This window comes from Eumetopias jubatus, unplaced genomic scaffold, assembly GCF_037043125.1.
Source record: "Eumetopias jubatus isolate StellerSeaLion01/CBP00866 unplaced genomic scaffold, mEumJub1_p1.0 scaffold_2, whole genome shotgun sequence".
NCBI lineage: Eukaryota > Metazoa > Chordata > Mammalia > Carnivora > Otariidae > Eumetopias > Eumetopias jubatus.
The window spans coordinates 78,273,163-78,345,251 of NW_028274808.1; positions in this window are offsets into that span (position 1 = coordinate 78,273,163).

Consider the following 72,089-nt stretch of genomic DNA (forward strand, 5'->3'; position numbering starts at 1 on the left):
TTGTCAGGTATTCACTTAGAGCAAATAAACCTACATAAACTAGATCTACTGCAAAAGTGGTTTACTATACATATTGGGATGGGCTTCTCTGATAGAAGATTCAGCCAATCTCTCCACACAGGAATTCCTCCAATCCAACTTGACAGGGTCCTAATAATGAGCGGCTCACAAACTCTAGTTTTTCAAGCACAGTTATAAATCCAATTTATATGCAGTATAAATGAATGGAAAAGTTTAATTATCTTCAGTTTTTTGCAAATCATTAAGTTATAAGGCTATATTCAAATAGAAGTGTCTTGAAGCAGGAAAGAATATGACAAGTATAAAAAATCTGAATTAGACAATGGAAAGAGAGAAAGAAAAGAAGAAAGAAAGAAAGAAAGAAAGAAAGAAAGAAAGAAAGAAAGAAAGAAAGAAAGAAAGAAAGAAAGAAAGAAAGAAAAAAGAAAGAAAGAAAGAAAGAAGAAGAAAGAAAGAAAGAAAGAAAGAAGAAGAAAGAAAGAAAGAAAGAAGAAAGAAGAAAGAAAGAAAGAAAGAAAGAAAGAAAGAAAGAAAGAAAGAAAGAAAGAAAGAAAGAAAAAGAAAGAAAGAAAGAAAGAAAGAAAGAAAGAAAGAAAGAAAGAAAGAAAGAAAGAAAGAAAAAGAAGGAAAGAAAAGAAAAAAGAAAAAGGAAAAGAGAGGAGAGATTATAGATGACAATGTGACCCTGTAGCCTGGAGTAAAGGACATATGTGGTATCCTGGAGGGAGGTTGGGCTGGAAAGGCAGGCAAAGGGGATCCTGGAGGACCTTGGACCTGAAAACCATAGGTTTACATTTTTAATCATTGCAGTGGCATGATCTTCTCTTCATTTAAAATGTCAATGTTAAAAAAAAATGCTAAGAGCAAGATATAAAACATATATTTCCATTAAATAATGATTCTCAACATTTTCTTTCACTATTCTTTAATGTTGTCAGATAACACTTGCCTTTATACATTACTGTCTAAAGAATGTAAAGCGTTGCTCCATGATCTTCAGTATAATTGTTCTTGTTATAAATAGCTATGTAGATTTTCATATATGTATCCATATATATACCTGAATAATACTTTTGTATAATATCCTATTGGGTTGATCTTTCTTTAAGCATTCATAAGATTTCCAAATAAACAGAGGAAGGTAATTTTTTTTGTTGTAGCATACATTCATGCCTCCTGATACATATACATTTGGACCCAAGTAATAATGCCAATTGTTTTTGTTGTCTTTAAATGCAGGAAGAGTTGGAAGGAAAAGCTTCCTTTCTTTCAGCCAGATAGGTGCTTTTGTACTAAAAGACATTTGTTGAAGCATCTGTAAAATGTTGTGTTTAATTAAGCACATTTTTGTTACAATGAATAAAACAGCAGAGCCAGGGTTCTTCAACCTAAGGAAAAGTAAGAAAATAATAAATAAAAACAGCAGCATGAAAGCTGGTCTTCTATCCTCCCACCTATGCAGAGAACGAAAACAAACAATGACAACTAATTAGTATTGGCCCTGGTACTGTTCTAAGAAGCCAAAAATGAAACGCCCACAAAAGAAAATGGTTCCTTGTTCACTGCATCTCGTTTGTTTTCACTTTTGAATAATGAATAAATAAGATTTTGAAGATAATGCAAGAAACATGAAAGTGGAGTGGGTTGGAACAAGAAGAGACTGTTTAAATTTGTCCTTAGTCCACAACCAAACCGGTAAAGTTTTTAATTGAAAAATCTAAAAAGTTCTTCTAAGATTTCCCAGAACCAGTATTTTACTCCCCTTTTATCAAGTGATTTAGCAGAATAAATGAAATTTTAAAAAATAAGTGAAAGAAAGGAGAGGAAACAGTATCTGACAATTTTGCATGGCATACCACAAAACTGATGGATTGCTGTTGTCTAGAGGTGAGGATCCAGTCACCTTAGACATTTTCCTAACATGCCTCACAAATATTTTGTTTCCTGATTCCTTTGCCAACAAACTGACATACCATGGGTGGTGCACAGAAGTCCACTGAAAAGCTGAAAAACTGGATGTCTTTGGTAAGCATATTAAATATATTACTTTCCTCCATTTGCAGCTCTGTGTCTGATGTCATCACCTCCTCACACTTTGTTCCTCATCTTTGGTCTGACCCTTTCCCTTTATTTATTTATTTATTTTTTGTCGTGACCCAGCTGAGGAACCTGCAAGTCAAAGTGGCAATGAGATCTGAAACTTTTAGGGAACAGAAACAAAGGCATGGGAGAGCAATTTATGCAAAGGTCCTAACAGTCCGAAGCATTCCAGGAGTCAGTCAAATGAAAAAAATAACTAAACCTAGGGTGACATATTTGGGGATGGATTCATTGGGAAGTGGTGTAATATACAAGCTTTAATTCCTGTTCTAGCTCAAAGTGGAAGGTTAGTACATTAAATGTTCTTACTTGCATGTTGCTAACAATAATAGTAGATATTCCTTTTTAAGAAAAATGAAATAAGGGACAAAAATAATCTTACAAGTGAAATGGCCTTACACAATTCCAGGCACCCAGTCAGCACTCAATAATATTTATCAATACTGTAGATCATCAGAGAAACCTACTTACAACAAATCCCAGGCGACTTGGGAAAAATAGCAATGTCTTATTTGCTGGACACAGGCTTGCCCATCGTCTGATGTTGTGTCAGTATAAAATAGTTATGGTGCTAGTAGCAGTGAGCTTGAACATTGAGTTCTGATTGAAATTCAATCATAACCATCATCAAAACACAACTCCCAGACTGTCATATATCTTTAAGTGACAGTGGCTCAGGTTTTATTCTCAATTCAGGTTAGGAATCAAGCTAAAAAGGATTTTATTCCATATCATAGCTATTCTGTTCCATCATTTTTCTTCAGAGCTTTATCAACTCTTCCCTTCTCAACTGTGAAAATGTTGGTTCTCTACTATACGGTTGACTCTTGAACAACATGATTTGAATTATGTGGGGCCAATTCTATGCAGATTTTTAAAAAATACTGTACAGTACTGTAAGTGTATTTTCCCTTCTTATGATTTTTCTTAAGAACATTTTCTTTTCTCTAGCTTACTTTATATAAGAATACAGAATATAATAGTGTAACATACAAGATATGTGTTGATCAACTGTTTATATTATTGGTTCTGGTGAATAGTAGGCTATTAGTTAAGTTTTTGGGCAGTCAAAATTATATGCAGATTTTCAACTGCAGGGGGAAAGGATGCCCCTAACTTTCCAAGGTTATTCAAGGGTCAATTGTACTAGTTAGTTTCCCATTAAGAAGACCTATAGAAAAACTTTATTTGCTCTTTGACATTTCTCTTTATTTCAATTCTTTTAATAAGTGATTATCACTATTGGAATACAAAGAAATAAACAATTATTAAAGCCATAGGCAAGTTTTTGCTCATTTGAATGAGTAACAAATTTAGGTTGCACTATGCTACAGGAGGTAGAAAGAAATGGAAGTCTTGCTATTGGGCACAAATTACATCTTGCTGTTGGGCACAAATTGCAACCTGCTGTTGGGCACAAATTGCTGTTGGGCACAATTTTCATGAAACAAAGATCCATTCTTCAGAAACAGGTAGGATTTTGAATCTTGTTGCCAACTCAGGTATGACAGGAAGAAGCTAGAATTAGCAGACTACACAGCAGGAACTATGAACCTAAATCAAAGGTTTAGGTTCAAATCAAAGGACTCATCCAGAATCTATCTTTGAAGAGCTAGTTTGTCTTTGACAAGTTCAGTTTCCACTAAAATTAGTACTACTCTATATTCTGTGTTGGTACTACAGTTTAAGGGCAGGAAAGAGTACTGTAAGTTTTTAAAAATTGTTAGCTTTTCATATTGAAAAATAAGTAGGTTTGTAGAGCAAAGGGACACCTCATTTCAAGTCCAATGTAGGGTTTACATGGCTAAGTCTGCTCTGAAAAGTTTGCTTTCATACAACACAGTTTTGGAACCTAGTTTGGAATTCTCTTTATCATTTACACATTTATATTCTGAATATTCTCAGTGCTGCTGAGGAGTGTTTTCGGTTCTGAGAAGCAACCAAGTGCCAATAAATGGGCAAAATGGTTTCAGGTTTTAGAGAAAAATACTGAAATCATAAAGCAAAGATCAAAAGTGCAAATGACTCTAGGGGCCCAGTAGGTGAAGAAGCAGGCCAGGTGTAAGTGTGCCTGAGGGCATTGTGGGAGTGGTGTGGCCCACAGAGAGAACCGGATCACTCACAGCCAGACCATAGTCAGCAGATGTCTCTCTAGATAGTTGCTGCCACATGAGATGCAGTTGCGGTGTTGATAAAGGGAAAAAAATCTCCTGACCTTTTAATATTGTGTATCATTTTCTATCTTTTTTTTTTAAAGATTTTATTTATTTATTTGAGAGGGAGAGAGAGAGCACTAGCAGGGGAAGGGGCAGAGGAAAAGCAGACTCCCTATTGAGCAGGAAGCTGGACATGGGGCTCGATCCCAGGACTCTGTGATCATGAGCTGAGCGACCTGAGCTGAAGGCAGACACTTAACCAACCGAGCTACACAGGCACCCCCTCATTTTTCTATTTCTGTGTAACAATTTATCACAAACTTGGTGTATTAGTTTGCTAGGGCTGCCATAATAAATTACCACAAACTTAGAGGCTTGAAACAACAAAAATTTATTCTCTCACAGTTCTGAGGGGCAGAAGGGCAAAATTAAGGTGTCAGCAGGGTCAGTTTGCTTCCTAGAGTCCTAGAGTGAAGCCGTTCACTGACTTCCTCCTAACTTCAGGTGACTGCCAGCAACCCTTGGTTCCTTAGCATGGTGGCTACATAACAGCAATCTCTGCCTCTGATTTCACATGGCCTTCTTTCTGTCTCTCTGTGTCATCAGCCTTTCTGCCCATCCTCATCCAGGATGATCTCATCTTGAGATCTTTACCTCAATTACATCTGCAAAACCCTGTTTCCAAATGAGATCACATTCTAAGGTTCCTGTGGACATTCCTCTTGGTGGTCACAATTCAGCCCACTACACTTGGCAACTTAAAACAACACAAATATATTATCTCACAATTTCTTTAGGTCAGGAATCCTCCATGGGTTAGCTGGGTCTTTTGCTCAACAGCTAGCATATAGAGCCTACTGGACATGCCCTTATCACATGGTCTTCTCCACAACATGGCAGTTTGCTCTTTCAGGGCCAACAGGAGAAAATCTGCCTGATGTTGTCTGTCTCTGACCTCTGGACTGAGATTTAAGGACTTACTTTAGTTAGGTCAGGCTCACTCACCCAGGATAATCTCCTTTTTGATTAACTCAGAAGTCAACCGATTAAGAACCTTAATTAGATCTTTGTCATATAACATAATGTAATCCCACAAATGCTCTTTCATGTCACAAGCCCCTTCACACTCCAGGTGAGAGGATTATACCACCTGTATTCTAAGGCAAGGAATCTTGAGGACCATCTTAGAATCCTGCCTATCAAAATGGGCTCTACTTAAAAAAAAAAAAAAAACTATATATATAAGCAAAAAATGCATGCCCCATTTGCTTTGAGGTCTCAGAGCAGAGGTAGGAACTGTCTAAACTGACTGTGAAAGTGGATGTAAAAGTGTAGAAGCTATTTCCAAAAAAAAAAAAAATGGTAACAATGAAGAAAGAACATAACTAGACTTCTAATGAAATCAGTGTAAAGAGAACAATTTTGGATGCTGATTAGTTTGTTTAAAAAAATGAATCTGAGAAACAAACTGAGGGTTCTAGGGGGGAGAGAGATGGGGGATGGGTTAGCCTGGTGATGGGTATTAAAGAGGGCACGTACTGAATGGAGCACTGGGTGTTATACACAAACAATGAATCTTGGAATACTACATAAAAAACTAATGATGCAATGTATGGTGATTAACATAACATAATAAAATTAAAAATAATAATAAAATAAATAAAATAAAATAAAATAAAAAACCCAAAACTCTGAATCTTAGAATCGAAAAAAAATGAATCAGTGTTCTTTAAATACTTTTGTTACAGTCTCATATAGAATATTATTACATGCAGTATGTCCATGATACATTATTGGATGAAAAAGCTAGCTGGAGGCACGATCTGATCCCATTTTGACCAAAAAACACCGCCATCACCAGAGCCCTACATGTGTCTGTATGGTACATGTGCACATGTGTGCTTATGGGTGTGTATAGAAAACGAGGGTCTGAAAGATACAGATTAACCTGAAAACAGTGACTCACTCCTGGTAGAGCAGGAAGAGTAGACGCTGTAATGTGATGAAGATATATTTTATATACTTTGGTGTATTGTTTCAAATGTCTGCAATGGACAAAAGTAATGGTAATTTAAAAGGCTTGGTAAATTTAAAAGGAAGTTTTAATATCAGTTTCCTTAATTTATGAAGCATCCAGCTGCTAATCCACCAATGCGGAAGGGTGACATGGGTAAGTAAAAGAGGGTTGAGAGCAACACCAACATCACCAAACACAAATGGCTGCTACAGGCTCTAAATCTTTTTCTTCCACAACATTACCAAGGTTTCTCTATTTCTCCACCTTATGTTAAGCAGACTTTTAAAAGTGTGGATCTATCTTCAGTCTGAAAAAAGAAAGAAAGAAAGAAAAAGAAAGAAGAAAGAAAGAAAGAAGAAAAAGAAAGAAGAAAGAAAAAGAAAGAAAGAAAGAAAGAAAGAAAGAAAGAAAGAAAGAAAGAAAGAAAGAAAGAAAGAAAGAAAGAAAGAAAGAAAGAAAGAAAGAAAGAAAGAAAGAAAAAAGAAAGAAAGAAAAAGAGAAAAAAACCCTGTGTGTTACATTCACTGGGCATGGGATGCCCTGAGGCTGATAAATGTAGGATTACTCAATCCTTTATGAAAACTCCTCCCATTGATGGAAATAGAAACCTGCTTGGCCACTAGCACCTGCTCCCTGGAGTATTTCATAATCCTCTGAACACAATAGAAGATTATAAACAGTGAAAACTCTAAAGACCTCTGGAAACCTGATGGGTCATTGAACATTATTAAAAAATAATAGCTAAGTTTAAGTTATAACTATATATTAAAACTTAATAACAAACTTCAACCTCAGGTGCCTGGGTGGCTCAGATGGTTAAGCGTCTGTCTTCAGCTCAGGTCATGATCCCAGGGTCCTGGGATCGAGTCCCGCATTGGGCTCCCTGCTCCTTGGGATCTTGCTTCTGCCTCTGCCTCTCTCTCTCTCTCTCTCTCTCTGTCTCTCATGAATAAATAAATAAAATCTTTAAAAAAAAACAAACTGCAACCTCACTAATCACCACAATTTTATCAGCAAAAATCTTAAACAGAAAATCAATTTTCTTGTTCAAAGTGGAAAGTTTGTTTAATTAGAATCAGCACTTAATGAGGGAAACACATTAACATCTTACACAGGACCATCATTTTTTAAAGCCAAGCCAAATGGAGTGATTATATGAACTTCCTTTCCAAAGGGGGGAAAAATGAAAAGTGGGACATCTTTGTCATTAAGCATCTTTGTCATCGAAGATCTGAACCTTTTCCCTAGGATAGCTATGGGACGTTTAGAAAGAGTTTCTGTGTGTCCAGGGGCTGGGCCTTGTGAGTCACATTGCCCAGACCTTTGCCTTTCCCCACACAGACACCCTCCATGGCACCCACAGCACAGCATTTTTTTTACCCCCTACCAGAAACACAGAAGCAAATAATGTGGCCAGAGGAGACTTGTCCAGGGTTCATATTTACCCTTTGACTATAAATGAGATTAGCAAATATTTTAAAAGGGATAAATTCTTAACTTAGGTGCCAGAAAGAAAAAGCAAACCAAATCCTGTGATGGTATTTACAAAGTGGGCAAATTTGCATAACACACCGTGTCAAACACCAAGAATGCAGATAGAATGATTTTTCCTTTGCACACTGCAGAAACAGGGAGCTCAGAAAGACTACCACTTGGGTGTTACCCTGGAGTATTCCCTGCAAAGGGGCTCTTCTGTCACGGCAGCTATGTTTCTTCTCATCTTGTGTCTATTTAAAATCTTGGACCCATCAGGAAAGTTCCCAGAAATTCTGTAGTGAATGTATTCAGTTAAGCACTTCATAAAGAAGCCTTGGCTAATACAAAATCAAAGCAGCCACACTGTAAAGAAAAGGCCAAGGTCATTCAAGCATAAACTGGAAGTAGCCATAAGTAAGAAGCATGAAGGTTTTGTTTATAGAACACAATGTGGAGCAACAGTTCCTCATTTTTGTGACTGATATGACCATTTTAATATATGCCTGTCTCCATGAGCCAAATTAACCATACATTTTCCAGTTCCTTATATCACCCTGCTATGTGCAGCCAAAATCTGAAAGACAGCAAGTTAATTTATGTATCCTTCCCTTGCCAAGTGTGATTAATTGATATAATATGTCAATTCCTTTTATGCAAATGTTAAAAATGCAACTTCATCTATATCCATATATATTGTAGATTAATGCTTTCAGAAGGGATGATCTCACTGGGGCAATCATGGGCAGGAGCTTCTTCACAGTGCAATTTAGGAGATATTTACTGCACTCATTACTCCAAAAACACTGTGCTCTGTGCTATGAAGGAAATAGGTGCAACTGTGCTCTCAAAGAGCTTAAAATCTAGTAGAAAAGATCAGCTCTGCCCTCTGCAAACCTGTCATCCGCATCTGCCTGTCTTCTGGACCTTAGTAGGTGGAGCTACTCTTACATTACTAAAACCCCAAATTTAGGAGTCATTCTTAATTCCCTCTTCACGGCCTCCATCCATTTCATCAGCAAATCTTACAAGTTCTATTTCCAAAATATATCATGAATCTGCCTTCTTGTCAGCTCCTGTACCAATCCATTTCTTATCTATTGCTAAAAACAAATTACCCCAAAACTTTAGTTGCCTGAAACAATTTTTTTTTTAATGCCCACAGATTCTGTGGCTCAGGAATTCAGACAGAGCATAACAGAGACAGGCTGGAAGGTAAAGTCATCTGGAGGGGCATTCACTGGCATTGCTGCTGGCTGGGGGCTTGCAGTCTCAGTCTTCTCTCCATTTGAATCTCTCTATGTGGTCTCTCTGCATAAAGTAATTTGGGCTTCCTTACAACATAGTGGCTGGCTTCGCATGGAGTCAGTGCCCCAAAGAGAAACAGCAAGGAGGAAGCTGTATACTTTTTACTGTCTAGCCTCCAAAGTCATACCATCACTTCTACCATACTCCAGCTTTTTGAGGAGTCACAAGCCTCTTTTCAATTCAAGTGGAGGGAACATTGACCCCACCTTTTTATGGAAGCAGGATCAAAGCATGTGGGATGCACTATATTGGCATGTACAGTCCTCCATACTGGATTACTATAATATCCTTCTAACTAATCTTCCCCTTTATCCACTATCTCCCTCAGTCCATTTTCCCCACCAAAGACAGAGTAATCATTCATTTTACATTGCATTTAAAACAAAAACCTGTCTCTTTCTCATATAGTAGAGACCTCAAATGACTTTCAACTGAACTTAGAATAATAAAATCAAAACTTCTTGCCTTGGTCCATAAAGCTCTGCATGTTCCCCCCTTCTTTTATATACAAAAAGAAGTCTTCTATTTCCTCTTTCCTTCTCCTCAGGGCTATGGTACACCTTTGCCTCTTCCTGAAATATTTTTTTCCCACTCTTTCCATAGCTGTATTCTCCTGAATTCTCTTTACCACTCAGCTTAAATTTCATCTTCTCAGGAGGGCCTTCTCTGATCACACATGATGGTTAATTTTGTGTCGACTTGACTGGGTCATGAGATGCCCAGATATCTGACTAAATGTTATTTCTGGGTGTGTCTGTAATGGTGTTTATGGATGAGAATAGCATCTGAATCAGTGGACTCAGTAAAGCAGGTTGATTGCCCCCTTCAGCATGGCTGGGAATCATCCAATCCACTGATGTGCTGAATAGAACAAAAGGTGAAGGGGGAATTCATCCCTTTTATGCATGGTTGACGGAATGGGACATGGGTCTTCTCTTGCCCTTGAACTAAGACTTACTCCATCAGCAACCCTGGTTCTCAGGCCTCCAGACTCTAACTAAACTGAACCATCAGCTTTCCTGTGTCTCTGTCTTGCAGATGGCTGATCATGGGACTTCTCAGTCTCCATAACACTGTGACTCAATTCTTCATAATAAATCTCTCTCTCTCTTCTCTCTCTGCTCTGCTTCTCTAAAGAAACTGGACTGGGGTGGCTCAGTCGTTAAGTATCTGCCTTCTGCTCGGGTCATGATCCCAGGTCCTGGGATGGAGCCCTGCCTTGGGCTCCTTGCTCAGTGGGGAGCCTGAAGCCTGCTTCTCCCTCTCCTCTTCCACTCCCCCTGATTGTGTTCCCTCTCTAGCTGTCTCTCTGTCAAATAAATAAATAAAATCTTTTAAAAATAAAGAAAGAAATTGGACTAATGATACCCCTTATCTAAAATATCTTGGCCTCCATGATAGTTTTAATATCAATTCCTTGCTTGTTTGTTTTTGCATATCATTTATTGTAATATATAATTTCTTTACTTGCATTTCTCTTCTTCTCCTTCTTTTTCTCTTCTCTCTTTCCCCCTCGTTCTATTTTTGGTATATCCTTCTCACTAGAATATGGTGTCCATGAAGTTATTCTCTGTCATGTCCTAATACCAGCATTGCACCTGGCATATAGCAGGCACTCAAGAAATATCTTTGATATGAAAGCAGTCAATGTATTTTCTAGCAATTATAGAAGAATCTATAATGTAAAAGTTCTAAAGAAAAGTACAAAGTTCAAAATGAGATGGGTTACATGGAATCAGAAGGATCAGGGAAGGTTTCATAAAGGCAGGTTTGAATTGGGTTTCGAAGTACGTGTGTGAGAGGAAAAGGAGAGAGTCACTCAAGAGGGAAAAACAGAGAATATTGAGGGAAAGTCCAGAAGACAAGTTTAAACGGAGGATAAGATACTTAAGAAGTTAATAGAGGAAAGGAATGGAGGGGTAGTGTGGAGCCAGATAATGAATAACCTACAATGCTGTATTTAAGGATTTCAACATGATTCTACAATCAATAGGTCTGTATTTCATGGTTTTCAGCAGAGATTGAGACATGAAGTGAATTGTATCAAAAGACTGTTATGGCAATAGTATATACTGTTGAGGGATGAAATTGATTAAATGTTGTGTAAATTTTTTTCAGAGATAAGTTACCTGCCAAAGGGCTAAGTTGTCCTACAGAACTTCTGGCTAAAATCCAATCCAGAAACCCAAGGCTATTATTCTACCCTATAAACTAGAAATATGATACTACTACTTCTTGTAAGCAGAGAGACCAGGGATATTCCCAAGTAGAACTATATTTTCCCTCAAAAAGTTGAATTTACCTCCAATTACTAAAATTCTTCTTCTATGATGGGGATAGAATCTGGTTCTAAATGTAAATGTTATAATTTGTCAGCTTTCCTTTTAGCAATAGCATCATTCGCCTAAATGAAACATGGGTTCTAGAAAATTATTTTCCTCAACTTTAAGGTTTTAGGACCTAAATGGAGGGAAAAACATTATGGTTAAAATGAGGGAAATGCTGACCATTATATTAATCAGTGAATTATTCAGCTAGAGGTAAACAATCTCTAAACATAGAAACCATTTGTCTGCAAGTTTCCAAGTTTATGGAATAGCAATTTGTTAGTTCCCATTTGATTAAGTTATCCCAAGAAATGTCAATGGCATTCCATTCCAAAAGGGACACTTAAGCTTTCTCTGTTGCAGTTTCCAATGTAAAAACCCTCTCACCTTTGTAAAATCTATTTACCTGATGGCAGGAGACCTAAAGGCTTGGAGCAGTAATGGCAATGCCAAAGCTATAGATCATCTCAACCAAGAGGATTTTGCCCCATGGTACTCTTTTCTGAGGACAGATATAAATCCAAGAGGAAAATAGCTACTCAAGCAGAGACACAATATTACACTTGTGAATAGCAGTCCATGAGCAAAACCCTGATATTGATCTTTTAATATTTAGACCATTTCTGTTTATTACCACCCTTTGTGTGGATATTTTTAGATTTCTCTTTCTGTTGACCCTCCTTATAAGTATAGTTATTTTTACCTATAACTAAACTCATAGCATAGTAAGACAGAGACAGCAAATATCTAACAAATTGGATTTTGGTTGAAAAAAAATCATTTTAGTATTTCCTCCTAAGAGAGGCTTTTCTCCATATTTCTTATCACTAGAGTATTGAGTGGATAAATTATGATCAACAAGGCCTCACTTGCTGGTTGTTGGTTTGATAAGGATATTTCAGAAGCAGAGAAAAAAACTAATTAAGTTAGCCACATGGCACTTAAATTGGAGTATAAAAACTTCCTAAGAACGTGTTGAGTTTAACAAATGCCTTATTACTTAAAAAAATAAACACAAAACCTGGAGTATAATAAATTCTAGTGGGAGGCCCTGGATTTGGCAGTTAGGATTAATAATTATGGTAGATTTTGGAACATAGTTGCTGACAGCATGGCTCTGGGTAAAGTTTCTCTGTGGGCACAGATATCTACCGACATATGGGAAGCTCATTCTCGCAGCTCTCTGCCCCCATGGCACCCTACACATTGCTATTACAGCACATTGTTTTATAACTATTTATTTGTCCATCTTCCCCCCACTAGACTGAACTCTTTGAAGCCAGATATTTTTATCCCTATTTTCATCTCATTTGTCTCTGTAGTCCTAGTCAATAAGTCTGATCAATAGAAAAAATTCATTATATATTTATTGTGTGTATGTGGGTTTTTAAATAATCAGGGACAACTGTCTCTTAAATGATAGACTACACTGCTTTTTATAGATGAGATCAATAATATCTTTAGTCATTACCCACCGTACTAGGCATCTGGTGAGAAAAAAGGATCCAGGTTAAACTCTTTTTCCCTCAGAGTTATTTAAATTTTTTAGTTATTTAAGTTTTTTAGGATTTTAATCCATGCCAATCCTTGCCAACCACTTCGATCATTCCTCAGGCATAATAAACTGTGTATTCATTCAACAAGATCTTCTTATTCTATATATTTGCTGGATTCCTTTAAGGGATTAATCTGTTTTCTCCTTAAGAAATGAAATGAAATGTTTCAATGCACCAGCAATGGTAGACAATAAGTTAAACACCAGTGTACCCATCACTCAGTTTTATCAAATTTTAACACTATGTTACATGTGTTTCTCATAATTTTTAAGAAGTTAAACATCATATGTAAAATTAAGGGTCTCCATGTACCTCTCCCCATGACTTCTCCCTAGCATCCTATAGATATTTTTATACTTTTCCCAACCACTTTTGCTCTATAAGCATTATAGATTATATTTTGCAGATTTCAATCTTCATACAAATATTATAAAATGTTATATATATTTACTTAATTTATATTTATTGCCCATTTATTTGATTTATTTATTCAACTAATAAGTATTGACCTTCAACTATGGATCAACCATGGTGCTAAAGATATAGCAGTGAACACCAATAAATCCCTGCCTTCATGACATGTTCAAAAAAAGGCACATAGAAAATGAACAAATAAATATGTAAACATCTAATATCTCAAATGACGCTAAACACTATAGAGATAAATCAAGCAGTGAAAAGGAAATGAATAGTATTTGGGATGCGAAGTGATCCGATAGTTGTTATTTTAAATTGAATTTTATAAAAAGACTTTAATATTAAAGAGATTTTGGAGTACAATATGAAGACTGTGAGAGTGTGAGCCCAGAAAACAAAAGGGAAATAAAATTGCAGGCAAAGAGTACATCAAGTGCAAAGGTACTGAGGTAGAAAATTTTCTAGATTGGTTGACAAACCACAAAAAAATATATTGTATTGGGAGCACAGTGCACACCATGAAGTGATTTTCAACCACTGAAAGAACTTGATTTTTATTCTGAGTAAAAAGAACAAACTTTGAAGAATTTTGAAGAAAGACATGATATGCTAACATTTATATTAAAATTGTATTAGTTTTGCTGTCATATGGAGAACAGACGCTAGAAAAGCAGTGACAAAAGCAGGGAGACCAGTTAGGAGGACATTTCAGTGATCCAAGCTGAGATGTCCATAGCTTGTCAGAAATGGTCTGATTCTGGATATATTTTAAGGAAGAGCTGACAGTATTTGGTGATGATTGGATATGAAGTTTGAGGAACACAGGAGTTAAGAATTATTCTAAATTTGGTATCTAAACAACCATAAGAACAGTGTTTTCCTTAACTGAGATGGGGAAGGTTGTGAAAAAAGTCAGAGAGAAAGATTTGTAGTTTTGATTTTAGACCTATTAAGTTTGATAGGTCTGTTAAACATCCAAGCAGAAGTGTTCAGTGATAAATTAATATCAATATGGAGTTCAGAGGAAGATGGAATCAATCAAGATATATAATATGGATTCAACCCCATTGAGATGATGTACAAAGCCATAAGACTGGACAAGATCATTTAAGAAGGAGGTGAAGATAGAGAAGTCAGAAGACCTGAGAATGGATCCCTCATGTATCCAGTTTTAGAGTTTGGGGAGATAAGGAAGAATGAACAAAGGAGTCAGAAAAGAATTAGCCAAAGAAGTAGGAGGAAAATAGAGAAAATGACGTGCTAAAATGGAATCAAAGAAAATGTTTAAAAATAAAGAGTGATCAACTGTGCTATATACTGATAGAAAGTCAAATATAATAATACCAAATATATAATAATATAAAAATTGACCATTGGAATAAACAATGAAGAGGTTACTGATAATTTTTGACAAAGACATCTTCCAGTGAGGTGGTGTGGAAAATGTGTTGAATAGAGTGGGTTCAAAAAAGAAAGGGGGGGGAGGAGCAAGATGGTGGAGGAGTAGGAGACCTAAATTTCGTCTGGTCCCAGGAATTCAGCTGAATAGGGATCAAACCATTCTGAACACCTATGAACTCAACAAGAGATTGAAGAAAAGAATAGTAGCAGCTTTCTAAACAGAAATGCGACCACTTTCTGGAAGGTAGGATGTATGGAGAAGTGAATCCGAGGCGATATTCGGGAAGATAGATAGTGGGGGAGAGGGCCTCCATCAGCTGCTACCAGCAAGTGATAAAGCAGCTGAGCACAAAATCGGAATTTGTAGAAGTCGGCTCCGCTGAGGGACATCACTCCAGTGGCTAAGTGGGGGTGGTGGAACCCTCACTGGGACAGTGTGGTCTCAGGACCCTCAGGGTCACAGAAAGACCAGGGGTGCCTGAGTATGGCAGAGCTCCCAGGTATCGGAGCAGGGAAGCTGGCTGCAGAGATGGAGCCGAAGAGTGGGCTCTCAGCTCAGGGGTGCCTTAAACTGTGATCCACAGAACAGGCAGGCCACTGCTCTTCCGGCAGGGACCCAACAAGCAGGAGATCTTGGGAGACTCTCCTTCCTCCCCTGGGAGGAGCGGTGTGGAAGCACACCGCAGGGATCTGCTGGGTTTGGAGACTCAACACGGGGTCGGGTGCCAGAGATAGAAATGCTCGGTCACAGGCTGAGTGAGCACGGAGTGCGGACGGAGACCTGGGAGACGGGAGAGATTGACTGCTTTTCTCTGGGGGTGCACTGAGGAGTGAGGCCCTGAGTTCTTGGTTCCTCCAAGGGGGAGATTAGGAGGCCACCATTTTCACTCTCGTCCTCCAACGCTGTACGGAAAGCTCGCAGGGAACAAAAGCTCCAGAGAGCAAACCAGAGCAGATTAATTAGCCCAGAACAACAAGGGTGGGGCAATTCCACCTCCCACAAAGACATTTGGGAACCATGACAACAGGCCACTCCCCCAGAAGATCAGCAAGATCAGCCAGCCAAGAACAAGTTTGCCAATCAATGGGAATAGCAGAATGCCAGCACTAGGGGAATATAGCATATAGAATTCATGGCTTTTTCCCCCTGATTCTTTAGTCCTTCAAAGTAAATTTATTTAATTTTCTTTTTTTTCCTTTTTCTTTATTTTTTTTTGAATTTTTCTTTTTCCCTTTTTCAACCAACATCTTATCAATCCCTTTTTAAAAAAATCTTTTTAATTTTTCATTTTTAGAGTCATATTCTATCCCTGCGTAGTACTTAACCTTATTTTTGGTATATATATAAGTTGTGCTCTCTTTAAAATTTTGGGATACAGTGTCTTCTAACAGACCAAAATATACCCTAAATCTCTAGTGTATGGCTTTGTTCTAGTCTCCTGCCTGGTCACATTCTCTCCCTTTTTTCTTTCTTTTTTTTTTAATTTCTCTTCTTTATTTATTCAACCAACTTATTAATTCCTTTTATAAAATCTTTTATATTTTTCATCTTTACAGTCATATTCCATCCCTTAATCGTATTTAACATTATTTGTGAACATATATAAGCTTTACTTTCTTTAAAATTTTGGGAGGTAGTTTCTTCTAAAGGAACAAAATATGCCCCAAATCTAGTGTGTGGCACTGGTCTATTTACCAGCCTGATCATATTTGATAATATTCTTTTTTTTTGTAATCTTTTTCTTTTTTTTCTTTTTTCTTTCTTTCCCTTTCTTTTCTCCCAGTTTCAGGTCTCTTCTGATTTGTTTAGTGTATATTTTTCTGGGGCCCTTGTTACCTTGTTAGCATTTTGTTCTCTCATTCATCTATTCACCTGTGGACAAAATGACAAGATGGAAAAAAACACTTCAAAAAAAAAATAACGAGACAGTACCAACTGCCAACAAAATAATCAATATGGACAATAGTAAGATGCCAGAACTAGAGTTCAGAATGACAATTTAAAGATACTAGCTGGGCTTGAAAAAAACATGGAAGATATTAGAGAAACCCTTTCTGGAGAACTAAAAAAAATAAAATCTAACCAAGTCAAAATCAAAAAGGCTATTAATGAGCTGCAATAAAAAATACAGGCTCTAAATGCGAGGATAAATGAGGCAGAAGAGAGAATTAGTGATATAGAAGACCAAATGATGGAAAATAAAGAAGATGAGAAAAAGAGATAAACAACTACTGGATCACAAAGGCAGAATTTGAGAGATAAGTGATACCGTAAGACAAAACAACATTAGAATAATTAGGATCCGAGAAGAAGAAGTAAGAGAGAGAGGGGTGGAAGGTATAGTGGAGCAAATTATAGTAGAGAATTTCCCTAACTTGGGGAGGGAAACAGGCATCAAAATCCAGGATGCACAGAGAACCACCCTCAAAATCAATATAAATAGGTCAACAAACCCGACATCTAACAGTAAAACATACAAGTCTCAGAGACAAAGAGAAAATACTGAAAGCAGCTCGGGAGAAGAGATCTGTAACCTACAATGGTAGAAACATTAGATTGGCAACAGACCTATCCAGAGAGACCTGGCAGGCCAGAAAGGACAGGTATGATATATTTAGAGCACAAAACGAGAAAAATATGCAGCCAAGAATACTATATCCAGCTAGGCTTCATTGAAAATAGTAGGAGAGATAAAAAGCTTCCAGGACAAACAAAAAATAAGGAATTTGCAAACACGAAACCAGCCCTACAAGAACTATTGAAAGGAGTCTTCTAAGCAAAGAGAGAGCCTAAAAGCAACATAGACCAGAAAGGAACACAGACAATATACAGTAACAGTCACCTTACAGGCAATACAATGGCACTAAATCCATATATTTCAATAGTTACCCTGAATGTAAATAGGCTAAATGCCCCAATCAAAAGACACAGGCTATCAGATTGGATAAAAAAACAAGACCCATCAATATGCTGTCTGCAAGAGACTCATTTTAGATGCAAAGACACCTCCAGATTGAAAGTGAGGGGTGGAAAATAATTTACCATGCTAATGGACACCAAAAGAAAGCTGGGGTGGCAATCCTTATATCAGAAAAATTAGATATTGAAACAAAGACTGTAATAAGAGATGAGGAAGGACACTATATCCTACTTAAAAGGTCTATCCAACAAGAAAATCTAACAGTTGTAAATATCTATGTCTCTACCATGGGAGTAGCCAATTATATAAGCCAATTAATAACTAAAGCAAAGAAACATATCAACAACAATACAATAATAGTGGGGGCTTTAACACCCCCCTCACTGAAATGGACAGATCATCTTAAGAAAAAGATCAACAAGGAAATAAAGACTTTAAATGACACACTGGACCAAATGGACTTCACAGATATATTCAGAGCATTCCATCCCAAAGCAACGGAATACATATTCTTCTCTAGTGCCCATGGAACATTCACCAGAAGAGATCACATCCTAGGTCACAAATCAGCTCTCAACCGGTACCAAAAATTGGGATCATTCCCTGTATATTTTCAGACCACATGCTTTGAAACTACAACTCAATCACAAGAGGAAAGTCAGAAACAACTCAAATACATGGAGGCTAAAGAGCATACTACTAAAAAATGAATGAGTCAACCAGGAAATTAAAGAAGAATTAAAAAAATCATGGAAACAAATGAAAATGAAAACGCAACAGTTCAAAATTTTTGGAATCAGGCAAAGGCAGTCATAAGAGGAAAGTATATAGCAATACAAGCCGTTCTCAAGAAACAAGAAAACACTCAAGTACACAACCTAACTTTACACCTAAAGGAGCTGGAGAAAGAAAAGCAAAAAAAAAAAAAAAAAAAGCCTAAAACCAGCAGGAGAAGAGAAATAATAAAGATCAAAGCAGAAATCAATGAAATAGAAATGAAGAAAACAGTGGAACAGATCAAAGAAACTAGGAGCTAGTTCTTTGAAAGAATTAACAAGATTGATAAACCCTTGGCCAGACTTACCAAAAAAAAAAAAAAAAAAGAAATGACCGAAATCAACAAAATCATGAATGAAAGAGGAGAGATCACAACCAACAACAAAGAAATACAAAGAATTATAAGAATATATTATGAGCAACTCTATGCCAGCAAATGAGATAATCTGGAAGAAATGGATGCATTCCTAGAGATGTTTCAACTACCAAAACTGAACCAGGAAGAAATAGAAAACCTGAACAGACCTAGAACCACTAAGGAAATTGAAGCAGTCATCAAAAATCTCCCAACAAACAAGAGCCCATGACCAGAGGGCTTCCCAGGGGAATTCTACCAAACATTTAAAGAATTAATACCTATTCTGCTGAAACTATTCCAAAAAATAGAAATGGAAAGAAAACTTCCAAATTCGTTTTATGAGGCCACCATTATCTCGATCCCAAAATCAGAAAAAGACCCCATAAAAAAGAATTACAAACCAATATCCCTGATGAACATGGATGCAAAAATTCTCACCAAAATACTAGCCAATAGGATCCAACAGTACATTAAAAGGATTTTTCACCATGACCAAGTGGGATTTATACTTGGGCTACAAGTTTACTTCAACATCTGCAAATCAATCAATGTGATACAATATATTAACAAAAGAACAAGAATCATGTGATCCTCTCAATAGATGCAGAAAATCATTTGACAAAGTACAGCATCCTTTCTAGATCAAAACTCTTCAGAGTATAGGAAGAGATGGTACATACCTCAATATCATAAAATCCATCTATGAAAAACCTACAGCGAATATCATTCTCAATGGGGAAAAATTGAGAGCTTTCTCCCTAATGTCAGGAACACAGCAGGAATTTCCACTATCACCACTGCTATTCAAGATATAGAAGACCTACCCACAGCAATCAGACAACAAAAAGAAATCAAAGGCATCCGAATTGTCAAAGAAGTCAAACTCTCACTGTTTGCAGATGATATGATACTTTATGTGGAAAACCCAAAAGACTCCACCCCAAAACTGCTAGAACTCATACAGGAATTCAGTAAAGTGGCAGGATATAAAATCAATGCACAGAAATCAGTGGCATTCCTATTCACCAACAACAACACAGAAGAAAGAGAATTAAGGAGTCAATCCCATTTACAATTGCACCCAAAATCGTAAGATACCTAGGAATAAATCTAACCAAAAAGGCAAAGAATCTGTACTCAGAAAACTATAAAATACTCATGAAGGAAATTCAGGAAGACACAAAGAAATGGAAAAACGTCCCATGCTCATGGATTGGAAGAACAAATATTGTGAAGATGTCAATGCTACCGAGAGCAATCTACACATTCAATGCAATCCCCATCAAAATACCATCCACTCTCTTCAAAGAAATGGAACAAATAATCCTAAAATTTGTATGGAACCAGAAAAGACCCCGAATAGCCAGAGGAATGTTGAAAAAGGAAAGCAAAGCTTCTGGCATCACAATTCCGGACTTCCAGCTCTATTACAAAGCTGTTATCATCAAGACAGTATGGTACTGGCACAAAAACAGACACAGATCAATGCAACAGAATACAGAGCCCAGAAATCGACCCTCAACTCTATGGTCAACTCATCTTCGACAAAGCAGGAAAAAATGTCCAGTGGAAAAAAAGAGTCTCTTCAACAAACGGTGTTGGGAAAATTGGACAGCCATGTGCAGAAGAATGAAACTGGACCATTTCCTTACACCACACACAGAAATAGACTCCAAATGGTTGAAAGACCTCAATGTGAGACAGGAGTCCATCAAAATCCTTAAGGAGAACACAGGCAGCAACCACTTCGACCTCAGCCACAGCAACTTCTTCCTAGAAACATCGCCAAAGGTAAGGGAAGCAAGGGCAAAAATGAACTATTGGGACTTCATCAAGATAAAAAGCTTTTGCACAGCAAAAGAAACAGTCCACAAAACCAAAAGACAACCGACACAATGGGAGAAGATATTTGAAAATGACATATCAGATAAAGGGCTAGTATCCAAAATCTATAAAGAACTTATCAAACTCAACACCCAAAGAACAAATGATCCAATGAAGAAATGGGCAGAAGACATGAACAGACATTTTTCCAAAGAAGACATCCAAATGGCCAACAGACACAGATGTTGAGCGATGCTCAACATCGCTCGGCATCAGGGAAATCCAAATCAAAACCTCAATGAGATACCACCTCACATCAGTCAGAATGGCTAAAATTAACAAGTCAGGAAACGACAGATGTTGGTGGGGATGTGGAGAAAGGGGAACCCTCCTACATTGCTTGTGGGAATGCAAGCTGGTGCAACCACTCTGGAAAACAGTATGGAGGTTCCTCACAAAGTTGAAAATAGAGCTGCCATATGATCCAGCAATTGCACTACTGGGCATTTAACCCAAAGATACAAATGTAGGGATCCGAAGGGGTACGTGCAGCCCGATGTTTATAGCAGCAATGTCCACAATAGCCAAACTGTGGAAAGAGCCAAGATGTCCATCGACAGATGAATGGATAAAGAAAATTTGGTATATATGTATAATGGAATATTATGCAGCTATGAAAAAAGTGAAACCTTGCCATTTGCAATGTCGTGGATGGAAGTGGAGGGTATTATGCTGAGCGAAATAAGTCAATCAGAGAAAGACATGTATATTATTCCTCACTGATATGAGGAATTCTTAATCTCAGGAAACAAACTGAGGGTTGCTGGAGTCGTGGCAGGTGGGAGGGATGGGGTGGCTGGGTGATAGACATTGGGGAGGGTATGTACTATGGTGAGTGCTGTGAATTGTGTAAGACTGTACCTCTAAAACAAATAATACATTATATGTTAAAAATAAAAAAGAAGATAGTTTGAAGGGAAGAATGAAGTGGGGAAATCGGAGGGGGAGATGAACCATGAGAGATGATGGACTCTGAAAAACAAACTGAGGGTTCTAGAGGGGAGGGGGGTGGGAGGATGGGTTAGCCTGGTGATGGATGTTGGGGAGGGAACGTTCGGCATGGAGCACTGGGTGTTATGCACAAACAATAAATTATGGAACACTACATCAAAAACTAATGATGTGATGTATGGTGATTAACATAACAATAAAAATAAAAAAAAATGGGCAATTTTAAGAGAAAAGGAGTGTTCTAATAGTAATTATAGTGGAAGAAAAGTCATAAACCGGGGTACCATTTACCCTTTTGCCCCTCCCCCAAAAGCCTGAGATATATGATGACACTAACAATAGCAATTTCTTCTGTAGTCTTGGCTACCAAAGATTTATTTCTTTCTAATTAAAGTTTAACAAATTTATTAAATTATATTTTAGTGTTGAGTGCTGTGTGTTGTGTTCAATTTTCTATGGTACATGGGAATTTTTAATGTATAGATTCAAGTATTCTTGTATTTCAAGAAAGTTTTTGAATTATATTTTTCACTGTTATTGTGTTCCATCATTTTCCTTTCCTTTTTCAGAGATTCATATATTGGTTCTCTTTTGCCTGTATTTTACAACAAAAATTTTCTCTGTAATTCTTTTTAACTCTTAATTTCTGTTTCAGTTGGATTGCTTTTCTCATTTCTTGTGTCTCTTGCTCTGTTCCATGATATATAATCTATTTCGTGTTATTTTCAAATGCACTTCATTTTCGTAAGAGATATATTTACTTCATTTCTGGGTTTTATCAGATCACATTTAATCTACTTATCAACATCTTTTTCCTTAGATTTTATATTTCTGTTTTATAATATTCATTCAGAAATGTAATTACTTTATCTAGTTTGGACATTTCCATGGCAAAATCCTTAGAGAAAATTTGTATTAGCCTATGGTACCACGTTTATATGAGTGTCCTTTACCTACCGATACTTTTGTTGCTTTTATCTAATGTTTTTCTTGTCCTTGTATTGATACTGTGCCATATAAATTTTTATTGCTTTTTATTGGATGAATTGTATTTTCCTGGACTAATAACTATCAGAAATTTCTTGCAAGCAGTTGAATAGAGCCAGGGTAATCTAGGAAACACAACCCTAAGATGTCTCATTTTTTATTTCTAGAGGTAGGCTATTTCTGGTAAATACCACTCACTTTTATCTAACTCTGAATTCACTGATGTTATAAGCTGTCCGGATCTACTAGGATTTTGCCACCAGCCTTGTTCATTCTAGTTATAAGATTGAAGGCAAAATGATATGGGTTATATAATTTAGGTTGAGCCCTGCACTTTCAGAAAATGTATTTTGTCCAAGAAAAAGGGAAAAATGTTGAGTCACACAGCTGTGTTCCTACCAGAAATTCTTCTTTATCTTTTTTTAATTTTATTATGTTATGTTAATCACCATACATTACATCATTAGTTTTTGATGTAGTGTTCCATGAGTCATTGTTTGCATACAACACCCACTGCTCCATTCAATATGTGCCCTCTTTAATATCCATCACCAGACTACACCATCTCCCCACCCCCTCCCCTCTAGAACCCTGTTTGTTTCTCAGAGTCCGTAGTCTCTCATGGTTCATCTCCCCCTCCGATTTCCCCACTTCATTCTTCCCTTCAAACTATCTTCTTTTTTATTTTTAACATATAATGTATTATTTGTTTTAGAGGTACAGTCTTACACAATTCACAGCACTCACCATAGTACATACCCTCCCCAATGTCTATCACCCAGCCACCCCATCCCTCCCACCTGCCACGACTCCAGCAACCCTCAGTTTGTTTCCTGAGATTAAGAATTCCTCATATCAGTGAGGAATAATATACATGTCTTTCTCTGATTGACTTATTTCGCTCAGCATAATACCCTCCACTTCCATCCACGACATTGCAAATGGCAAGGTTTCACTTTTTTCATAGCTGCATAATATTCCATTATACATATATACCAAATTTTCTTTATCCATTCATCTGTCGATGGACATCTTGGCTCTTTCCACAGTTTGGCTATTGTGGACATTGCTGCTATAAACATCGGGCTGCACGTACCCCTTCGGATCCCTACATTTGTATCTTTGGGTTAAATGCCCAGTAGTGCAATTGCTGGATCATATGGCAGCTCTATTTTCAACTTTGTGAGGAACCTCCATACTGTTTTCCAGAGTGGTTGCACCAGCTTGCATTCCCACAAGCAATGTAGGAGGGTTCCCCTTTCTCCACATCCCCACCAACATCTGTCGTTTCCTGACTTGTTAATTTTAGCCATTCTGACTGATGTGAGGTGGTATCTCATTGAGGTTTTGATTTGGATTTCCCTGATGCCGAGCGATGTTGAGCATCGCTCAACATCTGTGTCTGTTGGCCATTTGGATGTCTTCTTTGGAAAAATGTCTGTTCATGTCTTCTGCCCATTTCTTCATTGGATCATTTGTTCTTTGGGTGTTGAGTTTGATAAGTTCTTTATAGATTTTGGATACTAGCCCTTTATCTGATATGTCATTTTCAAATATCTTCTCCCATTGTGTCGGTTGTCTTTTGGTTTTGTGGACTGTTTCTTTTGCTGTGCAAAAGCTTTTTATCTTGATGAAGTCCCAATAGTTCATTTTTGCCCTTGCTTCCCTTACCTTTGGCGATGTTTCTAGGAAGAAGTTGCTGTGGCTGAGGTCGAAGTGGTTGCTGCCTGTGTTCTCCTTAAGGATTTTGATGGACTCCTGTCTCACATTGAGGTCTTTCAACCATTTGGAGTCTATTTCTGTGTGTGGTGTAAGGAAATGGTCCAGTTTCATTCTTCTGCACATGGCTGTCCAATTTTCCCAACACCGTTTGTTGAAGAGACTCTTTTTTTCCACTGGACATTTTTTCCTGCTTTGTCGAAGATGAGTTGACCATAGAGTTGAGGGTCGATTTCTGGGCTCTGTATTCTGTTGCATTGATCTGTGTCTGTTTTTGTGCCAGTACCATACTGTCTTGATGATAACAGCTTTGTAATAGAGCTGGAAGTCCGGAATTGTGATGCCAGAAGCTTTGCTTTCCTTTTTCAACATTCCTCTGGCTATTCGGGGTCTTTTCTGGTTCCATACAAATTTTAGGATTATTTGTTCCATTTCTTTGAAGAGAGTGGATGGTATTTTGATGGGGATTGCATTGAATGTGTAGATTGCTCTCGGTAGCATTGACATCTTCACAATATTTGTTCTTCCAATCCATGAGCATGGGACGTTTTTCCATTTCTTTGTGTCTTCCTGAATTTCCTTCATGAGTATTTTATAGTTTTCTGAGTACAGATTCTTTGCCTTTTTGGTTAGATTTATTCCTAGGTATCTTACGATTTTGGGTGCAATTGTAAATGGGATTGACTCCTTAATTCTCTTTCTTCTGTGTTGTTGTTGGTGAATAGGAATGCCACTGATTTCTGTGCATTGATTTTATATCCTGCCACTTTACTGAATTCCTGTATGAGTTCTAGCAGTTTTGGGGTGGAGTCTTTTGGGTTTTCCACATAAAGTATCATATCATCTGCAAACAGTGAGAGTTTGACTTCTTTGACAATTCGGATGCCTTTGATTTCTTTTTGTTGTCTGATTGCTGTGGGTAGGTCTTCTATATCTTGAATAGCAGTGGTGATAGTGGAAATTCCTGCTGTGTTCCTGACATTAGGGAGAAAGCTCTCAATTTTTCCCCATTGAGAATGATATTCGCTGTAGGTTTTTCATAGATGGATTTTATGATATTGAGGTATGTACCATCTCTTCCTATACTCTGAAGAGTTTTGATCTAGAAAGGATGCTGTACTTTGTCAAATGATTTTCTGCATCTATTGAGAGGATCACATGATTCTTGTTCTTTCTTTTGTTAATATATTGTATCACATTGATTGATTTTTGGATGTTGAACCAAGCTTGCAGTCCAGGGATATATCCCATTTGGTTATTGTGAATAATCCCTTTAATATACTGTTGGATCCTATTGGCTAGTATTTTGGTGAGAATTTTTGCATCCATCTTTATCAAGGATATTGGTCTGTAATTCTTCTTTTTGGTGGCGTCTTTGATTTTGGGATCAAGGTAATGGTGGTCTCATAAAACGATTTTGGAAGTTTTCCTTCCATTTCTATTTTTTGGAATAGTTTCAGAAGAATAGGCATTAATTCTTCTTTAAATGTTTGGTAGAATTCCCCTGGAAAGCCCTCTGGCCCTGGGCTTTTTTTTGTTGGGAGATTTTTGATGACTGCTTCAATTTCCTTAGTGGTTCTAGGTCTGTTCAGGTTTTCTATTTCTTCCTGGTTCAGTTTTGGTAGTTGAAACATCTCTAGGAATGCATCCATTTCTTCCAGATTATCTCATTTGCTGGCATAGAGTTGCTCATAATATATTCTTATAATTCTTTGTATTTCTTTGGTGTTGGTTGTTGTCTCTCCTCTTCATTCATGATTTTGTTGATTTGGGTCATTTCTTTTTCTTTCTTTTTTTTTTTTTTTTTTTTTGGTAAGTCTGGCCAAGGGTTTATCAACCTTGTTAATTCTTTCAAAGAACCAGCTCCTTGTTTCATTGATCTGTTCTACTGTTCTTTTGGTTTCTAGTTCATTGATTCCTGCTCTGATCTTTATTATTTCTCTTCTCCTGTTGGGTTTAGGCTTTATTTGCCATTTTTTCTCCAGCTCCTTTAGGTATAAGTTTAGGTTGTGTATTTGAGACCTTTCTTGTTTCTTGAGAACGGCTTGTATTGCTATATACTTTCTTCTAAGGACTGCCTTTGCTGCATCCCAAAGATTTTGAACACTTATGTGTTTATTTTCATTGTTTTCCATGAGTTTTTTAAGTCTTCTTTAATATCCTGGTTGACCCATTCATTCTTTAGTAGTATTCTCTTTAGCCTCCATGTATTTGAGCTCTTTCCAACTTTCCTCCTGTGATTGAGTTCTAGTTTCAAAGAATTGTAGTCTGAAAATATGCAGGGAATGATCCCAATCTTTTGGTACTGGTTGACACCTGATTTGTGACCTGGGTTGTGATCTATTTTGGAGAATGTTCCATGGGCCCTAGAGAAGAATGTGTATTCCGTTGCTTTGGGATGGGATGTTTTGAATATGTCTGTGAAGTCCATTTGGTCCAGTGTGTCATTTAAAGTCTTTATTTCCTTGTTGAACTTTTGCTTAGATGATCTGTCCATTTCAGTGAGGGGGGTTTTAAAGTCCCCCACTATTATTGTATTGTTGTCAATGTGTTTCTTTGCTTCTGTTGTTAATTACCTTATATAATTGGTTGTTCCCTTATTAGGGACATAGATATTTACAATTGTTAGATCTTCTTGTTGGATAGACCCTTTAAGTAGGATATAGTGTCCTTCCTCATCTCTTATTACAGTCTTTGTTTCAACATCTAATTTGTCTGATATAAGGATTGCCACCCCAGCTTTCTTTTGGTGTCCATTAGATGATAAATAGTTTTCCACCCCCTCACCTTCAATCTGGAGGTTTCTTTGGGTCTAAAATGAGTCTCTTGCAGACAGCATATCGATGGTTTTTTTTTTTTTTTTTCAAATCTGATAGCCTGTGTCTTTTGGTTGGGGTATTTAGCCCACTTACATTCAGGGTAACTATTGAAAGATATGGATTTAGTGCCATTGTATTGCCTGTAAGGTGACTGTTACTGTATATTGTCTGTGTTCCTTTCTGGTCTATGTTGCTTTTAGGCTCTCTCTTTGCTTAGAGGGCTCCTTTCAATAGTTCTTGTAGGGCTGGTTTCGTGTTTGCAAATTCCTTATTTTTTGTTTGTCCTGGAAGCTTTTTATCTCTCCTTCTATTTTCAATGACAGTCTAGCTGGATATAGTATTCTTGGCTGCATACTTTTCTCGTTTAGTGCTCTGAATATATCATGCCAGTCCTTTCTAGCCTGCCAGGTCTCTCTGGATAGGTCTGTTGCCAATCTAATGTTTCTACCATTGTAAGTTACAGATCTCTTCTCCTGAGCTGCTTCCAGGATTTTCTCTTTGTCTTGAGACTCGTAAATTTTACTATTAGATGTCGGGGTGTTGACCTATTTTTATTGATTTTGAGGGTGGTTCTCTGTGCCTCCTGGATTTTGATACCTGTTTCCTTCCCCAAATTAGGGAAATTCTCTGCTATAATTTGCTCTAATATACCTTCTGTCCCTCTCTCTCTTTCTTCTGGTATCCCAGTTATTCTAATATTGTTTTGTCTTATGGTATCACTTATCTCTCAAATTCTGCCCTTGTGTTTCAGTAGTTGTTTATCTCTCTTTCTCAGCTTCTTTACTTTCCATCATTTGGTCTTCTATATCATTGATTCTCTCTTCTGCTTCATTTATCTTAGCAATTAGTGCCCCCATTTTTGAGTGCACCTCATTAATAGCCTTTTTGATTTTGACTTGGTTAGATTTTAGTTCTTTTATTTCTCCAGAAGGTGTTTCTCTAATATCTTCCATGCTTTTTTCAAGCCCAGCTAGTATCTTTAAAACCATGATTCTGAACTCTAGGTCCGACATCGTACTAATGTCCGTATTGAGTAGGTCCGTGGTAGTCGGTACTACCACTTGTTCTTTTTGTTGAGGTGATTTTTTCCATCTTGTCATTTGGTCCAGAGGAGAATAGATGAATGAGAGAACAAAATGCTAACAGGGTAACAACGTCCCCAGAAAAATACACTCTAAACAAATTAGAAAAGACCTGAAACTGGGGGAAAATAAAGGGAAAGAAAGAAAAAAGGAAAAAAAAGAAAGAAAAAGATAAAAACAAAAAAAACAGAATAAAACAAAAAAAAGCAATATGATCAAATATAAATAGGCTGGTGGATAGATCAGTGCCACACACTAGATTTTGGGTGTATCTTGCTCTGTTAGAAGAAAGTGCCTCCCAAAATTTTAAAGAAAGAAAAACTTATATATGTATAAAAATAAGGGTTGATACAATGAAGGGATGGAATATGACTGTAAAGATGAATATTATAAAAAATTTTATTAAAGGATTGATAAGATAAGAAGTTGTTTGAAAAAAGAAAGAGAGGATTTAAAAAAAAAGAAAAAAAGGGTGAGAATGTGATCAGGCAGGAGACCTGAAGAAAGCCATACACTAGAGATTTAGGGTATATTTTGATCTGTTAGAAGAAACTGTATCTCAAAATTTTAAAGAGAGAACAACTTTTATATATATATATATATATATATATATATATATATATATGCGAAAAATAAGGGTAACTACTATGAAGGAATAGAATATGACTCTAAAAATGAAAAAAATAAAATATTTTTTAAAAAACAGATAAGATATTGGTTGAGAAAGGGAAAAAGAAAAAAAAAAGACAGTTAAAAAAATCAACTTTGAAAGATTAAAGAATCATGGTAAAAAAGTCATGGATTCTATGTGCAGTATCCCCCTAGGTCTGGAATTCTGCCGTTCTCATTGATCGGTAAACTTGGTCTTCGCTGGCTGTTCTTGCTGATCTTCTAGGGGAGGGGACTGTTGCTGTAGTTCCCAAATGTCTTTGCTGGAGGAGCAATTGCGGCGCCCTTGCTGGTCTGGGCTAAGTAATCTGCTCAGGGTTTGCTTTTGGGAGCTTTTGTTCCCTGCAAGCTTTCTGTACAGCTTTGGAGGACGAGAGTGAAAATGGCAGCTTCCCAAACTCCGCCCCAGAAGAGCGGAGAACTCGGGGCCCCACTCCTCAGTGCGCCCCCAGAGAAATGCAATCAATCACTCCTGGTTCCCCGGTCTCTGGCCGCTGTCCATGCCCACCCGGCCTGTGACCAAGTGTTTCTATCTCTGGCACCTGACACTGTGTGGAGTCTCCAAACCCAGGAGATCCCTGTGGTGTGCTCCCGCACCACTCCTCCCGGGGGAGGAAGGGGAGTCTCCCCGGATCTGCCACTTGTTGAGTCCCTGCTGGAGAAGAAGTGGCCCGACTGTGCCACAGATCACAGTTTATGGCAACCCCGAGCTGAGAGCCCGCGCCTTGGCTTCGTCTCTGCAGATGGCTTCCCTGCTCCGATACCTGGGAGCTCTGCTGCACTCAGGCATCCCTGGTCTTTCTGTGACCCTGAGGGTCCTGAGACCACACTGTCCCACGAGGATTCCACCCCCTGCTTTGCCACTGGAGTGACGTCCCTCAGCGGAGCCGACTTCTAAAAGTTCCGATTTTGTGCTCCGCAGCTGTATCACTTGCCAAAAGCAGCAGACAGAGGCCCCCTCTCCTGCCATGTATCCTCCCAAATATCACCTCGGATTCACTTCTCCGCATGTCCTACTTTCCAGAAAGTGGTCACTTTTCCGTTCAGAGAGTTGTTTCAATTCTTTTCTTCAATCTCCTGTTGAGTTCATAGGTGTTCAGAATGGTTTGATCCCTATCAAGCTGAATTCCTGAGACCAGATGAAATCCAGGTCTCCTACTCCTCTGCCATCTTGCTCCCCCATCAAAATTGCCCCTGTTTGAACAATAAATTTTATAAGCACCAAATTGGTATCATGTTTTCCTACAGTAGTCTTCATGAGTTAGTAAAGGAGCATTTACAAGCTTATATTCAGCCAAAATTATCTCCACTTGTGAAAGCTATAGATAAGCATTTCTGATGTGCAAGATAAGAAGAAATATTGTTCCAATGAAGCTATCTTGAGGAACCTTCTAGATGAGTCAAAGATGAGGTAATGAAAATGGATGGAGATTTCCTTCACGCATGACATTATCAGCCCATAAGCCAACACTGTACTAACGGGGAAAGACTAGAGATATTTCCTCAGAAATCATGCAAAACAAAATGCCCACCATTATCATCAACACTATTGAAAAGAAGAAGTATGTAGGGGCATAAAACCTGAAAAGTAAGAGGTGAAATTATCATTTTTGCAGATGTTATATCTGTATGCCTGTATAAGCCAAGAGAATCAATTAAAACTAACATAAATAAATCCATCAGGTAATATAGTATAAAATCAATATAAAAATTAGATTTTATATATACTAATAATAAACAGTTTGAAGGTTGGAATTGTAATTCCAATTAGAAAAGTCTTATTTTCATGAGGGGTAAAAAATACAATAAAATACCTGAGAAATAAAGGAAATATTTAGGATTATATGAAAGAGATTTGTCTGAAGAAATATGCAAAATTGTATGAGAGAAATGTTGCTTAAATGAATAACATACCAAGTTCTTGGGTTAGAAACTCAGCATCACAAAGATGTCAATTCTCTGCAAGTTAACTTACAGAGTTAGTTTATAAATGTAATGGTTCCCAATTAAAATACATAGGATTGTTGAGGCAGTAGAAAAACAGATGCTATGTTCACATGAAAAAATAAACAAGAATAGAAAGAAATTCTGAAAAAGAAGGGCAATGATAGGGAGATTAGCTCAATTGATGTTAAAAACTTGTATTTAAAGTCTCAATCTTACAATTCAAACAATATGATACTGGTACATAGACAAACCAATATACAGGAATATAGAAGTACAGAAATAGCCTTAAGTTGGCATCAAAGGTGGAATAGTCAATAAATGGAGTAACCTGATAGCCATCTTAAAAAAATAAAATTAGACCCATACTTATACCATATTCAACCATAAGTTCCAAGGGATCCAGAGATTGAAATGTTTTAAATAATTAGTCAATAAAAGCACTAGAAGAAAACTTAGGAAGATTCTTTTACAACTTTGGTGTGGGACCAGTTCTTCTAACCAAGACATAAAATCCACATGTTATAAAACAAAAAGAAATTTCTACATGGCAGAAAAAAATCACAAAGGTAAATGCCAATGACAAAAAGGAAAAAAAAACATTTCACAGACAAAATAACTAATAGTTAAAGAGCTCTTAGAAATTGGGAAGAGCAATAATCCAACTGAAAATATGACAAAGATAAAAATAGACAATATCTAGGGAAAAATAACAAGTTTTAAACCTATGAAAAGATGTTCAACTTTGCTTAGAGAAATGCAAGTTAAAACTATTTACCATTTTCTACCTATAAAATAAGAATTTTTTAAATTTAATAATAGAATTTCTTGTAGAGGCTATGAGGAAGTAGATGCCCTCATAGATTATTGAGAAAAGCTTAAATTGACACAATTCCTATAAAAAGAAATTTACTAATATTTATCAAAATTAAATGCATTTTTGCTTTGACCTAGGAGTTCCACTTCTGGAAAGTTATCTGCATGTGTTTATGCACATGCACAATAGTATATACAAGGTCATTCATTACTGCATCATTTATGAATACAAAAGCATGGAAACAATCTAAATGTTCATCAATAGGAAAGTGGTAAAATAAATTATATGGTACCTCCATTCAATCAAATACTAGACACTTAGAAAAAAATAACTGAAAAACTCTTATGTGCTAGTGTGAAATGGCCCCAAAGATACATCATTAAGTGAAAAAAGAATTCTGCTGCAGAGTCAGTGTAAATACATTTTCATTTGCTTTTGTGTGCACAAATAAGCTGAATAATTTACAAGAAAATAACAGAAGAGAGTACAAAGTATGTAGAAGAAAGACTAGAGTAAAAGAAAATTTTCACTGCATATATATATTTTTTAGATTTCTGAAATGGATGATTATATTATCAATTGAAAATATTAAGTTGATAAAAGACACAGAAACAAAAATTGTGGTTAATATTTTGAGGCATTTGCTATTGCATTAGGTAAGGGAACTTAGAAAGATAAAGAAATAGAATGGGAGGAGAGGAATTAGAGACATCAAATATAGTCAACTTTTCAAAGAGTTCTGTTTGCTCTTGCAGGAAAAAAAGAAATTCTTAGAGTGGTGTGCTTGAGTAGGTGAGGAAAGATGAGATCTAATGCACAAACTGTGATTAGCATTAGGTTTTGATATTTGTCCATGATGATAGTTGTAGCTCTTGTCCATTATTGTAACTGTGTGTAGTATCTCTTTATATGATTATACCAGAATATTATTTATCCATTCCTCCCCTGAAAGATATTTAGGTTACTTCTATTTATTTATTATTACAAATGATATTGTTAAGTATAGTCTTGCGCATGTCTTTTGGAGAACCCATATTAAAATTCTCCTAGGGTTTATATCTTAGAAGTACAATTGCTGGATTATCTCTTATGAGCATTATCAATGTTCCTTGACATTGCCAAATTACTTTTTTTTAATTCTTTTTTATTATTATGTTCAATTAGCCAGCATATAGTACATCATTGGTTTTTGATGTATTGTTCAAAGATTCATTAGTTGTGTATAACACCCAGTGCTCATTACTACAGGTGCCCTCCTTAATATCCATCACCTGGTTACCCCCTCCCTTCTGTAACCCTCAGTTTGGTTCCCAGAGTCAAGTCTCTCATGGTTTGTCTCCCTCTCTGATTTCTTCCCATTCAGTTTTCCCTCCCTTCCCCTGTGGTCCTCCACGTTATTCCTTATGTTCCAAATATGAGTGAAACCATATGATAATTGTCTTTCTCTGCTTGACTTATTTCACTTAGCATAATCCCCTCCAGTTTCATCCATGTCAATGCAAATAGTGGGTATTCATCCACAACGGCCAAACTATGGAAGGAGCCAAGATGCTCTTCAACAGATGAATGGATAAAGAAGATGTGGTTCATATATACAATGGAATATTACTCAGTCAAATTACTCTTCATATTGGTCATAGCAATTTATATTCTTAGCCGCAGTTTGTGGGTTTTCTATTGCTCCATAGCCCTACATTTTAAATCTTGTCAATGTGATAAGCATGAAATGGCAAAAAGTTGATCATCTTTTCTAATACTTATTGGACATTTAAGTGCCTTCTTTAAGCTACTAGTATTTGCCCATTTTTCGATTAGAGTATCTTTTTCTTACTTATTGTTAGGATTTCTCTGTATATTTTAATACTAATATTTTAAAGCAATTGCTAACATTTATTGAGTGCATATAATTGGCTTGGCCCTGTTTGGGGCATTGTATATTTATCAAATCATTTTATCTTTACAACTAAACTAAGAGGTGGGAAGACCTATTATCCCTATTTTGTATATACAGGGAACTGAAGCACATAGATGTGAATTAACTTGACCAAGTTTATCCAGCTAATAAGTGGTGCAGTCTGGTTTTGAACTCAGGTAGTTTAGCTCACTGTTTCCCAATCCTGTTTTGATTTTATCTATTCAAAAAATCTCCCAGTCTTAATATACTCAAATCTAGCAATATTTCAGTTACTTACAAACAAATCCTTCACTACCTAAGCATCAAAATATTATCCTTTATTTATTTGCCTTACAAATTTTTAGAATTTTATCCTGAACATTTGATCAGAATCTCACCCTAGGAATAATCCTTCCTTCTTTGGTATAGTTTGATCTTGAGACCTATCATTATTACTACATGCTGTGTAGATTACCAATTTTCCCATCACCAATGATTGATTAGTCCACTGGATTATAATGTCATCTTTATTATATATCAGGTTTTCATATAGTAAATCTATTTCTGGATCTCTATTCAGTTCCTTTGGTCTATTTGTTGATCTCTACTTTCATATACACTATCTTCATTTCCATAGCTTCCTAAGGACCTGCCTGCTCCTATATTCCTCTTTAATTTGCTATAACTCTTGCTTTTGCCTTTTGCTCTTCTAAATTAACTTTTTTTAAGTTTTTATTTTAATTCTAGTTAGTTAAGATACAGTGTAATATTAATTGTAGGTGTCCAATATAGTGATTAAGCACTTCCATTCATCACCCAGTGTTCATTACAAGAGCACTCCTTCATTCCCATCACCTATTTCATCCATCCCCTGCCCACCTCCCCTCTGGTAACCATCAATTTGTTCTCTATAGTTAAGAGTCTGTTTTTTGGTTTGCCTCTCTCTCTCTCTTTTTCTCTTTGCTCATTTGTTTTGTTTCTTAAATTCCATATGTGAATGAAATTATACAGTATTTGTCTTTCTCTGACTAACTTACTTCACTTAGCATAATATTCTCTAGCAAATGGCAGGATTTCATTCTTTTTTTATAACTGAGTAATATTCCATTGTATGAATGTGTGTGTATATATATATATATTTATATACTTATATACACCACATCTCCTTTATCTACTCAAGTATGTTAACTTTAGAAACAGTTTGTCTAGTTACATGAAACACCCTGATTAGATTTTTAATGAAATATGTTGATTACTTTTCATAGAATTTATATCATTGCAATATTGAGTCTACATTTAAATTAACACCATAGATCACTTCATTATTGGCTTCTTTCATGTCATTAAAATTTTTTGTAATTTCTCCCTAAATTCTTAGAGATTTTGTTATATTTATCCTTATATGCCTTTATATTTTGTAGCTAAAAATAAAACAAAATGGAATTTGCTTTCTAATATATTATCCAAAGGTTATTTTTATACAAGAAAACCATTGATTTAGGGCGCCTGGGTGGCTCAGATGGTTAAGCGTCTGCCTTCGGCTCAGGTCATGATCCCAGGCTCCTGGGATCGAGTCCTGCATCGGGCTCCCTGTTCAGTGGGGAAGCCTGCTTCTCCCTCTGCTTCTCTCTCTCTCTCTCTCTCTCATGAATAAATAAATAAAATCTTTAAAAAAAAAAGAAAACCATTGATTTCGTCATTTTGGATTCATATCTAACAATATTAGCATCTAGTAAAGAATAACCTCTTCCTTCCATATTCTAATAAGTATAGCCTCAGGACAATATTGAATAGAAATGTTGAGTGCAGGAAATATAATTTGCTCTTCACATTAATGGGAATATGTCTAGAATCTTAACATTAAGTATGATGTTTGCTGCAACTTTCTGAAAAATGTAGCTGAACATCAAAACTCATTTATAAAACAGTAGATACGGTGACTATAGAGAGAGTATACTTTTACTTTTCAATTCAATTTTTAGTTGCAATTGGTTTATTTATTTTTTCTGTTCTTCTTGAGTTAGAGTTGGTAATTAATATTAGCAAAAATAATAAACATTAATACTCATCGAGCACTTAATATTTGCCTGGTAGAATTTCATGCATGTTATAATGTTATTAATTCTCTTTATCATTTTTATGAAGCACTCTGATTATCCACATTTTCCAGATGGGAAAACTGAGTTTAATTAATTTGCTCAAGATCATACACTTCAGAGGCTGCCTTCAATCATTATGCCAAGCTGCTTCTAAAAAAGAGAAAAACATTTTTTTCTAGAAATTTTTTTGTTTCTTCTGAATTTTCAATTAAGTTGAAATAAATTTGTCTATTTTCTGAGTATTTTTAAGTCTCAAATGCATTTCTACTTATAACCTCCTTTCCATTTCTAATCTTATTTATTTCTGCCTAATTATTTTAGATCACTCTTGCTTTAAAATTTTCTACTTATACATCTTTTCAAATAACCAGCTTCGTGGTTATTTTTGCTATTATTTCTTTGTTTTCTACTTTATTAAAATTTGCTCATTTTTATTATTTCCTTCCTTCAACATTGGTTTATTCCGATGTCCATACATTCTAAAATTTAAAGTTTAACTCCTGTGTTTTTATTCTTCTTTTTTATTTTTAAAATAGATTTTTTTAAATTTTTATTGTTATGTTAATCACCATATATTACATCATTTGCTTTTGATGTAGTGTTCCATGATTCATTGTTTGTGCATAACACCCAGTGCTCCATGCAGATTGTGTCCTCTTTAATACCCATCACCAGGCTAACCCATCCCCCTACCCTCCTCCCTTCTAGAACCCTCAGTTTGTTTTTCAGAGTCCATCATCTCTCATGGTTTGTCTCCCCCTCTGACTTATTCCCCTTCATTCTTCCTCTCCTGCTATCTTCTTCTTCTTTTTTTTCTTAAAATATGTTGTGTTATTTGTTTCAGAAGTACAGATCTGTGATTCAACAGTCTTGCACAATTCACAGCGCTCACCGTAGCACATACCCTCTCCAATGTCTATCACCCAGCCACCCCATCCCTCCCACCCCCAACCACTCCAGTAACACTCAGTTTGTTCCTGAGATTAAGAATTCCTCATATCAGTGAGGTAATATGATACATGTCTTTATCTGATTGACTTATTTCACTCAGCATAACACCCTCCAGTTCCATCCACGTCATTGCAAATGACAAGATCTCATTCCTTTTGATGGCTGCATAATATTCCATTGTGTATATATACCACTTCTTCTTTATCCATTCATCTGTCGATGGACATCTTGGCTCTTTCCACAGTTGGGCTATTGTGGACATTGCTGCTATAAACATTGGGGTGCACGTACTCCTTCGGGGCCCTACATTTGTATCTTTGGAGTAAATACCCAGTAGTACAATTGCTGGATCATATGGCAGCTCTATTTTCAACTGTTTGAGGAACCTCCATACTGTTTTCCAGAATGGTTGCACCAGCTTGCATTCCCACCAACAGTGTAGGAGGGTTCCCCTTTCTCCACATCCCCACCAACATCTGTCGTTCCCTGACTTGTTAATTTTAGCCATTCTGACGGGTGTGAGGTGGTATCTCATTGAGGTTTTGATTTGGATTTCCCTGATGCCAAGCGATGTTGAGCACTTTTTCATGTGTCTGTTGGCCATTTGGATGTCCTCTTTGGAAAAATGTCTGTTCATGTCTTCTGCCCATTTCTTGATTGGATTATTTGTTCTTTGGGTGTTGAGTTTGATAAGTTCTTTATAGATTTTGGATACTAGCCCTTTATCTGATATGTCATTTTCAAATATCTTCTCCCATTGTGTCGGTTGTCTTTTGGTTTTGTGGACTGTTTCTTTTGCTGTGCAAAAGCTTTTTATCTTGATGAAATCCCAATAGTTCATTTTTGCCCTGGCTTCCCGTGCCTTTGGCGATGTTTCTAGGAAGAAGTTGCTGTGGCTGAGGTCGAAGAGGTTGCTGCCTGTGTTCTCCTTTAGGATTTTGATGGACTCCTGTCTCACGTTTAGGTCTTTCAACTATTTGGAGTCTATTTCTGTGTGTGGTGTAAGGAAATGGTCCAGTTTCATTCTTCTGCACGTGGCTGTCCAATTTTCCCAACACAATTTGTTGAAGAGAGTGTCTTTTTTCCACTGGACATTCTTTCCTGCTTTGTCAAAGATAAGTTGACCATAGAGTTGAGGGTCCATTTCTGGGCTCTTGATTCTGTTCCATTGATCTATGTGTCTGTTTTTGTGCCAGTACCATACTGTCTTGATGATGACAGCTTTGGAATAGAGTTGGAAGTCCGGAATTGTGATGCCACCAGCTTTGCTTTTCTTTTTCAATATTCCTCTGGCTATTCGGGGTCTCTTCTGGTTCCATACAAATTTTAGGATTATTTGTTCTATTTCTTTGAAAAAAGTGAATGGTATTTTGATGGGGATTGCATTTAATGTGTAGATTGCTCTAGGTAGCATTGACATCTTCACAATGTTGGTTCTCCCAATCCAATAGCATGGAACGTTTTTCCATTTCTTTGTGTCTTATTCAATTTCTTTCATGAGTATTTTATACTTTTCTCAGTACAGATTCTTTGCCTCTTTGGTTAAATTTATTCCTAGGTATCTTATGGTTTTGGGTGCAGTTGTGAATGGGATCAACTCCTTGATTTGTGTCTCTTCTGTCTTGTTGTTGGTGTATAGGAATGCCACTGATTTCTGTGCATTGATTTTATAGCCTGCTACTTGACTGAATTCCTGTATGAGTTCTAGCATTTTTAGGGTGGAGTCTTTTGGGTTTTCCACATACAGTATCATATCATCTGCAAAGAGTGAGAGTTTGACTTCCTCTTTGCCGATTTGGATGCCTTTGATTTCTTTTTGTTGTCTGATTGCTGTGGCTAGGACTTCTAATACTATGTGGAATAGCAGTGGTGAGAGTGGACATCCCTGCCGCGTTCCTGACCTTAGGGGAAAAGCTCCCAGCTTTTCCCCATTGAGAATGATATTCGCTGTAGGTTTTTCGTAGATGGCTTTTATGATATTGAGGTATGTACCCTCTATCCCTATACTCTGAAGGGTTTTGATCAAGAAGGGATGCTGTCCTTTGTCAAATGCTTTTTCTGCATCTATTGAGAGGATCATATGATTCTTGTTCTTTCTTTTGTTAATGTATTGTATCATGTTGATTGATTTGCGGATGTTGAACCAGCCTTGCAGCCCAGGGATAAATCCCACTTGGTCATGGTGAATAATCCTTTTAAGGTACTGTTGGATCCTATTGGCTAGTATTTTGGTGAGAACTTTTGCATCCATGTTCATCAAGGATATTGGTCTGTAATTCCCCCTTTTGGTGGGGTCTTTGTCTGGTTTTGGGATCAAGGTAATTGTGGCCTCATAAAATGAATTTGGAAGTTTTCCTTCCATTCCTATTTTTGGAACAGTTTCAGGAGAATAGGTATTAATTCTTCTTTAAATATCTGATAGAATTCCCCTGGGAAGCCATCTGGCCCTGGGCTTTTGTTTCTTGGGAGATTTTTTATTACTGCTTCAATTTCCTTAGTGGTCTAGGTCTGTTCAGGTTTTCTATTTCTACCTGGTTCAGTTTTGGTAGTTGATACATCTCTAGGAATGCACCCATTTCTTCCAGGTTATCTAATTTGCTGGCATAGAGCTGCTCATAATATGTTCTTAGAATTGTTTGTATTTCTTTGGTGTTGGTTGTGATCTCTCCTCTTTCATTCCTGATTTTGTTGATTTGGGTCATTTCTCTTTTCTTTTTGATCAGTCTGGCCTGGGGTTTATCAATCTTGTTAATTCTTTCAAAGAACCAGCTCCTAGTTTCGTTGATCTGTTCTACTGTTCTTTTGGTTTCTAGTTCATTGATTTCTGCTCTGATCTTTATTATTTCTCTTCTCCTGCTGGGTTTAGGCTTTATTTGCTGTTCTTTCTCCAGCTCCTTTAGGTGTAGGGTTAGGTTGTGTATTTGAGACCGTTCTTGTTTCTTGAGAAAGGCTTGTATTGCTATATACTTTCCTCTCAGGACTGCCTTTGCTGTATCCCAAAGATTTTGAACAGTTGTGTTTTCATTTTCATTGGTTTCCATGAATGTTTTTAATTCTTCTTTAATTTCCTGGTTGACCCATTCATTCTTTAGTAGGATGCTCCTTAGCCTCCATGTATTTGAGTTCTTTCCGACTTTCCTCTTGTGATTGAGTTCTAGTTTCAAAGCATTGAGGTCTGAAAATATGCAGGGAATGATCCCAATCTTTTGGTACCGGTTGAGACCTGATTTGTGACCTAGGATGTGATCAATTCTGGAGAATGTTCCATGGGCACTAGAGAAGAATGTGTATTCCGTTGCTTTGGGATGGAATGTTCTGAATATGTCTGTGAAGTCCATTTGGTCCAGTGTGTCATTTAAAGTCTTTATTTCCTTGTTGATCTTTTGCTTAGATGATCTGTCCATTTCAGTTAGGGGGGTGTTAAAGTCCCCCACTATTATTGTATTGTTGTCAATGTGTTTCTTTGCTTTTGTTATTAATTGCCTTATATAATTGGCTGCTCCCATGTTCGGGGCATAGATATTTACAATTGTTAGATCTTCTTGTTGGATAGACCCTTTAGGTAGGATATAGTGTCCTTCTTCATCTCTTATTACAGTCTTTGTTTTAAAATCTAACTTGTCTGACATAAGGATTGCCCCCCCCAGCTTTCTTTTGGTGTCCATTAGCATGGTAAATGGTTTTCCACCCCCTCACTTTCAATCTGGGGGTGTCTTTGGGTCTAAAATGAGTCTCTTGCAGACAGCATATCGATAGGCCTTTTTTTTAAATCCAATCTGATAGCCTGTGTCTTTTGATTGGGGCATTTAGCCCATTTACATTCAGGGTAACTATTGAAAGGTATGAATTTAGTGCCATTGTATTGCCTGTAAGGTGACTGTTACTGTATGTTGTCTGTGTTCCTCTCTGATCTTTGCTGCTTTTAGGCTCTCTCTTTACTTAGAGAACCCCTTTCAATATTTCTTGGAGGGCTGGTTTCGTGTTTGCAAATTCCTTTAGTTTTTGTTTGTTCTGGAAGCTTTTTATCTCTCCTTCTATTTTCAATGACAGCCTAGCTGGATATAGTATTCTTGGCTGCATATTTTTCTCGTTTAGTGCTCCGAAGATATCTTGCCAGTCCTTTCTGGCCTGCCAGGTCTCTGTGGATAGGTCTGTTGCCAATCTAATGTTTCTACCATTGTAGGTTACATATCTCTTCTCCCGAGCTGCTTTCAGGATTTTCTCTTTGTCTCTGAGACTCGTAAGTTTTACTATTAGATGTCGGGGTGTTGACCTATTTTTATTGATTTTGAGAGGGGTTCTCTGTGTCTCCTGGATTTTGATGTCTGTTTCCTTCCTCACATTAGGGAAGTTCTCTGCTATTATTTGCTTCAATATACTTTCTGCCCCTCTCTCTCTTTCTTCTTCTTCTGGGATCCCAATTATTCTAATGTTGTTTCATCTTATCGTATCACTTATCTCTCGAATTCTGCCCTCGTGATCCTGTAGTTGTTTCTCTCTCTTTTTCTCAGCCTCTTTATTTTCCATCATTTGGTCTTCTATATCACTGATTCTCTCTTCTGCCTCATTTATCCTAGCAGTTAGTGCCCCCATTTTTTATTGCACCTCATCAATAGCCTTTTTGATTTTGACTTGGTTAGATTTTAGTTCTTTTATTTCTCCAGAAAGGGTTTCTCTAATAACTTCCACGCTTTTTTCAAGCCCAGCTAGTATCTTTAAAGTCATGATTCTGAACTCTAGGTCTGACATCGTACTAATGTCCGTATTGAGTAGGTCCCTGGCTGACGGTACTACCTCTTGTTCTTTTTGCTGAGGTGATTGTTTTTGTCTTGTCATTTTGTCCAGAGGAGAATAGATGAATGAGAGAACAAAATGCTAACAGGTTTACAATGTCCCCAGCAAATATACTGTATACAAATCGGAAAAGACCTGAAACCAGGGGAAAAGAAAGGGAAAGAAAGAAAAAAGAAAGAGAAAAAAAAGAAAAAAAGATAAAAACAAAAACAGAACAATACAAAAAAAGCAGAATATGATCAAATATGATCAGGCTAGTTCATAGATCATTGCCACACACTAGATTTTGGGCGTATTTTGGTCTGTTAGAAAAAAGTGTCTCCTAAAATTTTAAAGGAAGGAAGACATATATGTACAAAATAAGGGTTGATACAATGAAGGGATGGAAGATGACTGTAAAGATGAAAATTATAAAAGATTTTATAAAAGGACTTGATAAGATAAGAAGTTGTTTGAAAAAAGAAAGAAGAAGATTTAAGAAAAAAAAGCAAAAAGGGAGAGAATGTGATCAGGCAGGAGACTAGAACAGAGCCATACACTAGTGATTTAGGGTATATGTTGATCTGTTAGAAGAATCTGTATCTCAAAATTTTAAAGAGAGAACAACTTATATATATATGCCAAAAATAAGGGTAACTACTATGAAGGGATAAAATATGACTCTAAAAATGAAAAATAAAAAATGTGTTTTTTTTTAAAAAGAGATTGAGAAGATGTTGGTTGAAAAAGGGAAAAAGAAAAATAAAAAAAGAACAGTTAACAAAAATTAAGTTTGATGAACTAATGAATCATGGTAAAAAAAAAAGCCATGAATTCTATGTGCAGTATTCCCCTAGCGCTGGAGTTCTCCCGTTCTCCTTGATCGGTAAACTTGGTCTTGGCTTGCTGGCTGTTCGTGCTGATCTCCTGGGGGAGGGGCCTGTTGTTGTGGTTTCCAAATGTCTTTGCGGGAGGCTGAATTGCCCCTCCCTTGTCGGTGCGGGCTAAGCAAGCTGCTCGGGTTTGATCTCAGGAGCTTTTGTTCCCTGCAAGCTCTCGGTACAGTTTGGAGTCCCAGGGCAAAAATGGTGGCCTCCCAATCTCCACCCAGAGGAGCTGAGAACTCGGGGCCCCGCTCCTCAGTGCGGCCCCAGAGTAAAGCAGTCACTCCCGTGTCCCCGGTCTCCGGCCGCACTCCGTGCTCACCCGGCCTGTGACCGAGCGTTGCTATCTCTGGCACCCGACCCCGTGTGGAGTCTCCAAACCCAGCAGATCCCTGAGGTGCGTTCCCGCGCTGCTCCTCCCGGGGGAGGAAGGGGAGTCTCCCTGGCTCTGCCGCTTGTTGGGTCCCTGCTGGAGGAGCAGTGGCCCGACTGGGCCGCGGATCACAGTTTATGGCCACCCTGAGCTGAGAGCCCGCACCTCGGCTCCGTCTCTGCAGCCGGCTTCCCCGCTCCGATACCTGGGAGCTCTGGTGCACTCAGGCACCCCCGTTCTTTCTGTGACCCCAAGGGTCCTGAGACCACACTGTCCTGGGAGGATTCCACCCCCTGCTTAGCTACTGCAGTGACGTCCCTCAGCGGAGCCGACTTCTAACAGTTCCAATTTTGTGCTCCGCGGCTCTAGCATTTGCCAGAAGCGGCTGGTGGAGGCCCCTCCCCCGCCGTCTATCCTCCCGAATATCACCTCGGATTCACTTCTCCGCACGTTCTACCTTCCAGTAAGTGGTCGCTTCTCTGTTCAGAGAGTTGTTGCTACTCTCCTGTTCAATCTCCGGTTGAGTTCGTAGGTGTTCAGAATGGTTTGATCCCTATTCAGCTGAATTCCTGAGACCAGACAAAATCTACATCTCCTATTCCTCCGCCATCTTGCTCCGCCCCCCCTAAAATAGATTTTTATTTATTTATTTGAAAGATAAAGAACAATAGGGGAGGAGGGGCAGAGGAAGAGGGAGAAGCAGACTGCTGAGCAGGGAGCCTGACATGGGACTCAAACCCAGGATTCTGGGATCATGACCTGAGCTGAAGGCAGACGCTTAACCGACTGAGCCACCCAGCCTCCCTTATTCTTCTTTTTTAATGAATGCATTTGTAGATTGTACATTAATCTGTATGTATGGCTTACACTGTATCCCTAAAGTTTTGATATGTAGTAGGTTTATAGTCATTAATTATAGATATTTCCTAATTTTCATGGTATTTCTTTATCTCCTGAGTAGATGTTTAAATTATTAAATATAGATGGTGTGAGGAAGAAACTTTTTACTATTGTTTTCTAGTGATCAGAGAATGTGATCTATATAATATTCATTACTGGAACTGTTTTATGACAGGTATTTTTATCTAGTACATGGTCAATTTTTGTAAATGTTCCATTTGTACTTGAGAAATATATAGCCTGCTCTCATAAGTTATTTTTAATATACCTATAAATATCGAACTTACCAATTCCACATTCTTATATAAGTATTTTTGTAGACATGCATTTCAGTTCCCTTTAGTAAACACCTAGGAGTGGAACTGTTGGGTCATACATAGGATTTAAGTATGCTTAGCTGTATAAGGAATTGCCACACTGTTTTTCCAATGTGGTTCTACCATCAATGTATGATATTTCCAGTTGTTGCACATCCTCATAAACACTTCAAATTGTCATTCTTTTTAATTTTAGTCAGTTGTAGTTCATTAAGGCTTTTATTTTCCTTTTCCTGACTAATGATGCTGAACATCCTTCCGTATGTTTAATGACCCTTTGTATATCTTCTTTGGTAAAATATCAGTTGAATTTTTTTGCCCTTTTGTTTTTTATTAGATTGGATATACTAGATTGTAAGAGTTCTTTATATATTCAGAATAGATGTACCTTTCTTCCAGTCTGTGCTTTTATTATGATTTTCTTAATGGTGTCTTAATGGTGTCGATAGCACAAGTTTTAATTTTTTATAAAGTAGAATTTATAAATGGTGATAAACCTACCCTTAGGTTGCAAAGTATTCTCTAGAATTTTACAGAAAATTCTAGAAATTTTATAGTTTTAACTTTTATATGTATCTCTATGACCCAATTTGAATTAATTTTGAGGGAAGACAGTTATAAGAGGAGTCATCTCCTGCTAATCTCTCCATAAGGTGCAGCATAAGGACTCTAATTATCTTAAACTTTGAGTTATCTCACAGGCAAAACTCATGCAGAAAATAACTTGCTACACAAACCTGGGTCTAGAAAAATCAAAAACTAATCTTATTTGCTAATGCAATTGCCATCACTGCTGCATTTTCTTCACAACATTACATGCAAATCTTGCTATCTTTCTCAAAGCCCAGTTCGAATGCCATGAATTTTTCTTTGATCAGTAGATTTGAAAAAGAATGCTACCTTCCTTTAAACTCCCAACACACTTTATCCCAATGTTTCAGGCACTTATCCTTTTCTACCTTACAGTGAGGCTATTTGGTATTTGCTGTATTTCCCCTCTAGAAGAAAAGCTCTTTGAGAGCAGGACAGTTGTATTATTTATTTCATAACCCTAAGGCCCTGGCAGATATATTTTGTCAATTTTTGTCGGATGCTTGGCGACAATTGATATTCTGGGGGTGACAACAGCTGGTATTTTCTTGAGGGAAAACAAATCTGCATTTCATTATAGATTTCACCATTCAAATTATCTTCCTCATATTTTTCAATAAGAAAATAATTTACTTTATCAACCACAGAGATAACACCTAAGTATTTAGAGAAATTTGCTCATAGGTAATATTTAGAAATGAAAATAAAATGGCCATATGGACATGTGAAGTAGGAGTAAGCTTTTATAGCATTGTGGAGCTTTTAGTTTCCCGCTCACACCAATATCCTTGGAAATCAGGGTAGTCAATAGGCACCAGCTGAACATTTAGTATTATCCAAACACTGTTCTAAGTATTCTATGTGTACAATCTTCCCTTCAATTCTCACAACAATCTTGCGAAGTTAATAGCATCATGTCCCCATTTTATTCCCGAGAAAACTGATGTTTAAAGAGATTAAAATAATAAACCCAATGTCACACTGTCAGTTTGTGGTAGAACCTGTGTTTGAACTCAGGCCATCTACTTCCAGAGTCTGTGTGTGCTCTGAAGCATTGTCCAAGAGGACCTCCCACATTGTTACACAGCTACCTGGCAATCACACATACTAAAATTAAGACTGCTGGGCAATTATTCCATATTTTTAGTTTGGTCACATAGGATTTTAGATATTTGGTACATATATTTGGAAACAGTTTCTCCTTAATGAAAATTAAGTTTAATTACAGACGTACACTTCAATGATATTACCATCGTTATTGAAAGACAAAATTAACAGACTTTATGTTTTTTTACAAAATAGATCTTATAATGCAACATTTTTTTTCTGTGTTCAGTTCTAAACTTTACTTCCTCCTCGAAATGATCCTGCAATCTTCATGATATAAATTTCTCTTTGAGTTAGACTTATCATGGCCTACCCAGAGCTAAAGACTATTTTTCTTTGTGACTCTCAGACATAAGGTATAACTCAGAGTGCAGAAGGCAAGGAGGTTGTTATCTCTAACTGCAGGCTGAAGAAAGCCATCAAATATGTGTTTATTAGAAAAACTCTTTACTGACTTTTATTCCTCAGATCGGTGGATCCAGGGGACAGGAATAAGAGAAACATCATCTCAAATCAGATATCCCAAGTTTAATAAAAGCCTTTTTTTCTTAATTAAAAAAAAGGGGCCTCATGCTTGAAATTGTTTATTGCTAAGGGTATTTAAAAATTTTGGAAATCGCAAAAGTCTATTATTCAATAATTGTTTGTTTGATTATATCAAAAAGAAAGACCCATCTAAGGAGATTATAGTTGCCAGTGGGAAGCAGCTACACTGTAAGGAGTTGTGGTGCTCTAGTATGCCCCACCGCATGCTTACACCTTGTGCAATAAATAGGTTGGCTACATCATTGATTTTGATATTACTTGGCTTGTTGAGAATATCACCCAGGTGCAATGCTTAATCTTATGAAGAAAGATGTTGAACTCTGAGAATAATATGTTTCCAGCTGCATCTAATGGGGACTATGAGAACAATTTAAAAGCTAGCACATTTCACAAGACTCAACAGACAACACAAGACACAAAGATTCGCCTTCAGATCTCATAAAACTGGTAGAACATGTACTCTGTGGCTGCAGAGCAGCCCAAAATGTCAGATAAGGGACAGTTTAATTCCAATAGATGACTTTAATCATATAAAATTTAGAGGTCTTAGCTCCTATAGTAAGCAGTGGAAGAGTTGAGTGTTTGCCTGTATTGCCGTGAACAGAATATGACTAGACAGTGGGATGATTATAATTGATTTCTAACTTGGGGCCAGGTGAGCAATTTAGAAAATTATATATAGATGGCATCTTCTTGATAGCTGACTAACATTTAAATGATGTTCCTAGAGATCATGTGGTTTTACATCTTTTCCCCTATTAATTTACATAATTATTAGCCAAAATTCTTTGATTATTGGTCCCACCATTCATCCCAGATCATTAACTGTATTTGAGTCCAGGCTGACCAGGTTTATACCATCATTGTGAATAGATAATGAGAAGAAAAAAAAAGAGAAGTTATAGATTTAAAAGTCCAAATTCCTGAGAATTTTAAACAAATTTATTTTTAAGTCATAAAATTAATATATGCTTATTACAGACAAACTGGATACTATTAAAAATGTTTAAAAGAAAATAAAAATCACATATAACTCTGCCATTCAGAATAGATGCTCCTTATATTTTAGTGTATTTTATTCTGTTTATTTAAGTATTTTAACATGGTCAAAATCATATGGCTTATTCAATGTTATGTCATTTAAAATAGTGACATAGAAACCAAAAACTTCTTCATAAATATTTATAATTATAAGATATTTTATTCTATGAATATGTTTTAATTTGCTTAACCATTTTCCTTTTGAGGGAACATTAATTTTTTCCAGACTACTTTTAGTTTTATCAGTTTATCAGGACATCAGAAAAACATTCTGTTTCATGATTTTGCAGGGAGCAATGAGAACAGAATCCAACTTTAGAAAAAGATTGCTCTTGGATTTGACAATACCATTTAATAGACCCTTTGGTTTAAAAGGCAAGATAGGTCCCAGGCATGGGGTGCCTGGCTGGCTCAGTCAGTGGAGCATGCAACTCTTGATCTTGGGGTTGTAAATTCAAGAGCCGCATGACGGGTGTAGAGATTACTTAAAAATAAAATCTTTAAAAATAAAAAAAAATATATAGATCCCAGGCAAAATTTAGAATGGGGACATTAAAATTAAAGATCCTAAACTGTTCTACAAAATAAAGTAAAAATATATTTCCTCTGAGGGAAAACTATTTTGAAATAAAAAATGATTTGTAATACCTCTGTGTGGTCCTCAGAAAGGAGAAAAGGCCAGGGTCAGGGGAGGGAAACAGGAAGTTGGGATGACCTGGACTTGGGATAACCAAGAAATGGGAAGGAAGTTTTGAAAGAAGAGACCAGTGCCCGTCAACATGATGATAGTCTGGAGCCCCAGGAAAGAGTCAGCCAGGAAGGGATTTTTCTGGGATGGTAAACAGGCTTTAATAACATAATGTGATCCAGATCCATTTTTAAGTTATTTCCTATCCTCTTCTGCAAATCTTTTCCACCATTCCCAAAATTTCAGTTATTTTATGGGTCCTGGAGATAATGATGGAAATGGCATGAAATTGACCAGCAAGACTTGTGTGGCATGGAAAAGCAGAGATGGGATGTCACAGGGATTCAGTAAAGGCCTGATGCAGGAGTTTGGAGAAGTTATAACAACCCACATAATAATACAAGTATCTCTTTTCCCCATCCCAACTCCATAGTCCTTGATAGTTTAGAAAGTCATTGGCTTTTCTGTAGTGAATGTGGGTGAAAGCTTGACTTATTTAACCTGGATATTAAAAGCAAATGATAATCCCATATACTTGAAGGACCTGGGGATCCTCAGTTTATATAAAAATCAACAAATGGATCTATTTATTCTATATCTGGTACTTTTTCCTTATGTTGTACTCCAAGAAGAGAAATGCCTAGCTCAAGGGATTTGGTTTTAAGATTCTTACAACATACTGCCAAGCTGCCTACAAAATGCTTGGACCAATTTATAATCCCACCATCACTGGACAAGAATGCCTAAAGACACTGATTATTGTAACTGAAATCTGAAAATATGGTGCTGTCAACAATGATATCAACATTGGTCTAGAGATTTCCTAGGTGTTTACATTCTGTCATCTAAGGCTGACAAGATGCTCAATCAGACGTTAATGAAACATAATTGTTTCTTAACGGAGAGCCTTAAGATCTTACAAAAAAGTGAAACATTCATAACCTAAAATTAATGCTGAGAAGAAAACAAGAAGTCTGCCTTTAACCACAGTGGATCAGTTATGTTTTTAATTTACCACATTTCACATCTTTTGGTTTTACCTTAGAAGTGAGTAAAGAGAATACAAATCATAATTCTTTCTCTCTTTTCAATTCACTGCTCTGTGCCTTCTCCCCTCCCAGTCTCTGTATCCAGGGAAAAAATATGACAGCTGACTGTTCTTAAGAAACCACATGATTAAAAGAATTTAAAAATAAAACACTTTGATTATGAGCCACAGATTTACCCATAAATGAATGCTTTAGAAAATAATACATTTGTTTGCTAATTTTCCATGAGCATAAACATCAGCAATGCTCTGCTAATTGCTATGTGAAAATACGCATGGCAGAAAAAGAAATAGTAGCAGGACCCTGGAGCTTTCACAATAAAGTAAGAGTTATCTAGGCTATTTAACCAACACTATTCTTTTCACCAGACCTGAGTCTACATATTCTAAAACCTACAATTTTCCCTGGCAGTTTAAGAGGTTATGAATGTCTAACTGGTCAGCCTGGTGACAGGACATAAGTCGCAAACCAGACCAGGACAGAGATTTTACTTACACTACATTGGGAAGGTTCTGTTTCTCCCAGATGCTCCTACTTAGAACAACTTTCAGAAGGAAAAAATGTAATTGTATTACATTTGTAATGTAACGTAAATGTAATTTTATTGTAATGTCTAAATAGAAGGGAAAGAAATAACAAGAAAACAATATTCTTTTTTTGGAAACAAATTTTTTCATCAAAATCTTTATGGTAATACAAGATGATGTAGACCGTTTTGTTTTAGCAAGAACAATTGTCAAAAGTTTAGCAACTTTGAACATTCATAAATCATTTCAATTCCCTGAGGCTTTTATAAGTTTTGATTGTTCAAAGATAAGAAAGATCTGGCTCAACTCTAGAGACATTTGGTGTTTTGTATTTTGTTTTGTGTCTGAATGATAGATGTGTGAACATGGGTGGTTACTATAAGTCCCTAATCATGCATTTGGACACATGAATGGGATTTAACAAATTGCCTTGCACAGAATGGGCAAATTCCCATGATACCAATCCAATAATGAAGTTCTCAGGATGCCAGCTCACAGCTGCCTCTGACCTACCTCTGCATACACAGAAATTGAGGTTACCCTATGGGAATAGAGGGCAGACCTCGGTTTACTCTCTGAGTCTTTTTTGGATGTGTGATTTGGCAACAAAGGAAGCAATCCAAATAATTTTGTGTATATATATATATATATATATATTATTTATTAATGTACCTCCTCCTTCCATTCATTGCTTCCAACCATCCTTCAATTTCTTAGTTTCTTTGATATTCAGAACCCTCAAAGATCACTTACACAAGCAACACCTTCCTTTCTCATTTAAAAACAAACGTTCTTCTTAAAAAATTAAAAAAAATTAAAATTGTTCTTAATCTTTTGAATTCAGAGGAGAGAAGGATCTCCAGATTATGCAGTTTTATAAGCTACCATTTTCTCCTTGCCTTTGAAGTATGAATTAGGGAACATGTACCCAAAGCTTGTTTGCACAGAAATTGTTTTCTGCTTCTAGTGTTTCATTACCTATTTTGCACAAAACTTGATAAAGAACGTGGTTAACACTCTCATATAATTCACTCCCCAGCCCACCGGAGTTGACTGGTCAGACTCTCTTAGGTCACCACATCCATCCTCACCCATCCTTGTCTAAACTCAACTTTACAATATATTTCTGACAAAGATGAGGATGATATCTATGTTTCCAAGGCCAGGAATGCTGTGCCTAAGAGATCAAGAAATAATAGAATTAGAACCTTTAGGTACATGTTTTATTTTATTTTATTTTTTTCAGAATACCTCAAATAGAAAATATCTTCATCTCTCATTTGCATATTGTCTGTTCTAAATAATTTAACATTTTACCTCTGCTGGGCCTATTCTTGTTGAAAGCCATCATTGAGATATTCAGGCTGATATGAATACAACTATTAAGCCAATTTTTTAAAGTTCTTCTGACATTCTTGTTTTGAGAGGAGGGAAGGGGAGACTTTAGGGTTAAAGGAGTATGCTATGACCTGGAAAAATAGGCTATTCAGATAAGCCTGTCAGCTTTAGAAATGTGTGGTACATGTGCCAGTACAGTAAACACATTTGGTTCCAATTTCCTCACGTCACGCATCATTCTGTCTCAGTCTTAGATGATCTTCAACACAATATTAGAGGTGCCAAGAAAATAATAAAAGAATGAGAAGGGGAAAAAAAATCAAACCCCAGTGACAACATAGCAGCTTGTGAGTCAATGAAGCCTGTTGACTAGGTCTTTAATGAGCACTCCTACAGGCAGCAGAATATCCATCTGGGCGTCTGCAGCCTGACACAGTGGTGAGAAGCACAACCAACTCCCTCTCTCATCTTCTATATCCAAACTGAAAAAAAAAAAATGGGAGAAGTTATACATTAAAAAGCCAAATGCATAAAAGGACAAAGTGACAGTTTCATCTTCAGACACTGCATCCAATCAATATCCCAGGCGAGTTCCCTAAATAAATAGGGAACTTTGGGGCAGTACATAGCAAAAGACCTCCCAGAACAATCTGGAGATGAGAGAGGCCTTATTACACAAAGTACGCTGACACAAGAACCTGCAAAACTAAAAAGGCCAAATGGTTGATACTACCTGTGTCTTCTGGTGATGGAAGCCCTTATAAAATTTAGAGTGGTCAAATGTTAATCTACTGATTCACACCAAGAGAACCTGATTTGGAATACCTCCTCACCTCTTCCTCACGTGTGTGTGAATACACATGAGCATATACTCACACACACATATGTAAAAACACATTGCTTTTATTTTTATAGTTCTTTATTGACTATGGTAAGAAAACTGTCATTTTTATCAAATTCCCTGTTCAATCGACATGCAGAATTATTCAAAGGTATTGAAAGGTGAGGTGTTTTTTGTGGTTGATGTTTTATGCATGTGTACATCAACAGGAGCAGGACCATTTTATGTTCCTCTTGAGAAGTGAGAATTGCAGAGTGCACTGGTTCATATTTAGTATCTCTTCCAGGGTTTCTATTTCAGTGCTGCCTGGAATCATCAGCCAAGATACTCTTGAAAGCGGAGAGCTTGCTTTTAGTCTATAATTCATTTTCATTTTCTTTCATTTTACTTAATTGTGCTTAAACTTGAATAGAGCAAATGAGTAGTTGTAAAAATCTGAGGACCTTTGACCTAGAGTTCTCTATTTTTCCCTACCAGTAGGCAGAAAAATAGAAATAGTAAAACCAAAAATATTGTTATACTAGTTCACCTAAGTTTGTGTGGGTTTTCATCTTTTGTTTAAAAAAAGAGGCCGGGAGCAGAAAATCTCAACATACTACCTACGTTAGATCAAATCTCTATAACTAACCCCAACAACAGATCCAACTGGCTACAGTGAAGATATAATAAGGGGTAGCACCAGGAAGTGTATTCATCACTCATACCTGAAAATACAAACAACTAAGCAGTATAATAATTTTACCTCTGAACTTTCCAAAAACCATAAACCAACAAGTTTAGTTTTCAAGATAATAAAATAAAGGTGGCATGCACAAAAGAAAACTCAAATAATTATTTATACAGAATTGCAGGTCTTTTCCAAAAGTAAAATAAATCAGACTCACACTTCACTGCTGTTCAGCGCTCTTGAGACTCAAACTGTATTTCTTTCTTTATTTTTATTTTTTCATTGAAATAGAGTTAGCATACAGTGTTATATTAGTTTCAGGTGTACAATATAGTGATTCAACAATTCAATACATCTCTCAGTGCTGACCATGATAAGTGTATTCTTAATCCTCTTCACCTATCTCCTCATGCACCTCCCCTCTGGCAAGCACCAGTTTGTTCTCTGTATTTAAGAGTCTTTTTTTGTTTGTGTTTTTTTTTCTTAAATTCCACACATATGAGTAAAATCATATGGTATTTGTCTTTCTCTGACTGACTTACTTCACTTGTCATTATAACCTCTAGGTCCATCCATGTTGTTGCAAATGGCAAGATCTCATTCTTTTTTTATGGTTGTATTTCTTAGGAAGATGAATCAAGACAGAAAAAAAAATGCAGAGCTAAGAGGGAACTTAGAGTCAACTAGTCCCTTCCTTTATACCTGGTCAACAGTGGAACTTACATGGTATTTTAAGTTCCTAGACTGGTCAAGGTCTCTTACCAGGGTGGCTTTCTCTCGATTATTCATGTATACTTTGTTTTTGTTTTTTGCATTGTTTTTGTTTTAAACAGCTGTGCCTCTTCAACTCTTGGTCTTACCTCTTGTTATTGAATATCATGACTCTTCACCTAGAAGGAATTAGCATGAATGTGTTTAAGGCTTTATAGGGTAGTGTAAAACAGTTAAGATTCTGATATCCTTAGAAAATCAGAGGATAGTTCTGGTTTGGTTCATTCACATTGAATCTGGATGAGAGTCATCATTGTCTCTTCTTGCCTTGATGTAGGACTGCTTTCTCCAGGCAACATTTTGGTCAAATCACTAAGATAGCAGAGAGAAAGAGCTGCTATCTTTTACAGCTGATTTCCTTCTTTAAGTCATGCTTAGGGTTTTTGTTTTTTTTCATCTCACCTCGGAGGGGGTAATATCTACACTTGGGTATCTCCATAATCAAGATTCCTTGCCCACATACTTAGCAGGGAATGGAGTTTCATATCATACATCAATGCCTGTCACTGACGGGAGTCCATCTGATATGTTTATTTAATGTGGAAATCCTTAAGAATGCCAGTAACTAGCAAGGCTCTGTTAAAAGAATACTTTTCAACTAGCCAAAATGTCCTAGTTCAGTTAGTTCTGATAATAACTAAATGATTTTAAAAATACTTATGAACTTGAATTTTCAAAGTATACAATCTGAGAAATAAAATTTAGCACAGTAAGTAAAAAGCACAAAAGAACACAGATTCATTTGTACTCCATAAATTATATCTTTGCTTCTTTAAAATTTGCCTGTGAAACAATATAGTTTGATCCTCTCTTTCATATTCAAAACATTTTCTCTATTCATTCCAATCTTAAATATGCTCTGATAAATCTTCTTTCCTTATTTCTGTCTCTCTTGGTCTCAGCTTTCTTACACTCTTCTCTCACTACTTACCTATACATGAAAGTTCCACATGGCCTTGTAATGGCTTATAAATTCTGCCTCCTGAGTAAGGCTTTTAGGTCGCAGTTCCAGGCCCCATGTCAGACAAGCAGACAAGGCAGCTGAGTCTTCTGAATATCTGGCTCCACACTGATGACATTCTAAACTCCCGACAGGGTCAGCTGATTACCAGGAAATGTTTTCCATCGGTTCTTCGCACTTCCCTCAGTTTCTCCTGATGTCGATTTTGTAGACTAGCCAGATTTTCAGCTTTAGAAACATGCATGACCTGAAGAAAAGTTGGGCCTGCGTTCAATTGCATATCTTACCCTTTCCCTGATCCTGCATCTATCCTGACAACATGACAGCCATCCCTATTTCCTCTTTCCAGAGTCAAATCACGGCAATGCGGGGCCAGGTTAGGGTCTAGTCCCAGGGAATATCAGAGCTCCTGTCTTTATTTCTAGAGAAGAGAGAAACACAGAATTCTCTATATACTCAGATTTTCTTTTACTTCTCTGTAGAAACAGCTCTAATCCTAACCCACACCAGAGGTTCTGGAAAGTTTTTGGCTCTCCCGAAGGCAAATAACACATTCCTCCTGGGTAGCTCAAGCATCTTAGATTCCCCAAAGCCACATTTCTTCAACTACTGTCAATCAGTGCCCAGGGTGCCTGTTCTTTTTAAGGAAAAGCAGTGAATGGAGGAAGGGGAAAGGGCTGAATCTGAAACCTGCCAAGAAATGAAGACACTGCTTAGAATTTCTTAATAAGGATAAATTAATGAAAGCAATTCACTGAATGTTTTCTGTATGTCACTACTGATGAGGTTTTATGGGTGTGATATCATAATTTGGCTGTCTTTGACCTGCCCCTCCTGGCCATTCTAAATTCTGCAGACATTATGCAGATATCTTGCCAGCTAAGAGAGCTGAATGCCAAAGGCCTGCTTTATTTGGGCAGAAATCAAAGGCTCTGTGGGTTTAAGGAAAGGCAGGCAGTTACTTTCCCCAGCTCCAAATTGCTCGGCTGTGGCTAGAATCTGTTTGTAAATATAGCTGGAGTTTGAACTAGCCTCCCCCCAAAGACAAATGAATTTCCAAGCATGTTTGTACTTGCAAATGCATGGTGTTATACACTTCATGCCACCTTAATCCCTATTAAACTAATCTGAAGTCATGTCAGGCCAACCTTCCACAATCAAATGGATTAGACAAGCCAATTGATCAAATATAGGAAAAGACCAAAAGCTTTTCCTGTCTGGCACCCATGCATTTAAAGCATCATTTTCACACCAATATTTATTATTTTCCATTCTTTTGGGTTTCAGCATATTCACAAATGAAATCAGTTACTTGAAAATGGCAACTAAAAAAAAACAAAGGCAGAGTCGGAAATTTATGTATTTCTTCATTATATATGAGAAAAAAAAATATTGCAAAACCCTTAACTGAGTTTTAAAGAACTACTGACATCTCATAAAAAAAATAAAGTAAAAAATATTCAACCTAAAACAATTTGGCATCAACCCCTATATTTTCCTTTATTCTTGCAATGTAGGACAATGGAAATCCGCAGGGATTTGGCAAGATTGGTGGTGATTGAATCCAAATAATACAATATTTTTACAGTAGTTCCTTTGTGTTTTTGTTTTGCCTTGACTATTTCCCTATATGTTAATGCCAGCACCAAAAGGGAGGGTCAGAAACCATTTATTAGTTTAATAGACTACAAATGGTATCATCAATGCTGGAAGGTGTATGTGTCAAAGCAATGTGTGCCTTGCCACATCTCAAATTTCAACAAAAACATTTATTGGGCTCCATTTAAAAGAATATTGTACTCATCTCTGCCTCATTTTAGCTCCTGCCACCTGTTTTTTTTTTTTCCTGTCCTTCCAACCTCTAAGCTCTCTGTCCTTCAGCCAGTTCAATCTGCTAACAAAATATTTAACTGCTGCATCACCACCTTCACTGTCCCACTGCTGACAAAGAAGCTGTTGAATAGAGGAGCCTAGGAGGTGCCTGGAGAATAATAGTATTTTACACAGATTACGTGGTGCAGGAAGACCTGTTGAGGTGGCACTTGACGAAGAAGTTTTATTCTCCTTGAAGAAAGTTAAGAAGATATTTGAAATCACTCCTATCACTTCTGTGTGTGGACCAAGAAGATATTCCCAGGCAGCTCTGCCAGACATACTTGGCAGCACAGGCATTAAAGCCAAGCTGTGTTTCAGCATTTGTTCAGTGCTAGAAACAGCTACAGCTGGAGGACTTTAGTTGATGAAAACTTTGTACCTTATAGCCTAACTCTGGAGCGATTGCTGATGGATACTTAGGCTTCTCAGTAGTGGATCTATCGGGATGGGAACATGGAAAGGGTGAGGGTAGATCTGGCTGGGACACATTTTATGAAAGACTCAGAAAAGGATGACTGAATGGCGGGACAGGGAAAGAAAAAGTCTGTTTCAGACACTACCAGATAGACCTTCCTTTGCCAGTCCTGCCTAAGTGATTCACAGTATCTCAGTAAAGAGGGTTGGCCACTAACACTGGAATCATATATTTATCTCTATTATTTGAAGCTCTAATGATTTTTTTAAATATACCATATAGGATTCTTTCCATTAATGCTGGTTCAGGTTTCAACTCGTTGTTTTCATCACCCCTCTCAAGTTTAGTTTTAAATTGTCTCTTTTACTATGTTAAAGAGAAAGAGAGAACAAAGTCTCTGGATTCAAATTATAGTTCTGCTACTTATACTCTATATGACCTTATACAAGTAACTTAAGCTTTGTAAGCCTCAGATTCTATAAAATTTGAAACAATAATAGACTCTGTCTCATATGATTGTGTGAGGATTCAATGAGATAAAGAACATAAAGTACCAAGCATCATGCCTGGAAAAAATAAGTGGTCATTCATTGATGTGACATAGCGATTTAATCTCTTCTACATGCCAGGTACTGGGCTAGGAACTGGGATGGTAGTGACAAGCCAGACATGCTGTCTGATCTGAGAGAGTACCCTCATTAGAAGAGGAGATAGATTTTGATCAAAAACACTTTTAAAAGGATGCATTATAAAGTATTGTAAATAAACACTTGTAAAAGGACCATCTACATGACATACATGGTATTATATAATAGAGAGAATTAACTAAGTCAGGGGTCGGGGGATTCTTTACTAGCAAATTTAGCGGTTGAGCTGAGATCTAAAGGAAGAGTGGTATTTAAATATGTAAGCTGGAGGGAAGAGCATTCCAAGACAAGGGGAAGACATTGTTTCAAAACTCCTGAAATTGGGCTTGAAAACAGGAGTATTTAAGAATCTTTAAAATAATGGTGTTTCTGAAATACAGAATGCAAAGAAGACAGAACTAGAATACAATAAAGATGTGGTAGGGGTCAGTCTACAAATGGCCTTGCACATCACTTTAAAGAATTTTCTTTTTATACTAAGAGCAATGAAGAATTTCAAGCAGGTGGGAAAATCAGATGTGTGCTTAAAAACAAAATATAAACAAACAGAAAAACTAAAAATGTTCTGGATGCAACATAGAAAAAAGACTTGATGTGGCAAGAATGAATTCAGCAAGAGCACTTAGGAGCCCACTGTAGTACAGAGGCAGGGGAAACAGAGAGAGAGAGAGAGAGAGAGAATGAAAAAAATTGACAGAGATGTTTAGAAGGTAAAGCTGACCAGAAATTGTGATGGAATTGCACAGAGGGTGGGAAGAAGGCGTCAAAGATGGCCTCCATATTCTCACTTGAGTAATTGACTGGATGGTGATCTCTTTCACTGAAACCCATGGCACTGGAAGTGGATGAGATCTAGAAATGTTGGGGGTGAGTTGGGGGGAAGGGAAGCAATGAAGAGCATTAATACATTTTGCTTTAGTCACTTCAAGTGTGATGTTCTGAGACATCCAAGTAAACATGTCAGGTGGATAGTATGATATGTGGTTCTGGAATTAAGAAGCATACTATAGGCTGAAGATACAGATATTTGTGAAGAAACAGATATGTGGACATTGTTAACATAGAGTTGGTACTTGTAGCTTTGAGGAGAGTGGTTTTCTAGGGAGGAGAATCCAGCATGAGAAGAGGACCTAATTTTTTTTTCACCATGAAGATCAAGAAGACATTTGAAAAGGCTAGCACTAGGGCTGGCTTCATGGGGATATCACCTGGGATATGACCAGTCGCATGGAGCCCTGTAGTCAGAAGGGCCCCATACTTGGTTTTATGCTCTGTGTCATGGCCTTGAAATTCTTACTAATTTTACTGTTGAACTTGCATTTGGAAAGTGAAGTCTGATAGGGCAATGAAGCTTAGCTGGGAGGAAAGGAGACAGGTGCAGCATGTAGGTCTGCCCTTTCTTGCTGTGCCACTCTCATGTAGTGTTTGCATGCCCCATGAGCACAGAATTCGGATGTGCAGGTCAGTGAGACTCAAAGCAAGTATACAGTAAGTATGTAGCATCCTCAGCGGAGTAAGCTGATAGCCCTGATGGGTCACACTTTCTGTTGCAACCAGAGTTTGCTTCCAATGCAGAAGAGAGTGGCATTCTAGGAAAACATAAGTGGCCAGAGAACCTTATGATATCTTTTCCTACTTATATTGCTTTCCTCTATTAGTCAACCACTTAGGCTGAAAATGACAACATAGCAGGAAAGGGAAAGATAAAGTAAACTTCTTTCAGTCCTCCCTTACTCATAAGTAATCCCAAAGTATAGAGTATTGGTAGGATGTAATTGTATCACAAAGTGAGAAAACAGATCAGTTGAGTTAGTTTTGTGCAGCATTTCTACTGTTCTGGTAAGTACAAAATACATATGCATCCACGGACCACAAAATAGGAATTTTGTAATTTCACTGATTCCACATATGAACTCAGAGTTCTTATGTTTGCCTTTAAAACTGGCATTGCACAACCTAAAGATGAACAGTAACATTCATACTAATAATTTAAAATGTTAATTTTTCTTTTACCTAGAATGATTTTACATAGCAAATAAAAGTGCCATGACAAGAGGGAGGTTGTGGGAAAAAGGCAAAAGCTTTACATTTTAGAATCTTTAATGACATTTCTTGCTGTTTTCGAACAAGGGGCCCCAGGTGAAACTTACATAGAAAAGATGGTCACCAACTACATGAAAATTATGCAAGCATTCTACAGAGTTCAAAAATTTCCTGGGGTTTAGTGTGAAAGTGCCTAAGACTTTAATTAATCAAAGCACTTCCAGAATGGCTTGAAAGGGAATTTATGCCATATTTGAGAAAAGTGGAAAGGACAAGGTAACCAACTCACCTAATTAGAAAACTGACAGGTATGAGAAGTTGCAGGAAAAGGCCAGGCCAAAATTTACAGTTGTCTATATAGTCGCCAATAGCCTAAATAGTGGAACAGACAAGTCTAAATGCTTAGCAATAAGAGGAAACCTGGAAATAAATTGTCACTAAGGACTTGATGTATGAAAGGAGCCAGGAAGACATGGTGCTATTTATTTACAAACTCTAAAGAAAGATTAGGAAAGTTATATGGAAAGTACACTTTTTATTTAGATCATTGATGTTTTTCTACACCTGAGGGATTTTATTTCAGTACACGTATGATTTTCCCAAAATTTCCTCATTTTTTTAAAAAGACATGTTTTACAATTTTTACCTCTTTTGGTGAAGGTTAACTGAGGTACTTTATTTTAATAAGATAACAGAGCTTTATGAAGTTTTGTATGAGGAAGTCAGCTAGCTCATTCTGTGGCCAAGTGACTTCTCATACAGCTTTGCTGCACTTTCGATCCTCTTTTAGGAATAAACGTATGCAAAGATTTGCTACAAAGGTGTTCATTGTCATATTATTTAACTCACAGTAAGTAAATAAATAGATAAGTATCTAAACAGGTGATAAATAACAAGTTTTGATCATTCCATACAATGGAATTCCATGTATTTTTAAAAATGATACTGTAGATCACTACATAAGATATAGTGAAAATACCTATTTCAAAAGACTTTATACTACATTGAATATAAAAAATAAATTATGCAAGATCATTTATAGTATGACCCCACTTTTCTTAAGTACAGTTTCATTGAAAAAAATCCACAAATGTCTATGAGTATATATGCCCAAGTGTAAATAAGGGATTATTTTTCATGGTAGATTGTAGTTAATATTTATTTCCCTTTCCTTTCTCTGCTTTTACGTATTTTCTAAATTGTATACCCTAAACAAATTTTAATTGTATAATTTTCCAAAGCACCAAAAAATTATTTTTAAAAGCCAACAAAATGCGCCTCAGTATAGTTACAAATGACTACATATCTTTCAGGGTTATTTACAAATACCACAACTGCAAATATTAAATCCACAATGGCATACATTTTCCTGTCAGAGTTGCAAGCCCGAACACCTACTGGGCTAGTCAAAGACCCTAAGTGGTGAGTGTGGAGAACTGAAGAGAACATGCCCTTTCAGGAGGCATTTGAAGGGTAGCAGAATATGCCACCCCCAAATATGCCACTTTATAAGGATTAGTTTGAGCTGAAGGCATTTGAGGAGAAGCAGATAGAAGAAAAGCTCTTGCAGCTTCCCTGTTTGTCTAAAAGCAGGACATACATTGGTAAATGTGTCCTTCCTCCCCTCTCTACCAAGAAAAATACAAGTTAATCACCAGAGACAATTCTAGACCCTTATCAGCTGAGAGACAATACCAGAGGAATCTATATAAGAAACTTTACCATAAAGCCTTTCCCTTCCATTAGTTCTATCATCTACAGTTGACCCTTGAACAACATGGGTGTTAGGGATACCTGCCCTCTGTGCAGTTGAAAATCTACATATAACTTTTGGCTCACCCCAAACTGAACTACTAATAACCTACTGATGCCTTATGGGTAAAATGAACAGTCAATTAACATGTATATCATATGGTATATGTATTATATACTGTATTTTTATAAGAAAATAAGCTATAGAAAAGAAAATGTTATTAAGAAAGTCATAAAGAAGAGAAAATACATTTAGAGTACTGTACTGTATTTATTTAAAAAAAAATCTGTTTATAAGAGGACCAAGCAGTTCAAACCTGCTGTCTGAGGGTCAAATGTATCTACCTTCCCACAATTTGCTACCCTAGAAATAGTCCTTGTTGCTTCTTCAAAAATGCATTGTTCTTTCTTTAAGATGCCATGTAAGCTCAACTTCTAACCACCCCTTTGAGTCACTCATTACTGAGTACTCTCTTGTATATGTGTGATACACATGTTAATAAACTTCCTTTTGTTTTTCTTTTGTTAATCTGTCTTTTGTCGGTCTAATTTCCAGGGCCCCATCCAATGCACCTAAGAAAGGTAGCAGAAAAAGAAATTTTTTTTCCCTACACATTCAAATTCACAATTCATTAAAACATTGAAAATGAAATAGAATGTTTCATCTGTATTGCTAATTCTCCCATCTAAAATAAGTCCTTGACCCACCTTCCCCTTCAGCTCTTTCCATATTTCTGTTCCTTTTGCTTTCCTATCAAGAGTTTCCATACTTAAATATATTTTGCTTCTCTTCTCTTTCTTCATCTACCAACAACATATGACGAAGTTGATCACTCTTCTTTGAAACATTTTGTTTCATAGCTTCAGGAGTTAGTTTTCCTTCTACCTCATGGACAATCACTGGTTACTTTATAGATTTCTTCATGGCTCAGTCCTCTTTCCTGTCTTGATGTTCTATATCTTCTTGATGTTCCCCAGTGCCATGGCTAGAAAGACCATCTATACCCTATAAGCTACAAGAGTTCTATCTCCAGCCAATCCTTTCATCTAACTGTAGTTTTTTATATCCAAATGCTTATGTAACATCTCTACTTGCATGTCTAATAAACATCTTAAGTTTTACCATGCACCAAACTAAATTCCTAGCTTTGATGCCTAGCAGTTAACAGCAACTCTATTATTCCAGTTGCCTAGGCCATTAGAATTCAGAGTAATCCTCTATTTGTCTCCCACTATCCCTAATTCATCAGAAAATCTTGCTGTTTCTACTTTCAAAATGTATCCATTATCGGATGACTTTCACTCTCTCTATTACTACCACCCTGGTCCAAACCACTATCATCCCTCACCTGAATTATTGCAACTGTGTCCTTACTGATTACTCAACTTCATATAGCTCACACTTGAGTGTTCTCAACTTAACATGCTACTCATCTGCTTGAAATCTCTCCCCATTTCTGACAGTAAAAGCCAAGGTACTGGCCCCCTGTGACCTCTCTTACCTCTTCTCTTGCTACTGCCTCTTTGTTTACTGCACTCCACCATACTAACCACCTTGCTGTTCTTTGAAACTATCAGGTATGACCCTGACTGAGAGATTTTGCTCTATCTCTTCTGCATAAAATGCCCTTACTCTAGATGCTGGCATGGCTTTCTCCCATATTTCCTTCAAGTCCTTGCTCTAGTATCACTTTTTCAGTGGGGTCCACCCTGCCCATCTAATTTAAAATTGTACATACATAACCTCTAGCATTCTGCGTCTTTGTTACCCTCTTATTTTTCTTCAGAGTTCTGTTAATCTTCTAACGGACCTTATATTTTTCTTGTTAATTGCCTTGTTCCCCCCTCTAGAATATTTCCCTTGAGGGCAGAACTTTGTGTCTGTTCAGTTCAGTGCTTTACCTCAGGGCCTAGAGAATTGGCTGATATATAATTTTTAAACATAAAGTGTTTAAAAAAACTTGATGAATGAATGAATTCTCCAATTTGTTGTACTTGATATATTCTCCCTCCCCATCCAGATTTTCAGCTCTTAAGAAAAGGATGGATACTACCTCACATCTCTTCGTATCTCCTAGCACAGTGCCATGGAGGTCTTAGACTTTAGTAAGGGCATAGGCTGTTGATGAGAATGGTAGTGAAGACAATACTGAGAGATAGTAATAGTGAAACAATCTTTTCATGAGAAAGAAGTGACATGAATTTGCTGTTGGTGAAAATTCCATGCTAAGTAATATGCATGTGATAACACAGCTAGAAATGTTTAATAGGATTGAGAAGTCTTTAGAGTTGCTCTTGGTAGTTATAATAGAGCATTTTAAATTGGAAATAAAGTAAATGACTGCTTCCTGTCAAAGCCAAAATGAAAGAAATGTACTTGGCTTCCTAAGCAGTAAATAGAAACCAATAAAGGTGATAGCCCTATATGCATCACTTACTCAATTCCCAATTTACAAAAGCTTTTCAAAGAATATTGTTAATTGGGTGTTTGGATCTTAGTAAGCATCTGGATCTCCATTATTTGGTCAATTTTCAAAACTCTATTGCTAACACTAGCCATTATCATTTTTCACCAGGATTGTTATGAGAGATGGGTGATATTAAAAGTAGTAACTTAGTTTTCAGGATAATATATTTTTTCCTGAAAAATCAAACAGCTATTAATAAAGGTTAAAGAAATGAAAGCTGAAAAGAAGTTGCAAAATAATACATTTGGTAGATGTCTACTTTGGTTATATATAATTACATATACATAAAAAGTCATGGAAAGACAAACTCCAAACTGATAATAATGGCTACCCTGGAGATGTGGTGGTGTTAGGATCAGGAAAATAACTAAAAGGTGATGAAGACCCTTCACTTTTTACTTATAGTGTCCATTGTTTCAAGTTTTAACAAGAAGCATGTGCTACCTTTGTAATTAAAAGTAAAACAAAATAAAAATGTCAAAGGTACTCATCTAAATGGCACTCAAAGCATCCAGAATGAGTCAGGAATGTGGTCCTGCAGGCTGGGGCACTTTGAAGTCAGGTAGCCAAACAAAGGTAATGAAGTTATGTTCTGAGAATTCAGTTCTTCTTTCAGGGGACCTTGAACCTACTGATGGAAACTTAAAACACCAACATTTTCTGAATCCAGAACTGTCACAGCCTGGTGTGGTAAGTGCGAGTACTGTTCTGACAGCTCCCTGAAAAATTGTGTTGCCTTTTCATCTGCTTCCAAAATGGATGCTTCTGAATTTGAGTCCCCACATATGTTTACCTAGGTTCCTTAATCTAAACCTCTGACAGGAATGTCTCCTCCAGATGGTGTAGTGAGCTGAAAGGTGCCCCCCAAAATATATGTCTACATCCTAATCCCCAAATTTATGAATATTACCTTATATGTCAAAAGATGGGATTAAAATTCTTGAAAAGAACATCCTAGATAATCCCGGTGAGTCTTAAATAAAATCACATGTATCCTCAGAAGAAAGAGATAGAGGGAGTTTGGGGACAGGTACACAGAGGACAAGAGGAAGACATAAGAGAAGATGGCATGAAAATGGAGGCAGGGATTGCAGAGATACAATCACACGCCAAGAAAGCCAAACCAAAATAGTTACCATGTATCTTCAGATACTATAATGGGTTGAATAGTGTCCCCCAAAATTCATATCTACCTGAAACCCTAGAATGTGACCTCATTTAAAAATAAGGTCTTTGCAGGGCGCCTGGGTGGCTCAGTTGGTTGAGCGACTGCCTTCGGCTCAGGTCATGATCCTGGAGTCCCGGGATTGAGTCCCACATCGGGCTCCCTGCTCAGCAGGGAGTCTGCTTCTCCCTCTGACCCTCTTCCCTCTCGAGCTCTCTATCTCTCATTCTCTCTCTCTCAAATAAATAAATAAAAAATCTTAAAAAAAGATTTTAAAAATAAGGTCTTTGCAGATATACATAAGGTAGAAATTGAGATGAGACCATATTGAAATAAGTTGGACCTTAAATCCAGTGAGAATTTCTTTTTAAGAGACAAAAAAGAATACACAGACACAGAGAAAAGCATTATGTGAAGGCAGTGGTGGGCAGAGATTGGAGTGATGCAGCTCAGGTACAAGCCAGGGAACACCTGTGGTCACCAGATATTGGAAGAAGAAGGAAGGATTTCTTTCTAAAGCCTCTGAAGCAAGTATGCTCCTGCCCTGAAGTTTCATTTCAGACTTCTGGCCTCCAAAATGTTAGAGAATAAATTTCTGTTTTAAGCCACCAACTTGGTGGTGATTTGTTACACCAGTCACTGGAAACTAATGAAGATGGATAGTGGAGAATTATGGAGTCAAATAACACCATCAAAGGCTCAGTCCCAAGTTTTAGGTAAAAAAAATAAACTGCCCTTGCCGTCCATGCACTGAGCATACCCAGAGACTACAGGCATTTGAAAAGGTACTGTCCCAAATTCTTAGTTCCACAGCAAGTGTATTAATTACATCGTTGATTCTTTATTTTTTCTATTTTTTATTATGTTATGTTAATCACCATACATTACATCATTAGTTTTTGATGTAGCGTTCCATGATTCATTGTTTGCATATAACACCCAGTGCTCCATGCAGAACGGGCCCTCTTTAATACCCATCACCAGGTTAACACATCCTCCCAAACCTCTCCCCTCTAGAACCCTCAGTTTGTTTTTCAAGTCCATAGTCGCTCATGGTTCCTCTCCCCTTCTGATTTCCCCGCCTTCATTCCTCCCCTCCTGCTATCTTCTTCTTCCTTTTTTTTTTTATAACATATAATGTATTATTTGCTTCAGAGGTACAGATCTGTGATTCAACGGTCTTGCACAATTCACAGCGCTCACCATAGCACATACCCTACCCAATGTCTATCACCCAGCCACCCCATCCCTCCCAGCCCCCACCACTCCAGCAACCCTCAGGTTGTTTCCTGAGATTAAGAATTCCTCAATATCAGTGAGACCATATGATACATGTCTTCCTCTGATTGACTTATTTCGCTCAGCGTAATACCTTCCAGTCCCATTGCAAGTGGCAAGATTTTATTCTTTTTGATGGCTGCATAATATTCCAGTGTGTGTGTGTGTGTGTGTGTGTGTGTGTGTGTGTGTCTGTGTGTGTGTGTGTGTGTGTGTGTGTGTGTACCTCTTCTTCTTTATCCATTCATCTGTTGATGGACATCTTGGCTCTTTCCACAGTTTGGCGATTGTGGACATTACTGCTATAAACATTGAGGTACACGTATCCCTTTGGATCCCTACATTTGTATCTTTGGGGTAAATACCCAGTAGTACAATTGCTGGATCATAGGGTAGCTCTATTTTCAACTTTCTGAGGAACCTCCATACTGTTTTCCAGAGGGGCTACACTAGCTTACATTCCCACCAACAGTCTAGGAGGGTTCCCCTTTCTCCGCATCCCCGACAACATCTGTCATTTCCTGACTTGTTAATTTTAGCCATTCTGACTGGTGTGAGGTGATATCTCATTGAGGTTTTGATTTGGATTTCCCTGATGCCGAGCGATGTTGAGCACTTTTTCATGTGTCTGTTGGCCGTTTGGATGTCTTCTTTGGAAAAAAATCTGTTTACATCTTCTGCCCATTTCTTGATTGGATCATTTGTTCTTTGCGTGTTCAGTTTAAGAAGTTCTTTATAGATTTTGGACACTAGCCCTTTATCTGATATGTCATTTGCAAATATCTTCTCCCATTCTGTCAGTTGTCTTTTGGTTTTGTTGGCTGTTTCTTTTGCTGTGCAAAAGCTTTTTATCTTGATGAAGTCCCAATAATTCATTTTTGCCCTTACTTCCCTTGCCATAGGTGATGTTTCTAGGAAGAAGTTGCTGTGGCCGAGGTCGAAGAGGTTGCTGCCTGTGTTCTCCTTAAGGATTTTGATGGACTCCTGTCTCACATTGAGGTCTTTCAACCATTTGGAGTCTATTTTTGTGTGTGGTGTAAGGCAATGGTCCAGTTTCATTCTTCTGCACGTGGCTGTCCATTTTTCCCAACACCATTTTTTGAAGAGATGGTCTTTTTTCCATTGGACATTCTTTCCTGCTTTACCAAAGATAAGATGACCATAGAGTTTAGGGTCCATTTCTGGGCTCTCTATTCTGTTCCATTGATCTATGTGTCTATTTTTGTGCCAGTACCATACTGTCTTGATGATTACAGCTTTGTAATAGAGCTGGAAGTCCAGAATTGTGATACCACCAGCTGTGCTTTTTCTTTTTCCACATTCCTCTGGCTGTTCGGGGTCTTTTCTGGTTCCATACAAATTTTAGGATTATTTGTTCCATTTCTTTGAAAAAAGTGCATGATATTTTAATGGGGATTGCATTGAATGTGTAGATTGCTCTAGGTAGCATTGACATCCCCACAATATTTGTTCTTCCAATCCATGAGCATGGAACGTTTTTCCATTTCTTTGTTGTCTTCCTCAATTTCTGTCATGAGTATTTTACAGTTTTCTGAGTACAGATTCTTTGCCTCTTTGGTTAGATTTATTCCTAGGTATCTTATGGTTTTGGGTGCAATTGTAAATGGGATTGACTCCTTAATTTCTCTTTCTTCTGTCTTGTTGTTGGTGTATAGGATTGCCATTGATTTCTCTGCATTGATTTTATATCCTGCCACTTTACTGAATTGCTGTATGAGTTCCAGCGGTTTTGGGGTGGAGTTTTTTGGGTTTTCCATATAAAGTATCATATCTTCTGCAAAAAGTGAGAGTTTGACTTCTTCTTTGCCAATTTGAATGCCTTTTATTTCTTTTTGTTGTTGGATTGCTCTGTCCAGGATATCTAGTACTATGTTGAATAGCAGGGGTGATAGTGGACATCCTTGCCGTGTTCCTGACCTTAGGGGGAAAGCTCTTAGTTTTTCCCCATTGAGAATGATACTCTCTGTGGGTTTTTCATAGATGGCTTTTATGATATTGAGGTATGTACCTTCTATGCCTATACTCTGAAGAGTTTTGATCAAGAAAGGATGCTGTACTTTGTCAAATGCTTTTTCTGCATCTATTGAGAGAATCATATGGTTCTTGTTCTTTCTTTTATTAAGGTATTGTATCACATAGATTCATTTGCAGATGTTGAACCAAACCTGCATCCCAGGGATAAATCCCACTTCGTCATGGTGAATAATCCTTTGAATGTACTGTTGGATCCTATTGGCTAATATTTTGGTGAGAATATTTGCATCCGTGTTCATCAGGGTATTGGTCTGTAGTTCTCCTTTTTGATGGGGTCTTTGTCTGGCTTCGGGATCAAGGTAATGGTGGCCTCATAAAACGAGTTTGGAAGTTTTCCTTCCATTTCTATATTTTGGAACAGTTTCAGAAGAATAGGTTTTAATTCTTCTTTAAATGTTTGGTAGAATTCCTCTGGGAAGCCATCTGGCCCTGGGCTCTTGTTTCTTGGGAGGTTCTTTATTACTGCTTCAATTTTCTTAGTGATTATAAGTCTGTTCAGGTTTTCTATTTCTTCCTGATTCAGGTTTGGTTGATACCTCTCTAGGAATGCATCCATTTCTTCCAGATTATCTAATTTGCAGGCATAGAGTTGCTCATAATATGTTCTTATAATTGTTTGTATTTCTTTGGTGTTGGTTGTGATCTCTCCTCTTTCATTCCTGATTTTATTTATTTGGGTCCTTTCTCTTTTCTTTTTGATCAGTCTGGCCAGGGGTTTATCAATCTTGTTAATTCTTTCAAAGAACCAGCTCTTAGTTTTGTTGATCTGTTCTACTGTTCTTTTGATTTCTAGTTCATTGATTTCTGCTCTGATCTTTATTATTTCTCTTCTCCTGCTGGGTTTAGCCTTTATTTGCTGTTCTTTCTCCAGCTCCTTTAGGTGTAGGGTTAGGTTGTGTATTTGAGACCTTTCTTGTTTCTTGTTTCTTGCTATATACTTTCCTCTTAGGACTGCCTTTGCTGAATCCCAAAGATTTTGAACAGTTTTGTTTTCATTTTCATTGGTTTCCATGAGTTTTTTTAATTCTTCTTTAATTTCCTGGTTGACCCATTCAATCTTTAGTAGGAGGCTCTTTAGCCTACATGTATTTGAGTTCTTTCCGACTTTCCTCTTGTGATTGAGTTCTAGTTTCAAAGCATTGTGGTATGAAAATATGCAGGGAATGATCCCAATCTTTTGGTACTGGTTGAGACCTGATTTGTGACCTAGGATGTGATCTCTTCTGGATAATGTTCCATGGGAACTAAAGAAGAATGTGTATTCTGTTGCTTTGGGATGGAATGTTCTGAATATATCTGTGAAGTCCCTTTGGTCCAGTGTGTCATTTAAAGTCTTTATTTCCTTGTTGATCTTTTGCTTAGATGATCTGTCCATTTCAGTGAGGGGGGTGTTAAAGTCCCCCACTATTATTGTATTGTTGTCGATGTGTTTCTTTGCTTTTATTATTAATTGTCATATAATCGGCTGCTCCCATGTTAGGGGCATAAATATTTACAACTGTTAGATCTTCTTGTTGGATAGACCCTTTAGGTAGGATATAGTGTCCTTCCTCATCTCTTATTATATAGTCTTTGCTTTAAAATCTAATTTGTCTGATATAAGGATTGTCATCCCAGCTTTCTTTTGGTGTCCATTAGCATGGTAAATGGTTTTCCACCCCCTCACTTTCAATCTGAAGGTGTCTTTGGGTCTAAAATGAGTCTCTTGCAGACACCATATTAATGGGTCTTGTTTTTTATCCACTCTGATACTCTGTGTCTTTTGATTGGGGCATTTAGCACATTTACAACAGGGTAACTATTGAAAGATATGACTTTAGTGCCATCGTATTGCCTGTTCTGTGACTGTTACTGTATATTGTCTGTGTTCCTTTCTGGTCTATGTTGCTTTTAGGCTCTCTCTTTGCTTAGAGGACCCCTTTCAATAGTTCTTGTAGGGCTGGTTTCGTGTTTGCAAATTCCTTTAGTTTTTGTTTGTCCTGGAAGCTTTTTATCTCTCCTTCTATTTTCAATGACAACCTAGCTGGATATAGTATTCTTGGCTGCATATTTTTCTCGTTTAGTGCTCTAAATATATCATGCCAGTCCTTCCTGTCCTGACAGGTCTCTCTGGATAGGTCTGTTGCCAATCTAATGTTTCTACCATTGTAGGTTACAGATCTCTTCTCCCGAGCTGCTTTCAGGATTTTCTCTTTGTCTCTGAGACTTGTATGTTTTACTGTTAGATGTTGGGGTTGTTGACCTATTTATATTGATTTTGAGGGTGGTGCTCTATGCCTCCTGGATTTTGATGCCTGTTTCCTTCCCCAAGTTAGGGAAATTGTCTACTATAATTTGCTCCAGTATACCTTCCACCCCTCTCTCTCTTACTTCTTCTTCTCAGATCCTAATTATTCTAATGTTGTTTTGTCTTATGGTATCACTTATCTCTCGAATTCTGCCCTTTTGATCCACTAGTTGTTTATCTCTCTTTTTCTCAGCTTCTTTATTTTCCATCATTTGGTCTTCTATATCACTAATTCTCTCTTCTGTGTCATTTATCTTAGCAATTAGAGCCCCCATTTTTTATTTCACCTCATTAATAGCCTTTTTGATGTCAAGTTGGTTGGATTTTAGTTCTTTTATTTCTCCAGCAAGGGTTTCTCTAATAACTTCCATGCTTTTTCCAAGCCCAGCTAGGTCTTTAAAATCATCATTCTTAACTCTAGTTCCGACATCGTACTAATGTCTGTATTGAGTAGGTCTCTGGCAGTCGGTACTGGCTCTTGTTCTTTTTTTGAGGTGATTTTTTTCCATCTTGTCATTTTGTCCAGAAGAGAATAGATGAATGAGAGAAAAAATGCTAACAGGGTAACAACGTCCCCAGAAAATATACTCTAAACAAATTTGAAAAGACCTGAAACTGGAGGAAAAGAAAGGGAAAGAAAGAAAAAAAAGAAAAAGATAAAGATAAAGATAAAAACAAACAAACCAGAACAAAACAAAACAAAACAAAAAACAGAATATGATCAAATATGATCAGGCTGGTGCATTGATCAGTGCCACACACTAGATTTTGGGCCTCCCAAAATTTTAAAGAAAGAAAAACTTATATATGTACAAAAATAAAGGTTAATATGATGAAGGGATGGAATATGATTGTAAAGATGAAAATCATAAAAGATTTTATAAAAGGAATTGATAAGATAAGAAGTTGTTTGAAAAAAGAAAGAAGAGGATTTAAAAAAAGAAAAAGAAAAAAAAAGGGAGAGAATGCGGTCAGGCAGGAGACTAGAACAAAGCCATACACTAGAGATTTAGGGTATATTTTGGTCTGTTAGAAGAAACTGTATCTCAAAATTTTAAAGAGAGAACAACATATATATATATATATATATATATATATATATATATATATATATATATGCCAAAAATAAGAGTAACTACTATGAAGGGATAGAAAATAACTCTAAAAATGAAAAATAAAAATGTTTTTTCAAAAAGGGATTCATAAGATGTTGGCTGAAAAAGGGAAAAAGAAAAATTAAAAAAAAAAGACAGTTAAAAAAATTAACTTTGAAAGACTAAAGAATCATGGTAAAAAAAGCCATGAATTCTATGAGCAGTATTCCCCTAGCGCTGGAATTCTGCCGTTCTCAATGATCCGTAAACTTGGTCTTGGCTGGTGGTTCATGCTGATCTCCTGGGAGAGGGGCCTGTTGCCATGGTTCCCAAATGTCTTTGCTGGAGGCGGAATTGGCCCACCCTTGCCAGTCCAGGCTAAATAATCTGCTCAGGTTTGCTCTTGGGAGCTTTTGTTCCCTGCAAGCTTTCCGTTTGGCTTTGGAGGATGAGAGCGAAAATGACGGACTCCCAATCTCTGTTCCAGAGGGACCGAGAACTCGGGGCCCCACTACTCAGTGCACCCCCAGAGAAAAGCAATCACTCCCGTCTCCCCGGTCTCTGGCCGCACTCCATGCTCACCCGGCCAGTGACCAAGTGTTTCTATCTCTGGCACCTGACCCTGTGTGGAGTCTCCAAACCCAGCAGATCCCTGCAGTGCACTCCCATGCCACTCCTCCCGGGGGAGGAAGGGGAGTCTCCCCAGCTCTGCCACTTGTTGGGTCCCTGCTGGAGGAGCAGTGGCCCAACTGTGCCTCGGATCATGGTTTATGGCAACCCCTAGCTGAGAGCACACTCCTCTGCTCCGTCTCTGCAGCCGGCTTCCCTGCTCCGATACCTGGGAGCTCTGCTGCACTCAGGCACCCCCGGTCTTTCTGTGACCCCGAGGGTCCTGTGACCACACTGTCCCACAAGGCTTCCACCCCTGACTTAGCCACTGGAGTGACATTCCTCAGTGGACCTGACTTCTAAAATTCCCGATTTTGTG